Source organism: Psittacula echo (assembly GCF_963264785.1).
Source record: "Psittacula echo genome assembly, chromosome: 5".
Classification (NCBI taxonomy): Eukaryota; Metazoa; Chordata; class Aves; order Psittaciformes; family Psittacidae; genus Psittacula; species Psittacula echo.
The window spans coordinates 70,473,606-70,544,672 of record NC_137739.1 but is presented as its reverse complement, the minus strand read 5'-3'; the positions used below and the strand labels follow the sequence as shown (position 1 = coordinate 70,544,672).

General features: G+C 43.5%; 2 protein-coding genes across 6 annotated transcripts; both read left to right on the top strand.

Annotated features, from left to right (window-relative positions):
- Positions 1-12,116: 12,116 nt before the first annotated feature.
- Positions 12,117-57,884, top strand: MTHFD1 (methylenetetrahydrofolate dehydrogenase, cyclohydrolase and formyltetrahydrofolate synthetase 1). 5 transcript variants are annotated; one of them, XM_080619759.1, is made up of 28 exons: positions 12,117-12,491; positions 18,896-18,980; positions 21,285-21,344; positions 22,053-22,106; positions 22,494-22,630; positions 22,762-22,862; positions 23,860-23,996; positions 25,400-25,511; positions 31,967-32,094; positions 32,967-33,064; positions 34,057-34,230; positions 34,739-34,875; positions 35,142-35,188; positions 37,257-37,364; positions 37,466-37,540; positions 39,261-39,363; positions 40,541-40,617; positions 41,529-41,669; positions 44,511-44,579; positions 44,909-45,020; positions 45,172-45,311; positions 45,737-45,778; positions 46,767-46,867; positions 48,789-48,966; positions 50,103-50,210; positions 51,458-51,610; positions 56,707-56,815; positions 56,991-57,884. In XM_080619759.1, exons 1-27 carry the CDS (start codon positions 12,322-12,324, stop codon positions 56,794-56,796), a joined length of 2,937 nt encoding a protein of 978 aa, XP_080475885.1. In that variant the 5' UTR covers positions 12,117-12,321; the 3' UTR covers positions 56,797-56,815; positions 56,991-57,884. The 5 variants fall into 5 exon arrangements, with proteins under 5 accessions (XP_080475885.1, XP_080475884.1, XP_080475886.1 ...); XM_080619758.1 differs by having other exon boundaries at positions 56,707-57,884; XM_080619760.1 differs by lacking the exon at positions 50,103-50,210 and having other exon boundaries at positions 56,707-57,884.
- Positions 57,885-63,634: 5,750 nt separating this feature from the next.
- On the top strand, positions 63,635-65,032 carry AKAP5 (A-kinase anchoring protein 5; the record flags this gene model as incomplete). Its single annotated transcript, XM_080619603.1, has 1 exon — positions 63,635-65,032. The coding sequence occupies one exon, from the start codon at positions 63,635-63,637 to the stop codon at positions 65,030-65,032; it is 1,398 nt and encodes a 465-aa protein (XP_080475729.1).
- Positions 65,033-71,067: the final 6,035 nt, after the last annotated feature.

Genomic DNA, 71,067 nt, shown 5'->3' with positions numbered 1-71,067 from the left:
ATCAGAAATGGTGATACCCTCACACTGAGCAGCATCTACCTAAACAACCTGGATAGTCAGAGGAGAGAAGATTGGCTAACTGGGGTACCATAATGCAGAAGATAATATAAAAGATGACAGAAATTGTGTGAGTTTGCAGCCAAACTTCAAACTGGGCTGTTCATCAGATTTGAACAGAAAATGCAGCCAGCACAAGAAAAGTTTATTTCTTTTTCCTCCAGCTTGAGCCAGTGTATCATGCAAATGTATAGCAAGTGAGTGACCAACAAATGATCTGTCTACCAAGGGGTAAACCATTTAATATCTTTCTCAGACAAACTTCTCCACATGCTGGAGGAAGGTTGCAACTAAAAGAAACTGCTTTCTGTAAAAGAATTACGTGCTCCTCTTTCAAAAAGTATGAGAGTTTGTTTCTCATGAATTGTGCTGTTCAGGTTAAAAGCAAATGGGAAGTTAAGCAAGTTATCATTTTGGTGTTACTGCAGAAACAATTCCTGCTGCAGCCAGGGAAAGCCTGAAATGCAGGTTGCAGTACTTTAAAAACCCTTGTTATGCCGCGAAAAAAATCCAAATGAGCCACGATTAATAATCAGAGTTTTCATTATCATTACTAGAACTAAACAGAAACCCCAACCAATGACTTTTTAACCTACTTCACCATGTCTCTGAAGAATCTATAATCCATGATAAGTGTGTTTATTTTACTGATCTCAGTATGCAGGCAGTATGTTTTCACCTGCAGGGCTGACTACTCACTCCACACTGTAAGGGTGGCTGTTGTACAGTGAATGCAGGACCCTGTCCCCATGGCTTCCTCGAAGGAAGGGGAGGCTGCTGTCAGTGCCCTGAGCCTTAACTCCCTGACCAGATCCACCAGGCACTTCAGTCCCTGCCCAAGCTATATTACATGCGAATCTGTCTCCAGTCCAGTCTCTGGTCCTGCCCCCTGAATCAGCCTCAGAGCTGCTCGTAGATGGACGGACCCCGTGCATACACATTGTAGCTTGTCTCCAGCCTATCTTTGTCCCTGTCTCCTGGATGGATTATGGATCATGCAGGAGCCATGTCTATGGCCCTGTCTCCATTTGCTCCTGACTTCCTGTTTGGACTCTGAATCTGGCTCACTGGTTGTCTGGTCTGGGACTGTTGATGTTGTTACCATCACCCAGCTCTGCCCATGTTCAGACAGGATATGTCCATCCATCAGTGAGGGCACTTCCCAGGCTGGGGCCACCCTCAGGTTCTGGCTCTCCTTCCTGGAGAAACCAGCCCTTACTGCTCCCTGACAATTATTTTGCAACCCAAAAAAAGTTTAAGCTGGTCTTAACCTTCCTTCTGCCTTTACCCTGCCCATGAAAACAGAAAAGACTGAATAAAATTACAGCATTTTGTTTCCTTTGTTAATAATAATGGCAGCAAGACATATGAGATCATCCTACAACAGAGAATCTTACCTTCAGATAAAGTATGTACTCTGCCCTGCAGACCAGGCACAAACCAAGGGGTCACAAGGACTGAACTAATTCATAACCAGTAAGAACTGTTGCTGAAACCTAAAAGATCAGAAAGACATAAAGAAAGCGTTTGTCATCAGTCAGATGAACAGAAGCTTGGCCATGGGCATGTGTAATTATTTGACTACTTGTATGAGGTTTAGCTGCCTGCATAAAAAGAGATCTTTTTTAACAAAATAAATACATTTAGCTTTTGAAAAATAAAGGCATAAGGCCAGCCTAATGGTACAAGCAGCTTTACACCACCTCTTCCTGTTCTATGTTCATAAAAGTATGGCCTATTTCTCTTCTCTGTTACAAGATCTCCCCTTAGTGTCAAATGTATGAATAACAGCTTTAGCTGCACAATTTATCTATGGCCTATGTTGGGTCCAGTCTTCCAGATTCTGGCTTGTAAATAGCCATATGGTCACTAAACTCAGTGTATGGTGGACCGTATTTGGAGTGAAAATGCAGTATTCAGATGGAAATGCGTATAATCTATTTCAGTTTTACAACTGCAGGAGGAGTTCTGAGGAGAAAGCCAAAGGCAGGTCACTTAGCAAGAAAAACAAATCACTTTGCTGTCTGTTCTCAGTCTACTGATCTCACACAAGGCAGTGGGAAACTGCTTTGTCTTTCAATATTTTCGATTCTACCAGATTCATTCCAGCGACGGTTTTGGTACTAAGACAAATGGCAGAATACATAGTTAGATCCACAAAGTTCTTGTTCAAGTTACTGAAAACTGTAAACATTCATAAAATAAGCTTCAGTGGTGGGTCTGTGCTTAATTCATAGGCTGTTGAATTAGGGGATCATGAATCAGGGGAGCATGTACTTCACTGGGAACATTGCCACTGTCTGAATAGGTTCAGCATGTACTGCAGCTACTGTTTGTTACAAGAGGCTGGGAGAAAAGGTTCAGTTTGTATCTATCACTCCCTCAGAACTAGAAGAGACAGCACTGCTTTTTACCAGGACTGTCCAGGATTACTCATATATGGCTGTTGGGGTTCTGTGACAAAGCACTGAGAAAGTGAGGTTGTGACATTCAGTACATGCAGCTTAAAATGTCCCTTCTGTTCTGTGCAAATTTCCATTTTCTGCTCACCTCCACCATTCCCAGATGTAGAATCTGCCATACCTCGTGCAGAATCAGGGCCATATTGAATATGAAAGACTAAAGCTGCATCTGAAGTGACTGCTTCTGGCTGGAGCGGCAAGCCTATGGACACAGCTGACAATCCATCCAACCTAGACCTCACAGAGTAATATTAAAGAAATTCTTAGTGCAATTTGTATTTCTACAGCACTGAGAAAAGAACTGACTTCTACTCTTGGTTGTGTCAGGAGCATTTACTTCAGACTGCTGCTATAGACAAAATGTTTCTAACTACTTAGAATCACAGAATCATAGAATGGTTAGAGCTGGAAGGGACCTTAAAGATTATCTAGTTCCAAGCCCCTGCCATGGGCAGGGACACCTTTCATTAGACCAGGTTGTTCCAAGCCCCATCCAACCTGGTCTTGAACACTGCCAGGCACGGGGCAGGCACAGCTTCCTGGGGCAATCTGTGCCAGTGCCCTGCCACGCTCATAGTAGAATGGTTAGAGCTGGAGCTGGAAGGGACCTTAAAGATCATCTACTTCCAAGTCCCTGCCATGGGTAGGGACCCCTTTCATTAGACCAGGTTGCTCCAAGCCCCATCCAACCTGGTCTTGAACACTGCCAGGCATGGGGCAGGCACAGCTTCTTGGGGCAATCTGTGCCAGTGCCCCACCACCCTCATAGTAAAGAATTTCTTCCTAATGTCTAATCTAAATCTACTCTCTTTCAGTTTAAAAGCATTCCCCCTTGTTCTATCACTACCTGCCCTTGTAAAAACTCCCCTCTCGTACTGAAGAAATGTTGACTAATTCTTTTTAAGAGCTAATTAACAGCAAGAACAGAAATCTTGTGTGTATCCAAAACACCTTGTAAAAGTTACAAAAATTGTTAGCAACTTGCCTTGCTCTAATTCTTTATTTGCCTTGGCTGGCTGCTACTGTCACTGTTTGTTTGCTGTTTTGCCACATTGTCAGGCACCTACATTGTGACGTTTGTATCATGGTACCACAGGTATTGCATCACCTATGATAACAGAAATCACTGACATAGTCATAACAAATATCAAGATTACCACTAACTTCCATGGCTAGGATTTCACATAGCATGTACCACTGCAACACCACAGCAGGAACAGCCTGACACCAGGACCCCATATGAGGTGCCATAGCACCCAGGCAACCCAAAACAAACGAGGGATATTTTAGCCTGTTATCTTGGGCAGACCCAGTTCCAATACTGCAATATGGATTGCAGTATGGATTGTAACTATTTGTTTGCTTCTTAACCCTGCCATAAAAAGGGTATTTGAGATCTACTAATTCTGGGGCATGGGACATAATTTTGTGACTTCAGCAATGTAATGAGTAGTGTTTTACACCTGCATCTTCAGGAAAATCCCTCTTCCTCCAAACAGAAATGTCAGCTTTCACGGGGCACTTTCTGATTTAAAAGTAATCAGGCTGGGTTGATTTTAGCCTCTTTCCTTCCTGATAGCAACCTTGCTGTAACAAAGCCCACAAAAGAAAACAAAAGAATGATCTAGACTTCTTAAAATACAGTGCTGAAAAAGAAGTTTTACAAGAAGCAACTGATAGAAAGTTCTGTTGTCCTTTTCACATACTAATAAACTTCTCATTCATCTCTGTAAGGCTGACTTAGGCTTTTCTCTGATAAGGACCTGTAACCTTCAGGTGCCTTTTTACCTTGATGACATCCAGGGCATTAAGTATTTAAGAATTTGAGATGATTGCCTGTGGCTGAAAAAGCACAGAAGTTACTCTCTGGTAAGACAAAGCTCTTGGTTTATAAAACAACTTATGAGTTCTTCACCAGTCCAGGCAAGTATTCAAGTAATCCCAAGATGAAAAGCTTTCTAGGAATATTGTCCTGTGGTGGAATTGCCAACTATTCTGGTTTGGCTCACTGCTTCCTAAATATAAGGTGGGCCTCAGGAGGAACATGTGTAAGTATTAAAGATGGACAGAGCACAGCATAAGGAAGTGGTTCAATGAGGCAACAGCTGAGACAAGGGTGAAAAAGCATCAATAATAAGGGAGATATGAGGGCAGCTGAACACTGGAACAGGTTGCCCAGGGAGGTTATGGACTGTGCATCGTTGGAGATCAAAACTCAACTGGACCCGGTCCTGGGCAAACAGATCTAGCTGACCCTGCTTCAGCAGAGCAGTTTGACCATATGTTTTCAAGAGGTCCTTTCCAGCCTCCACTACTGACACAACAGCAGAGAACAACTGGGCCCAGAAGCACAGGCTAAGAAGGCGGCATTAGCAAAGCCTGCTAGAATAAGGTCAGGAATAGCTGTTACAAAGAGATTATGGCAGAAATGTCTCAGATGTTCTCAGTATATGCTTCTGGGAATAGACTGCTTCTGAAGGGACCACCAATGCAGTTAAATTCCTAATGTGCAACAACCAACTCTGAATAAGAAGTGCTAAGAGCTCCAGACTTCACCCTGTCTTCCCTAGAAAGCATCAGGGAGGCAAGGACACTTGAACTGTGCCCACATCTTCTAATTCCTTCACACATGAAGGCACTCCCCTTCACACTTTACCAATTGCACAGCTATAGGAAGCACAGTAGAAACAGAATACTGGTTCATGTTAATATGTTTGCCCTTCCACCCTGGAGTATTCTGACTGATTAATGAAGGGGCATGCAGTAGGTAGCTGGGAGATCTGTTGCCATGAAAACCTTGAAAGTACTCCGGCTAACAACACTTTGAACACCTTAAATTTTGGATTAAAGAAAGCCAATGCCAAAGTTGGCAGTTATTACAGCAAACTGTCCTCACATCTGCCCTTCCTCACATTAACCCAGAGTACACGCAGTAATGAGTCAACAGAAGAGCATGTACTCTTCATTAGTGTCACCTTTTGCAAGAACTAGCATAATGCAACCCAAAAGCTGAGGAAAACTACCTTTCTTCCACTTGGTTCCACTTTAAAGTGTCCCTGCAGAAGGTGCTTTCTCTAATGTCTTACACCTTGTTTGAATTCTTTTCTTTCTTCTCCTGTCACAACTTCCTTCGCTCCAGAGATGCAACAAAGCTTGGACATCAAAAGTGGACAATTGTTTGCAGTCTTTTGTTCTTCCAATCTGAAAATTACTACAAAGAATTTTTAAATGTATTTGTTCTGCCAGTTTTTCACAATTAACTGGAGCTCAGGATGTGAAGGGCTGAAATAAGCTACACAGAGTGCAAGCAATTAACCACATTGGATAGGAAGGAGGGGTCCACATCCTAATGCCTTGAACCCATGCATCTAACACTGGCTCTGCCTGTTGGGAACACTGATCCATGAGGATGTCAGCAGTTAGATTGGATACATTTATTTGACTGCATCCCATTGCACAAACATAGAAACTTGGTATATCTTTGCAGGAAATCTTGCTGCCATGAGTACAGTGACAGTCACAAGGTACCTTTTCTTTGACTGAGTGTGCCACGTTTGCAGTGATTAGCACAAGAGACCATGAGCTGGGATGTTTGGTACAGACCTGCATACTGCTGTTGACTCATTTCAAGTAAGTTGGCCCGATCAGTTTTAAGCCCAAATTCATCTTGCAGTCAAGCTGCCTGGTTATGAGTTCAAGCCCAGAAGCACATGTTTATGTCATGGTGAGATCTGGGACACTTAGAAGGAACACCTGAACTTGTCCAGATGCTCAGCACAGGCTCTGCCACATCTATCCCGCAGTGCTGTTTGGCAGGACACCAGAGCCCAACCGACTCATCCATTCCCTACTATCTCCTCCCACGGCCTTGAACGGATGTCATATGGGTAATGGCAAGCAAATTTGCCAGGCTCCTTCACAGAAGTCCTCTTTCTAACATGATATATATCTTCTGAACCTAAGCCTGCATCATCTGTAAGAAGGGTCCTGGCAGGAAACAGCCAGGACAAAAGCCAGGCTCCATATCCCAATTGCTTTTCCTGTTCACTGAGCATTGCTGGGGCAACTGAAAACTGTAAATGACAGAGACTAAAGGGAAGTGTGAGTGTATATTTGTGTTTGTATACAATTTTAGGTAATAACATGAATGTTCTTCTCCTTGTAACTATCTCAATTAAATAAGATACAATGAATATTACATTAAGAGCTACCAGCATCAGTTATTACATCTACATCCCTCTGAGAGGCTGCTGCTCCTGAAAGCCACATGGGCTGCCTGTAGCACAAAACCTCTGTTATCCTGTAACCAGTAAAATGATAGAAAGCAATAGGGGTGGGAATAAAAAACTGTCCATAAAGAGGAAAAATTATTTGTCCTATTCAGCAGATCCTTTCACAAAGTTCCAGGAATGCTACCTGAATCCTCAAAGGAAAAGGGAAGGAAGAATCAGGCCCCAAACGTGTGCCTGTAGCAGCAGCTGAGGCCATGCTTCTTATCTTGTCCTTTACTGACATCTCACCACATATGTTCACAGGATCAATGTCTAAACTAGTGTCAATGTTATACTGCATGAAAGGCCTTAGGGCCAAATCTGCTCTGTCTTGTTCATTTGTTGCTACAATATCTTCTTTGCTGTATAACCAGTACAGGGACTGTCTCCTTCAGAATCAGCGTGCCAGTCCTATGTTGCTATGGTGGGCACAAGAAACACCCGAAACACCAATAACATGACAGCTTGGCACAGCTCCTTTTGAAGGATTATTCATTTTCTTCTCCAGGCTTCTAGACCATAAAAAGGAATCACAGGCCAAGCAGATTACCCTCTACCAAGCTCACCATATTCCTGTTCCACACCAAGCCTACAGGCTCTGAATCTTCCCGTGGCCTGGCCAAGTGTCCATCACTGTTTCTTCCCTAGGCACAGTTTCTAAGCACAGGCTTATCACAGTTTGCTCTGCAAAGCACTGGGGCTCCAGAGCAAAACTACCCCATGTGCAAGCTCAGCAACTTCACCAAGGTACACAAACTAAAGGTTTTCAAAATGCTTAGCTTCAAAACAAAGGCTGGAGGGGACCAAAAGGGCCTTTACTGTGCTTTTTACCAGCTACAGTTGACACACACCATAGGACAAAACATTACACTGCTCTCCTGGATTATTTGAACCTCTTGTGGACAGCAGCAAAGGACAGACCATTTCATGGCACAGACTTTCTCATCAGATCTCAAGCTGATTTATGAATTGGAAAGCTCAGGGAGAGCTCACAGTAGTAGACATGTCCTGCTGTTCTTTTGAGAAATCCTTCCAGAGATGTGCGGACAGTAGAGCTCTGCAGACTTCCAAGGTTAATTTACTGCTTTTCTTCTCTGATGCAGCTGAGCATACAGGAACAGACACAATCCACAGCCTCAGGACAAACATTAGCAATGTGTCTCTGAATCTGGTGCCTCCACCAGGCTCTGCCTCATTTATAAATGGAGCAGTTCTTGTTTTAAATACCAAACAAATCACTCAGCTATTACGCAAAAGGAAAGGTCAGAAATGTACTTGCTCCAACTAGAAGCTGACAAACTTTTGGGATACAAAGGTTTGTAATATAAGGCATATATGCTAGGAAATACATGCACATCTATATAGGCACACGTACACTCACTTCAGCCCTTTAGAGGCCTGCTTGCCACATGTGGGACACAGCTTTACCTCTCTCTCAGAAAAACCTGTGATCAAAATACCTTGCTTTCCAGAAAATCAGTTCATTGTAGTTAAAACTGCTCTTGGAAGTGATTTGATTAATCTGTCTGCCTTTACCTTGCAGTGGATGAGGAACAATTCAGTCCTTGTTCCCTTAGTTCAAGCAATAGACCAGAAACCCTGAGGAGAAGGCCAGTAGAGCAAATACCATCTTAACCCAGGTCAGCTACTTTTTCAGTGACTGTCCAACAACTGCCTGCATCACAACTTGTTATTTCCCTGAAATATCAAAAATAAATGGGGCACATGAGGCAGCTAAACAGACTATTACACTGAGGAAACATGTTATCATGGAATAAATGTTATCTCATGCTATCTACTATTACATTAATACAGCTTAGCTATAACGGCTATTTCAAAGCATGATCTGATCAAAGGGCAAATTGATCAATAGTATGTATTTAAATATGTCACTGTTACCCTCTTATAAAGTTGTGTTCTCCATCATGGTAGTTAGGGTACATTCTAGAGTAATATCATTCATTTAACCAATCCTGCTTTGTTCAGTGGGGCATCTCTAAGAAGGAAAGGCTGCCTTTAAGCATCTGAAGAATCAAAGCCTAATACTGTTCTTCTGGTGTGCTCCTGCAAACAAGCTTTCTCAAAATCTCTTTTCTAACCAAGGTTGATAGAGCTAATTGAATTTTTCCAATCCTCCTCCTTTACTAGAGACAATGTCCTATCCTAGATGTCCAACTTAATGGACAAAGCAAAACCTAATGTTCTTCCTTAGTCTGATGATTCACAGTTAGTTTCTCTAACAAATCACAGCTTTCTGGGACCCTGTGCCAGCAGCAGCACAGCTGTTAGCTCATCAGTAACACTGAAAGTCTTTCTGGCATGAATTTTGCAGCCTTCATGGCTTTTTTAAAGATCAGCCTCCATGACTTTTGACTTGTTGGGTAAGAGGGGGTGGATGCGAAGGTAAACAATCAGACTGTGGGAGTTGTCAAATCAGACCCAGAGATGTCTGTCAGGGAGGTGAGTGAGCAGAACAACAGAGTTGCTCTGGGGCAACACACAGAGGTCTCTTACCCTGAGGCTTCAGCCTATCCTGAAGTAACTAGTTTTATCCTTCTTCATCCTAACAGCCATTAGAAAATAAGTCTGCTTTGGTACAAAACAGAAGATGCTCAGAGTTGCCTGTTCTTATAATGGTATTAGCTTTTTTTTTTTTTTCATCCTTTTGCATTTATATGGTCAGAAGAATTGCACTGAAAACATAAAACATTGACCGTTGCTGTCAACTTTGTAAATATTTTCACCATGTTTGTCTCCTTTGCCACTGTTTCTCCGAGTTTTCCTATATGTCAATAGTAGCTTTAACTTTTTTACTGCATTTTGGAGCTGATTGGTTCTGGTATGATCAGAAAGGTCTGTTCAGCCATTTCTCATCACATAATCCCGTTTTTGAACCTTTCCTATACCATTTCCAGTATTTTGACCTCAGGATTACAATTAGGAATAAATGTTAAAAAACATGTTCTTACATAAAGGTGTGACACACACAACTTCTGAGTAACAGTATCAGCTTTAGTACTTGACTGCCACATGAGACAAGCCAGAAATACAAAAGAATGTCCTGCTATGATACAAGGACATTAGCTAGTCTGATTTTCCAGGATAAGCACTTAAAATTCCTGAGTCTGTTCCTTCCAAAAAAAAGGAGAATCTAGCTCAAAAATAGTGAAGTAATAGAAGTTGTTCGAAATTATTTTTAGTTCCTTTCCTATTTTTCAGACTCAACAGATTCAGGTTTTTAGACTACAATAAATTCAGGTAATTTCCAAAGTTTTATCTGTCATCATGAGACTATTTTTTGGGAGCTGAGGCATTTAAAAAAAAAAAAAAAAAAAAAAAGCAGTAAATAAGATTAATGCTCACACACATGCAAATGATGCAAGTTAGCAACTCTGGGCAGGAATCCACAGCTCCTGCAAATAAGGTCATCTGAATATTTTAAATAAGGTAGCTTTTTCTTTTTTTACATTTTTACATTACCATCCTGAGTGTCAAATCTTCTTTTTGTTTTGTGAGCTTATCCTGTCCTTAACTGAAGGAGTCCATCTCTTGCATTTTTCAAAAAACACTGAGTCCCACCCCAAGACTTTGTTCATGCCTCAGATAAAGCCAACAGAAGAAACAAATAAGGCACAGAATTTTAAGCAGCCTACAAAAATCCCTTCTCTTAGTTAATTGTGTAATCTCAGTCTTGCTTGTACAATACTGCAAGCGCCTGTTGGGCATTCCAGGAAATACAGGGAATACATAATGAAAAAAGAGAAAATGGAGTTCTTTCTAGCTTTTCCTATTTAGCATATAAAAGCCCTAAAATACAGCCGTTTGACTTTTCCAAGTCACTTCTAAAGAGAAATTTCTGACCTTTAATCCTACAATTACAACATATTGTTAATTTAAGATAGTTTAACCACTCAAGGTAAAAATCTCTCCCCTAAATAGAAAAGCAAGCAGAAAAAGGAGAAAATATGTCACTTGCTAGGCTATGAAAGGAAACACAAAGAAGAAAAGCCTTATCCTCAGAGAAGTTTTGAACCATATATGGCTTATATTCCCCTCCCAGAATACCAGAGAAGCAACGGTAAAGCTTCTGAAACAGAAGGGCTCGTATATTTCTGTGCTCATGGTTTTGTGCCCTAGGTGGAAACTGCAAAGCTTGCTCTTCTCAAAATCTGATGGTTCCCCAAATCCCTTTGTGAACCAACTACATTAGGGAATAGCCGGACTGAATGCTTTCTCAGCAAACTCTTTGAAACAGACATGTTATTTTTCCAAATCTATGCATTCTACGTAAAGCAAAAATCTATGTGAAAGCATTTCACACAGGCCTTTTATGTCTCAGACTCTGAGCAGGAACACTACTGTTTTAGCATCCAGCTCCTATTCCTCATAGCTTGTTAATCCGCAGTGAGGTTTTCCCATTTCTTTCATGTGACAGTTGTGGCTACAGTATGAGTATTGCTTTACTGCAGGCACAGAAATACACTACTGCTCCCCAACAGCCACCTAATGCTGTGGGGCCCACCCCATCATCGATCCTAATTTGTCAGTTCCCTGTCCCTGCCCTTTTTATCACTGTTTTTGTGTCATGGTCCTGTTCACTAACCGTATGCTAGATATTAGCAGAGAACATCTATGAGTTCCTTAACTTCTCTGGGCCATGGCGTTATCTTGCCTGAGCAAGCCTGCCTCAGTGGCATTTAACTGCTTTTCCCATTTCCGACTCTGGCTATTTGCCACGTGTGAGAAAACCACTGAAAGCTGACTCTCAGCAAGGTCCTAAAATGTCTGTCCTGGCCTGCAGCGCAATGGCAAGCCTTGGTTGTATAAGTAACAGCACACATAGACAAATGCACTGACCTGACAGGAAGCTACACCTTCGCCAGTCCTAACAGGATTATTCACATCAAGCACACTCCACGGGATTACTCACATCAAGTACAGCCCTTGGAAGCAACTGCTAGGAACCTGTTTCCCACTTGCGATAATTTCTATAAACAGGCCACAAACCCACCCCTCCTCTTCATCACCCTCTTTCTACACTAGCTAGCGTTTTGGTGACTTTATATTGACCAAATAAACAACTCGTAGCATAACTTCTCAAGAGTACCACGGTGCAGCCCCAAGACATGAAACACAAGAGATAATTCTTATACAGATCTGCGATTTTTTCACGTACAGACAGAAACCCACCGCGCAGAGCCAACATAGGAGACCACCGCCCCCAGCCCCGGAAGCATCGTTCGCCCTCCACTCCCAGCGCCAGCAGCCAGCTCCGCCGCCTAGGCCGGTCTCGACAGAGCAGGGCGGAACGCCAGAAAAGCCGGGGCCGGCGCCTCTGAGACGCTTTGGCGGCCATTTCACCACTCCGCTCTACGCCCCCTCTCCCCATCAACGGCCGGACGCTGGCCTCCTCACAGTAGCGGAACGGGCACGAGCAAACACATGACACTATCTCCCATAACTTAGGAGCCCATGATCGCCCCTGGGCGTCCCTCCCCTCCTTCCGCCGGGGCGGGGGCGGCGCTTGCGCGATGGGGCCGGTGGCTGCAGAAAGCGTGGGGGCGCGTGTGGCGCGGAGCAGGTCAGCCGTGGGGGGCAGTGCATCTCGCAGGCGCTCAGAGAGTTCCGTCGTACTCGGTCGCTGTTTCCCCGCCCTTGCTATGGCCCCCGCCGAGGTCCTCAGCGGCAAGATAGTCTCCGCGTACGTACCCTCAGGGGCCCGCCCGTCCTTCCCGCCAAGAGCCCGGCACTGCGTGGGGCCGGGACTTCTTTGGGTGGGGAGACCCTGTGGGGAGCTGAGGGGATTTTTACCCCTTGGGGTGGCTGAGATCGAGAAGGAGCCTGGCGTGGCTGTCGGGGCGGGGGGGCAGCAGTGGAATGGGCCTGGGGTGGCCTTTGCTTTGGCTCTGCTAGGGTGAAGGAGGTTTAACGATACCCTAAAGTTTTTTCACTATCTTGCAGTCAAAGCTCACTTTTTGTGGCTTTTTTGTGGAAATCGTGGGAGTTACTAAATAAAGGTAGCACTGAAGACCAGAAGAACGTAAAGTGTTGTCTGTACACACGCACCCCCACACGCACCCCCCCACACACCCCCAATCGAGAAGGCCAGGGGTGCTTGGTTCTCGGTGGCAGTGTGCAGCACCACCCCTGCAGTGTGGGTCAGAGTCTCTGCACAGTGAGGTGTGAGGGTGCTAGCTGACCTGCAATCTTTACGGATTCATGCTAGGATGGTTTACAATCGGGAGCTGGGAGCATTTGCTTTAAGTATGGTCTCTGCGTTCATACGGTGCAGGCATTGGTCACTCCTTTTTATGGCAAAATACTTTAATGCATGTACTGGATAACGTGAAGGTGAATGTCCACTTGTGTCCTGCTAAAGCTATTTGGAAGATTTGGCAGATCCTAAAGGAAAAGGGTTGTTTTTTTTTTGTGCTGTTCAGCTTTTAGTTAGCTGGCAAGCCCTGAGTATAGGTGAGCCTATGTTGTGCCTTTCCGTTTGCTTTTCCTGCTGTTACTACACATGCACATCTGGTAAGAAAGCTAAATCCATTTCCCTAACCCTAGCAAAGTAGTGTTTAGAGAAGTATTACCCTTTGCTAAACTGTTTGCCAAACCTTGTTTGCACTGTTATGTTCTGTGCAAACAAGGTTTGGTTAGGTAGGTTTGTTGGGTATCCCTTCTCTATAACTAGGGAATTTGGACAGAAAGGGTAAAGTTGAAATGGTCTAAAGAAATCTAGAAAAAGTGGTTAGACCTCATCTTAAGTATGGATGTGTACAACAATCTACATCTGAGTGACAATGGAGCAGTTCTGAAAAGTAGGCCTAATGTGTCTTGAATCTGAATATCCATGATGAAAGGGTGCTTGTGTATTTTTTTAACCCGGTGATTTTTGGGCTGGTTCCACTTGGGTATTGCAGTTCTGGGCTTTGTGCTTCATCTGATGCTTTTGGCAGTCTTTTTCCTACCGGAGTACTTGAATGAGGCATGAGGAAATGTGCTATCCACCCTGCAGATACCTGACAGTTTCTCCAGGCCCTCTAGAGAAATGCTGGTCCAGAGAATTCTCATTGTGAGTTCACCTCCTGGCCAAGAGTCTGCAGCAGCAGAAGCAGCAATAGGAATGTGCTTTTTTTCCCTAGGAAATTTCAGCTGAATTGCCTGTTGTAGAAAGGGGAGATGTTTCTGACTACATCAACTGCAAAATCTTTTCAGTGACTGTCTTGTAGGGGGTGGGCTTTGTTACTTTATCCTTTAGTCCAGAAAAGTGTTTGTACGTCAGTCAAATATTAACAAATAAGGTGAATTGATGAAGTAGTGTTACAACTATGTAAATCTGGGTTTCTCTGTGTGTTAAATCAAAACTCGTAAGTATTGTGAACTTTATTCTCCTGCCTCCAAGCATCCCTTCCCCAAAAAAAGATGAAAAAATACTCTAATTCAGAGTCATATCAGTTATTTAAGCAAAAATCAGGTAGATAGTGGCAGTCGTATTTTTGTGAAACATGTAAAGAGAATAAATACTTTGAGAGAGAGAGCTTCCTTGCCCCTATAAGGAAAAATTGATATAATGCTAGTTCATACCTAGTAAGTCTTGGAAGGCTAGAAAGGGTACGAAGAAAAATAGATGTTTTCAGTGGCTTTGAATATTACCTGAAGATAATAAGTGTGGTTATGTCATGTATGGGAAGGAGAACATACAGGGCAGCAGGCATTGTGTGGTGTTTAAGTTAATGCTTCTCTTGCTCAGGCAGCTTCTTTCAAGTAGAAGCAAACTCTTGTACCTGGACAAGTCTGCGTAATGTTGGAATGAAATGTTTGAGCTGACTAATTACGTCAGAGTGGCTTTCCTCTACTTCTGTGAGTGGCTGTTCAGTAATTCATCCTTAGATTTTGCTGCAAATTAAATTTGCCTTATCGCAAATGAGTTGCAAAAGGTGAGGTATTGCACAACAGAACAGTGAACAAATTGCTAGTAAGATGAACTGAAACAGTGTTTTAAGTATGGAGCAGATGGAGGGCTGGAGAGAAGCAAAATAGAGTATTCTCAACCTTTTATTTTATTGCTAGTATTCTCTTGAAGTAAAAATACTGTCTTCGAAATGCATACTCAAAGCAAAATATCATAGTGGTTCCTCTTTACAGCTTATGTGCACAGCAGTAAGGAGTGTATTCAGTCATTATCATCTTAAGTAGCCCAGGTTTGGAAACCCCTGGCTTGGCCCGAATTGTTTGATGGCACCAGGAATGTATGAACATTCCTGGAGTGGATGAGCAGCTGATGCATTGTGATGGCAGGGAAAACTTAACATCCCTCTCAGCCTCTAGGCATGGGCCAGGTAGTGCTTTGAGTTTAAAGTACTGGATATAGCGATGATCAGGCTCAGCTTATAACTGGAGGTAACTGCAGTAAAGACAACTGTTAAGCTTTTTCAGGCTGGGCCTCAAAAGTTTTTCGGAGTTCCTATTGAAACGGCAGCTAATTCTAGCCTGAACTAAAAAAATATCCTCATCTGTGAGGTCTGTTTGCCACGTCATACGCAGAATGTTTCAGGCATGCACTGAAGCATACCACACATGGATGTGTTAAGTTAAAGAGGACTGTGTGGTCCAGTACTGCTTGTTGTAGAAAGTGACAGAAACAGCCTGGTGTCATCTTCAGTATGGCTATGTGTGTGCTCAACACCCGAGCCATTGCATATATGCAATCCCATAGGTGTGGTGGCAGGCACTGACATGGGAGCTATGCTTCTGTCTCCTTTTACAGCAGAGCTGGAGGAGTATAGTTTGTCCTTTGTTGTTCTGGAAAATTCAGGTAATGAATTTAAATTCAGCCCACTGTTGAAGTCTAGAGAAAGGCTAACAGGTTCTTTACTCTTTGGAGCTGGCTTTTGCACTGTATGCTTAGAGTCTTGTGCTGTCCTTAACCTCGGTGGACCCTGGACCCTTGTTTGCACTGTGAGTTTGTGGAAGGGCACATGGGTCTTAGCGTCAGAGGGCTTTTGGAGAAACAGCCACATGCAATTGCGAATTTGTGTCTGAAGACTTAAAAATGTTTTCATACAGCTAGTGAAAAGATGTTTATTTAACAATATGAACTTCTATCTTCGTGAAGACCTGAAGTCTACAATAGAATTTTGCAAACTGTATCACTAAATAGCTGCTGGCTTTCAAAGATTATTTTGTAATGTATTTGTAAGTCTGCAGACTTAAAATGGGATTTATTTTTCCCTTAATTTTCCCTCAAACCTTTGCACCTGTGGCTTTTGTGGTAACTAAAGAGCAGTGATACTTAACACTAGGTGGCTGTCTAACAAGTGATTTCTTGATTTAAAGCTCCTAAAGCAAATCAGCACGGCTGTGTGTATGTTAAGTTTCTTGAAGTGAACGAAGGTACTTTTCTGTAGCTGAAAGAGAACTAGTGTCTAATTACAGAAAGTGAGAGCAGTATAATATGTGAATAGTCATGGCTGCTGGGGGTAAAATCATGCCACTGCCCTGCTTCGCAGAGGGAAACTACACCCTTGGGTGAGCTTGTTTCTCCTCCACTGAGAAGGCTGGATTGAAAGTAAAACCCAGACCTGAGACCCTTTCCAGTTGCCTGTCTTGTATCATAATTTATGATGCAGTAGAGCTCTCATATGTTTTGTGTTTGTTTGCATTTCTTTTTGCTTGTAGGCAAGAAATCAGTGATGTGCTTTCCTTACTGGAACACCAGAGACTGTTGTCAGAAATAGCTCCTTCAAAGAGCTGGCCCACAGCACACACTCACAGGACAGGCTTCTGATGCTCCTTGAGATCGTTGCGTTGCTGTTACGTGCTGCTTGTGAGCTCAGGCCCTGTTGTGTCTGCAGCTGTAGATTGGTGCCTTCCCTGGGGCCTTACAGCAGGAATGTAAGGAGAGGCAGTTGATTTTGCTACCCAGCAGATGAATTTTTGTCACTTAAGCATGAAGAATTGCTAGAACAGGGCTTGCTGTGACATTGTTTCCTGAACTCATCAGCCAGTTGTAGTGTCAGGTCTTTTACAGAGGTGATAGCTAAAGGAAGCCTAGAAACTACTATTTCTTAAACAAGGTTGAAAACAAGCTTTTTTACTGAAGCTTGTTAAGAGACTTTGTACAGCTTGGCTAGACACAAACACCTAAAAATACTTTGAACCTTCTCCTCAGGTACAGTGGAGCTCTGACCATGTGATTTGGGATGCAGCTGGAGAGATGCATGATTTGGGATGTAGCAGGAGGCTGTGCTTCCCCCTGAGGCAGAATGTAGAACAGCCTTAGGGCTGCTTCTAGCTGGGCCAGCTGCAACTGTCCCTTGGGATCAGTGCTGCTGGGTTGCAGCAGAGCTGTATGCTGCTTGCATTTCCCTTCTTGCCTCTTGCATTTGTGATTTGGAGCTCATAGTTGAAGGGTAGACTTGACTTCACTGGCTATCTGTCATCTTGGAATTTTCCTATATAGCAGGAATTGCAGCCTTCCAGCTGGCATCAGCTACTTACTCTGTCCCTGTACCCTTGCTCTTTGCATTTTTAATGAACTGGCACCAGCAGCACCTCCTCCAGTCTGGGGAGACCTTGTGATACTGATCTGAGGGTAGGCGAACACAGGAAAACTATCTGTGTTTGAACCCATAGGGTGTTTGAAGCAAGGTGGATTTGTTAAGTGTGATGGTAGTGCCTTCTCATCTCTGAGAATAGTGAGTGGGACATGGGCTGGAGATCACATGGAGAAGGACGGGCCTGTCAAGCCTCTAGTGGTGTCCTGTGAGGTTTGCGTATGTTTCTTTTGCTTCTAAGTATCTCCTACGTTTGTAGTGAAGTGCCACCGCCTCCTTCCAGCTCTGTGAGCGCATGAGATGGGCACAATTGATCAGTTCTGTCTGAATCCTGACTGCCTCTAATGAGTAGACAGAGCAATGGTGCTGGGCTGCACATGGGCTTTTGGCAGAATTTCAGATTTGAAAAACCACAACAGCCTGGCACCAGGGCCTCTTTCCTACCACCTTCCCAGGTGAAGGATCATGCAAGTGGCCCAGAGAAATTGAAGTGCAAGGCCAGGGAGGGTGGTGACAGTGGCTTTTGAGCTGTCTGTGGCTAATATATTGGTGATGGATACTTGCCATCTCTAAAACATTACATAGTGAACTGATGTGAGTTGGCATCTGAGCCAGATTAACTCATCAGTGCATCCTCTCATGCTTCCCTTTAAAATTGTGTTTTAATAATTGTACCTTTAAACTTCTTTTTCCTGAAGACGTGATCTGAGCTGTGTACCAGGGTTTAGCTAATTTTCCTCACAGCTTCACCTCTGTCCAGCTCCCATTTTCTTTCTTGCTCCCATGGAAAAACCTTGGTCTTGTTTGGAAGCCCTTGGGCTGGGGGCATTTTCTCACATGCATGTTGGCAAGCTCAGAAGCAGGCTGGAGGCAGGAAGGTGGGTGTAGGGCTGCAGCCTATTCAGCCTGGTTAGGCCAAGCAAGCAGGAAATAGAAACACATAGTACTGACCAACCGAGAGAGGTGTATTTGCAGGTACCTTCCATTTGTTTAGCTGTTTTACAGTTTTACCACTGTAGATCCATCATGGTTTACCAGGACAGCATGTGTGACATGACTAGCGCTTGTGGAAAACAGGTAGATTTGATATGGCATATGTGGAAAGAGGATGTGCTTTTGAGTAGGGAGTTTGAAATCCCAGGAATTTCCATGTCAAATTTTGGCTGGTTTTTTTGGTTGGTTTTTTTTGGTTTTTTTTTTTTGCCTTGTGTCCAATGAGGTAGAAAAGAGGAGAGTGAAGAAGCACAAAGTAGAATTATTAAAAAAAAAAACCAAACAAAACAACAACAACAAAAAAAAAAACAAAACCAAAAAAACACAACATAAACCCCAGAAGATGTTAAGTAAGTTTGAAACTTCCAAAGTGTTTGAAGAAACTTACAGACATTAACCTTCTTTGGAGGTTGGTGGGACCCAAATACTCGGGCATAAATACATACTTATGAGTCTGCCCATCTGTCATCTTTTCAATTCCTGACATAATCCTGTATGAGAATTCAGCTCCTTGATTAACTTCTGCCTTGTTTGTTTGTTTTTTTCCCTTTTTCAGACAAGTGAGAGAGAGACTAAAGCAGCAAGTTGTTGAGATGAAAGAGAAATTTCCAGGCTTCAGACCAGGACTTGCAATTTTGCAGGTATTGTTTTGTTTAATGACAACTACAGAAAATCTGCGTTGTAATGGTAAGTGCACAGCTGATGAGCTTCATCAAAGTTGCTTTGCACTGGTAACATTTAAAAGGAACAGAAGAGCGGAGTTCCCCTGAGGGATAGTAACACAATTCTGAGATGCCTTTTCCCCAGGTACTGGGGCCTGGAAACATTTTAGGGGATTTTTGCTGTTTTTTCTTTATTAAATCAGACCCTTGCAGTTCTGTTTGAGCATGTGTGTTTGTGGAATGGTGAAAGTAGGCTTCTTGCCTGTTAAGAAGAAGCAGTGCTTGTAGACTCTATTCCAAGTCTTTGCATTTCTGTGAGCCATGAAGTCTGTCAGCTTTCAGAAACGTGTTTGTACCAGAAATCTCTGAAATGTGTTTATTACAGGATTCAATATGCTGATAAATCAGAACATGGAGAGACAAGGGAGTGGGGGGAACCAACCAAAACCACCTTTGGCCAAGAAGGCTTTGAGTGTGGGGGATGGAGCAAAATCCCATTTCTGAATTTGATGTCCATCAGAAGTGTAAGTGCTAGAGTACACAGAGAAACACTTGCGGAGAAAAAAGGCACTTGTCAGTACAAGGATTGGGCCCGTATTTGGCAGAATTAAGGTGATTTGTTTGTGTTTTGTCCTTGTAGGTATAAAAATTGGAAATTCTTTATGCTTAGCTCAGGTGGTGATTAGCAGTAGGAAGTGTCATGTAAAAGGAAAGAACTGTGGCCACAGAGCATTGATGGATTGTAAGTGGCTGCTTAGAGAAGTGTCTTCTGTCCTTATTTAGTATTGTAGGCTCCTGAAGAGCTCTTGGTGCCTGTCTCTGGATTCTGGTGCAAAGACCACTATAGTACACAAAGACTGTGCTCCTCTTCAGTGCCATGAACAAACTTGTCTGTGGTTTGGGGTTTTTCTGCTTTTCTTTTACATTAGTTTTAAGAAGATCATCTCTGCAGAAAACTTGTCTTCAGATGTTTGGAAAAAAGGAGGAAAGTCTTTTAAAATTTAGTAAGGGATGCTTTGATGGAAGTTGCTGAACTGATGACCTTGTGAATTGTCTTAAAAAAATAGCGGTCTTATGATGTTGGATTTTTTTTCTTGGTTGGCCTGTGTTCTCTTCAGTCTTGGGTTGTCTCAGAGTCCTTTACAACCTCTTTCCTTTTTGGCTCTCTGACACTTTTGTAAGCTACCGGTCTGTGCTTGGCATTCATCTCCTAATAAAGATACTCTCAGCTGTCTATTTTTCAGTTGTTAGGATAATTAGCTGTTTCTGGTATGTAGTACCTCGCACAATACATGCTCTTTTCTTGAGAAGTATCTGGTGTCCTCTGAGCTCAAAGAATTTTTTTGTCCATAGTCAGGAATGTCCTCTTTCACACAATATATATGGTCTGTTCACTGACATCTCCTGATGCCTGCACTCTTCCTTCTTTTCTGCCCTTTCTGAGGCATACCTTTTCCTAAACCTAACAGACTTTAAAGGGGAGATAGCCCCTTTGTCTAACCCTAGGGAAGAAGAACCAGTGTATGCTGAGTGATCAGGTAATGCAGTCACCCCTGTAGTTTGTAATCTGTGTGAGAACCAAGGATAGTCCCCAAGTATCAGGGAATGGGGTTTCAAGAGTTTGCTTACCAGCTTTTTCTTTATTTGCCTCTCATTTTCATATGGTTATAAGGAATATTACTTTAACAAAATGTACTGAATGATGCAAGCAGTCTTCTGAAATGCAGCTGTACTGTAAGCACCCAGTACTGTCAAAAACTACAGGCATTTGTTCCACTTGCTGCTTTCTCTTTGTGCATTGCTTTGTTCTAGTTTTGGTGTTTTTTGTTTGGCAGCAAAATTCTCAAGGTTTGAAACAGTAGTGGAAGAAATCACTCCATAAAGGCACATGTATGTGCATAAAATAAAGTTCCCTGGATATCAGAGAGGCCCAACTTTTCTGAAAGCCTTAATCCCGTAATTGAATGTTATCAGCACCTGCTGATCATGTTAATTAGCTAGAGATTTAACTTTCTCAGATGAGATGGCAGGTAGTATTTTCTGCTTTGGAGAGCACTGTGTTCATAAGGTTTTTCAACAGGAGAAAATGGTGTTTCTGGAGGAAATCAGAACTCTTTCCTGTTAGCTCTGGATGCTTAAAGCCTCTGCCAGTGTGTTTTACAGTTACTCAAGAATACCTCTGCATTCTTGGTGTAGCTCAAAGGAAGCTACGGGTTAAGCCCATCTCAGCCTGCACCTGGGTCTCTGTTCTGCAATGTGACTCAACTGTCTTTTCATCCTTAGGTTGGAAATCGGGATGATTCAAACCTTTACATTAATATGAAGCTGAAGGCTGCTGCCGAGGTAATGCCCAACCTCTTAATATTTCTTTTTACCTTCCCACAGTAGGTCAAATCTCAATATGAAAACACAGATGCAAATCAAATAGTTTTGTCTAAGCTTTGCCTGTGTTGGAGAAACTAGCGTTGGCCTGAATTCTTTGTTGTAAGGAAGTAGTATAGGTGTGTAACCTGACGTAGCAAAGTGGGGTATTCCAGTAACAACAGTGAGGGCTAGTGCCAGTTCTTGTGTGATCACATCCTAGATTACATGTATCTGAAGTGCTGATGCTCTGTCTTTCCTGACCTGTCACCATGTGCTTATATTTCCTGAATGTCTTGTAACTGCAGTTGCCTTGCATTTGTCACCAAGTGGTATATTACATGCTGTAGCAGGGCTGGGAATGTAGATGAGTCCCTGTTTCCCTATGTGATATCTAGCATCTTCTTTGCTGGCATTTCAAGGCAGTATGCTGTCAAGCTAAGATTATGTTCATGTCAAAAGGTGAATAGAACAGTTGAAGCATGGACCAATCTATGTAGGCAAAACACTAATCTTTCTTCTTTCATTGATGGTATTTCCAAATAATAGGACTGTAGCCACAGGAACAGGAGATAGACCTAGGAAATGTGATAGAATGTAGCTGTGACTGGGCTGGACTGGGAGAATAGCCAGATCAATCCCTGATATCAATTCAGAAATCATATAATTTGTTGGTATTCTCATTTGCAGATTGGGATCAGTGCCAATCACATAAAACTGCCAAACACAGCAACAGAAGCTGATGTAAGTAGTTATAGCCAGTAATGAAAAAATACATAACATTGGTGTTGAGCTCAACAGGTGAACTTATATTTGTCCTTTCATTTTATATAAAAAAGAGACTACTTGGCTGTAGATATTAACTAATAAAAAAAAGAACTGCAACCTGCTGAAGTTTTTGATGTGGGTTTTTTTATTATTATTTTTAGTTTTAAAATTAAAACACTACAACATAAAATTTAGACTTTAACAGGTATTTTTCTAAAAGTAAAAGTGAGTCATTATATTTTTGGGTGGAAAAACTAAACATCTTGTGTGTATCTTTTAATCCAGATAGGATTATGTTTTTTTTTCTTTACATCAGTCTTACTTCAGTTTATCGGCCATTACATTTTTGGTCTTTACTTGTAGGTCCTCAAGTGCATTGCCTCTTTGAATGGAGACCCTGCTGTTCATGGCTTTATAGTGCAGCTGCCACTTGACTCTGATAAACCCATCAATACAGAAAAAATAACCAATGCTGTTGCACCTGAGAAGGATGTAGATGGGTAAACTGACTTCACCCCTGGAGAGCATGAAAGCCACTCCAAAAAGAAAACCTTTTATTTTTTTTTTTTTCCTTCAAACAGTGATAATGAGGCTGGGAATCTTATTTGGCCTTTATTCTTTCAAAATGCAGCTTAAGTAGCATCAATGCTGGGAAACTCTCTAGAGGGGACCTTGGAGACTGCTTTATTCCCTGTACGCCAAAAGGATGCATGGAACTTATCAGACAGACAGGTAAGGAGGTTTCAATCCATTATTCATGAGTGCAGTAGTCTTCAATAAGAGAATAAATTATGCACATGGCAAGGCTGTGCTTCACATCAAAACTTTTGTTGAGATGCCACATTTCATCTCTGCCTTTTCAGATAGTAAAAGAACTGGTTTTAAAATGGTCCTTCCTTCCTCCCTCCCAACTCCAATTCCCTGTCACACACAACCAAAAAGAAAAATAGATCCTTGTCCTGGGTTCAGCTGTAACAGTTATTTTTCTCTTTCCTAGTAGCTGGTGCAGTGCTGTGTTTTTGGATTTAGTCTGAGAACAGCACGCCATTGTTTTAGTTGTTGCTAAGTAATGCTTACCCTGATCAAGGACTTTTCAGTCACATGCTCTGCCAGTGAGGAGGGGCACAAGAAGCTGGGAGGAAGCAGAGACAGGACACCTGACCTAAACTAGCTAAAGGGGTATTCCATACCCCAGCAGGTCATGCTCAGTATAAACTGGGGGGGGGGAGTCACCCGAAAGGCCCAGATTGCTGCTCGGGTTGGGCTGGCTATCAGTCAGCAGGTGGTGAGCAATTGCATTGTGCATCGCTTGTGTTTATTGGTTTTGGGGTTTTTTTTTCTTTTTTTTTTTCTTTTGTTTCCCTTTTTAGTTTTATACTCTCTCCCTGTGTTATTTCCCTTATCATTATTCTTATTAGCAGTAGTAGCAGTAGTTTTGTATTATACCTTCAGTTATTGGACTGCTCTTATCTCAGCCCATGGGATTTATATTCTTGCAGTTTTCCTCCCCATCCCTCTGGGAACTGATGGGGGGGGTGGTGTGGTGCGGGAGGGAAGAAGGGAGGGCATGAGTGAGTGGCTGCATGGTTCTGAATTACTGGCTGGGGCTTAAACCGCAACTATCCTGAAGTACCAGGGCCAGACTTAAACTGACCTAAAGACTCCAGAGCTGTTTGGGTTAGTTTGTACTAGGATGCACAATGACCTATTTTTACTTTCTGTGGTGCAGGCATCCAGGTTGCAGGGAAAAGGGCTGTAGTGGTTGGTCGCAGTAAGATTGTTGGTGCTCCCATGCATGATCTGCTGCTTTGGAATCATGCAACTGTAACCACTTGCCATTCAAAGACCTCAACACTGGCGGAGGAGGTAAGGACAGACTGGATGCATGACTCTGTTAAGTTACCTGCTGCAAGTCAGTGCTGTCTGCACATCGCTGCTTGGTGTATTGCTACAGAGTCATTTGATCTGGCTTGTCTTTCATCTGAATCAGTTTGCCAGTTCTGTTCGTTGCATGGCTATGTGAATACTTACACTAGAATAGGATCTTGGTTATTTTTGGCCCTTAATTAGAGGGTCTTAATTATAACAGTAAAATTCTTATTTTTATTTTCTTTGGGCAAGTGCTGAGAATTTAATCATCCCTTCCTCTATGTAGTGGCCTGCAAGACAACATGTTTGGTTTTGTTTTTTTGGGGGTGGTTTTCTTCCCAGAAAGCCCAGGTATTCTTTTGCTCTAATGGCTGGAAAATGCTTTCTCCAGGTTTGGGTTTTTTTTCCAATCTGTTTTGTATGACTGTGAGTTGGTACCATTTTCCTCTCTAGCAGTGAGAATGACAGAAATAGTGTGTTGCTGTGCTGCCACCTACTTGGATTTCATAGAGCAATCAACACTGCCAGGCTCTGTAGGCAAGTATTAAAGCTGAAAAGGGGGTAGGTGTATTTGAATATAACTCACAAAGATCAGAAATACTGCAGTGCTTCATGCCACTAAGCTGCTGTTCAATAAGACTGTCATTAGGTTGATTAACAATTGAAGTGCTAATTCTTAATGAAATCTTAAAAATAATTTACCTACCTTGAAGATAAAAAGAGAAACTTCCAAGGGATATCAGCTTTCTAAGCAAACATGAATGAAGCAGTGCAAGAACTGGCAACGAGCTTTAATCAGTGTCTTCAGCACCAGCTTTGTGACCAGATCTGTCAAATTCACTGAGTACTGTCTGATCAAATATTAGTGCTGAATTACAGTCGGCTTTCCTTGGAGTTCTATGTTACGCAATCCTGGACGTAAAAATCCCAAGACAGCGCTGCCACAAGTGAAGTGACGCTTAGAGTTCACTTCAGGGTGAACGTGCAGGGATTGTTCTTGGCTGCTGACTGAGGAGTGCTGGTTATATTTCTAGCATTGAAAAGAGCAACTGAATATGCAGGATATTTGAAGGGAGGAAGATAAGAATATGGAGAAGGCTTTAATTTTATCTAAAAGTAGTCTGTATGATCCACTTAGGAATCATGGAGGAGTTCAAAGGAGGTTGTGAAGCGTTGACTAGCAGTAGCTCAGGGTAGGGGTGTGAAAATAGGCCATAATTTCTGATCACAGGAGTTTGTCTGTGCCAAGGAACTGCTAGCTACCTTTAACTGCTGACAATGCCCTTTCATCTCTCCAACAGTGATGGGTGAGCACTGCAATTGAAGCTGCTGAAGCAGCTCTGTATTTTTCCACTGTCAGTGTGATACAGAGTTGTTTGCCTTTTTTTTTTTTAATATAGATTGGTAAAGCTGACATCCTGGTGGTTGCAGCTGGTAAAGCTGAAATGGTGAAAGGTGAATGGATCAAACCTGGTGCGATCGTAATAGACTGTGGAATTAACCATGTGCCGGGTGCGTGGGTAATGTATAAAGAGTGGGAATGTGTTTATTTGTATATAAATTCAGTTGCTAAGTAAGTACATGGATACTGTTTCCTTGGTGTTTCTAGTCGATAGGACTTCTTTCTCTTTTAAGTCTGTCTTAGGTAATGATGGCAACCCCTGAAGAAGCTAGCATTGAAAAAGGTTGGTCTGAAGTACTGTCCTAAAGCAGATCAGTGACAGTTTTATTTCTGCCTTCCATGATGCTGATGATTAGTGGCGGAAAGAGGAGGCCTAGGAAATACTGCAAAAGAATATCCATGTAATTTGCCCCAGCTACATAGTGAAGTCTTGCTGCTTTTGTCACTTGTGAGCGCACAGCTTTGCTGTCATTGCTTTGCAGTTAGATCTTATAAGCTGTTCTGTTTGAAATACATAAATGGCAAGCAAGTAGCTGTGGATTTGTTGAGTCACAACATTAACTTTTTAGGCTTGAATGGCTGTTGTCTTGAAACAAAGCAGCTTCTGCAAGAGTATTTGGTGACAGTGGCTCTGGCACAGAACAGAGTGCTTTAACATAATGGATTTTAGGGTAGAGTTTCACTTAGCTACTCCTTCCTTGTAAAGAAGGAACAGGCAGTCTGGCAATTTCTGTTTTCATCTCATTTTAAATCCAAATTACAGATATTGAATGATATGGAAAATTAGTCACCATCCAACTATCTCTGTACTACACCCACATAGCTTTTAGAAGGTAGTTTTCATAATTAATCAGTCATTTTGTTGCCATTATTTAATGGAATATAAAGAAATTCTGTTCAGAAGTCTTGTTCCTCAAAGATGACATTGAGTTGCATTTAAAAACATTAATCCTGTCTAATTAAAATCATCTGCTGCTGCTGTTTGTTGTTTGATGTATTTGTACCCAAACTTAGGCAATTTGCCAAAACCCATAGGGTCATTGCTTATTTGCATGAAACAGAATGGCTTGGAGTCTCCCCCATTAACATGTTGCAAATAAAACTACCGTTGTGTTTGACATATGGTATGACCTTTTTTCAGGCTTGATGTGAACCGCATCTCTGAGGACACACCCCTTATTCTTGCAATTAGTGTGCCTTGGGCAGTGCACTGAGTTCTGAGCCTAGTCAATGTTGCATGGCAATATGCTTAATGGCATTGTGAGACTTGGTAGTCAGGTACTTGATAGAGTACCATGGAAATTGTGAGGTTTCAAAGTGATGGATGCCATGGGCTTCTTTTTCTGCGGTTTTCTGAAGCTGCTGAGTTTTCCTGCTGCTTTCTTGCCTTCTGATAGGTTGTGGAAAAGTTTTTGAATTAATCTTTTGGGAAATTGGTGCCAGAATTGTGGGAATTGTAATGCTACAGAAAAAACAGTAGCTAGCTTGCCAGCTTTTCCAGCTACATCTCCGTACAGATAGAATATTGCTGCTATCTGTGATAGTGCTTTGAATGGAGTGAGGGGAGAAATAACACATTTCCAATACATCTTACATTGGCTGTAAGTGCCCCCAGATAGGTGTCTCCTAGGTGTAGTGGCTGTAAGTGCCCCCAGCTAGGTGTCTTCTAAGTGTAGATGAGAGTTACAGCTGAAGGACATGGCAATCTCTGAATATACCTGTACTTTGCAACTTAGGGTGCCCTCTCAGGCAAATGTCAATATGATTTGACATACCAGGACATTGACTTCATGCAGGCTTCCCAAGTTGGAGTTAAAAAAAGTCATAGCCACATAATGCCATGCAAATGCAGCTGTTGTGTATTTGAATGGAGGGTGATGTGTATGCTCCCAAGGCTGCCAGTTTGGAGGCTAGAGTAGGTAGTTTAAGCACATCTGGTTTTGTGTTCGTGTATTACAGCTGAACGGAATTTCTTCCAGGTCTCCAGCTAGAGGGAGAGGAAGGAGGATCTTCTGAAACCTCTGTTAGAGCAAACAAGTGTGTCTTATTCCCTTTCCAGGCTGGATTGTCTTTCTCTCTCACTGCTGTAGTGAGAGAGCTAGTCCGACAAAAATTTGAATGCCTTATTCCAGGACTGTGGAAATTGCTCTGCTACAGGAAGGGGGAGCAGTGCAGGTAGAGGATATTCCCAGAGATGGCATAGTCTCTGGAGTGTCCCTCTCCTGAGTCCTGATGGAGGAAGCAACCCAGTTCAGAGTCTTCCTCTGTTGTGGGATTTTGTAGCCCCAGCCAACAAGAAATCTTGAACAGTGGATATAAGAGCAGCAAAGGATGTTCAGCCTCTGTGTAGTTTGGTGCTATGCTCTTTAAACACCAAAAAAGCTAGAAAGATATAGAAAGCTTTGACTTGATGTTTTGTTTATATCTTCATGTACTGGGAATCAAGGTGGCATCATAGACCTGTAAGATCAGATTGTGTTGGATCTCTCATGAAACACCTTTCCCAGTGCCATACAGAAAATAAACAGACTGGAAGCAGATGGTTTAATGTTTTATAGATAAGGGTCATGTATGATCTTGTGTGTTTGCAGTCATATATCTGTCAAAAAATTGTTAAAATTGTATGTACATTGGCAAAAGTTTGCTTGAAAGTCATGTGAATATTCCCAGCCCTTATCTGATGAAAGTAGGGCTCTGAATTAGCTCCAGTCCAAAAGCTGCACTCAGGCTGTCTGTCATGCAGCTGTCTCTGAGAGTAGATGGAGATCATCATACCTCTTCATTCCATGTATGTAGGTATGCCTTTCACTCCTTTGATGTCCTCAGGTGCTCTCTCATGTGTTCCAGTTGGCTACAAAACCTATGAGACTAAGGACAACACAGGCACTGGGAATGGTTATAGTGTCACGGATGCTGTCTGTAACTGGTTTTGGTTTGTTTTGTTGGTTTCTTTTTAGGAATGGGATGATGAATACTGAGAAGGTAAAATTATGGGGAGAGGCAGAAAGTGTTGTATGTGAGCTTTCCTTCAAAAGAATAATATTTTAAGGCTAATTGAATGTTAAGTTGTTAAGAAGTTAAGTTAATCCTAAATTGTGCTCAGCAGCGCTTGGTGTGAGGAGCAGATGCAGAGGCAGGCACTGGGGGTCTGTTTAGCTTGTGGTCACCACTGTGACTGTGTAACGGATTAGGCTATTTGTGTTTGGTGTGCCTACTTGTTTTCGTCATTTTCAGGCCTAGAGTCTTCCTGGCCAGGGTGACAGGTAAGCCTGCTTGGTGTCCTTGGAAGAAACTATGATTATGTTATTTGCCTTTTGCAACCTGAATTAAACTGGTCTCTGAGCTAGAAGGGCCAGATTGGTCTGCAGTTCAGGCAACAAAACTGATAGTGGCTGTAGAAACACTGTTGAACAACTGTGATGTTGTTCAGGCTTTGAACTTCAGGGAGAAGAGCTGTTGCTTAAAACACAAACACAACAAAATCATCCAAACAGCTAATTGTCAGTAACAGTGCAGCTAAAAATCAGAGTTGGCAGGAGCTGCTTTTGTTCCCTCTTTTTGGTTTTAACATAATCAGCTGTTTAGGAGTTTGGTTTCTCTTCTACTCCTCCCCCTCGCCAAATGTATGTTAAAGTTATTGACTGTGTTCTGTTCAAACATACGCTTATTGTATGCAATATATTTCAATGTTAACAACATTAAAATCTGTCTTCAGATTTTTCACACTGCTTAGAAGTTCCCTAGAGTCCTTATATCTGAACTGAGGATCTACCATTCCAGGAGAGACTTAAATTTTCTCTTTTTTGTATGCTGTGTCTATAACCAGTGAGTTCTTCAGATGGTTGTGCTAGTTTACTAAAGCATTTTGTCTTTTTCTGTCTTTATGGGTGAGCTTGAAGGTCACCACTGTGAAAAAAATGCTGTATCTGCTTCTGAATTGTCAGGCCATGTCAGAATCAGAATTACCAGGTTGGAAGGGACCTTCAAGATCATCGAGTCCAACCCATGCCCTACACCTCGACTAAACCATGTCACCAAGTGCCACATCCAATCTCTTTTTAAACACATCCAGGGATGGTGACTCCACCACCACCCTGGGCAGACCGTTCCAATATTTTATTATTCTTTCTGTGAAAAATTTCTTCCTAATATCCAACCTGTACCTTCCTTGGTGCAGTTTGAGACTGTGTCCTCTCGTTCTGTCAGTTGCTGCCTGGTGAAAGAGACCAACCCCCACCTGTCTACAACCTCCTTTCAGGAAGTTGTAGAGAGTGATAAGGTCACCTCTGAGTCTCCTTTTCTCCAGGCTAAACAACTCCAACTCTCTCAATCGCTCCTCGTAGGGCTTGTGGTCCAAGCCCCTCACCAGCCTTGTTGCCCTCCTTTGGATGCGCTCAATCATTTCCACGTCCTTCTTAAACTGAGGAGCCCAGAACTGGACCCAGTACTCAAGGTGCGGCCTCACCAGTGCTGAGTACAGGGGAAGAATAACCTCCCTGTTTCTGCTGGCCACACCATTCCTAACGCAGGCTAGGATGCCATTGGCCTTCTTGGCCACCAGGGCACACTGCCGGCTCATATTCAGCTGGCCATCCACCAATACCCCCAGATCCCTTTCTACCTGGACACTATCCAGCCACACTGTCCCCAACTTGTAACATCGCAAAGGGTTTTTATGGCCAAAATGTAGGACTCGGCACTTAGACATACTAAATTTCATCTTATTGGATTCTGCCCATCTATCCAACCTATCCAGGTCTCTCTGCAGAGCCCTCCTTCCTTCCAAAAGATCGACACAAGCTTCCAGCTTAGTGTCATCTGCAAACTTACTGATTGAAAGACTCAATACCCTCATCCATGTCATCAGTAAAAATATTGAACAACACCGGTCCCAGCACAGACCCCTGAGGGACACCACTGGTGACTGGTTGCCAGCTGGATGCAACACCGTTCACCATCACCCTCTGGGCCCGGCCATCCAGCCAGTTACTGACCCAGCAAAGAGTGCTCCTGTCCAAGCCGTGAGCTGCTGGCTTTTCCAGGAGTATGTTATGGGGGACAGTATCAAAAGCCTTGCTGAAATCCAAATAGACAACATCCACAGCCCTTCCCACATCCACCAGGCAGGTCACCTGATCATAAAAAGAAATCAGGTTGGTCAAGCATGACCTGCCCTTCATAAACCCATGCTGGCTGAGTCTAATACCCTGGCCATTTCTTAAGTGCTGCTTAATAGCACTCAGTATGAACTTTTCCATTAACTTTCCGGGCACTGAGGTCAGACTAACTGGCCTGTAATTACCGTGATCCTCCCTCCTACCCTTTTTATAGATGGGCGTCACATTGGCCAGCTTCCAATCATCTGGAACCTCGCCAGTGAGCCATGACTGTTGGTAAATGATGGAGAGTGGCTTTGCAAGCTCATCCCATCTCCCTCATCACCCTGGGATGGATCCCATCTGGTCCCATTGATTTGTAAATGTTCAGGTGCCTCAACAATTCTCTAACTTCCTCTTCTTGAATAACAAGAGGACCGTGTAGTGCAGCAGGATGTAGCTTTTCTTTCTTTTCTTTTTTCCCCCAGAGAAAAAGGAGATTATTCTACTGATGCTATCTTAAGCCACCTATGAGGTTTGTTTTGACAATACTCTGATCTCTGTGAACTGCAGTATTTACCAGTCCATCATTAGAATGGCAATTGAGAAGCTTAGCACTTCCTGTCTTCAGTTTCTGTAAGGCAGATGATTTTATTCAGTAGTAGGGCCTAGGTGTCCTCCAAAATTGAGCAGAGCAAATGTAAACCTGGATTTTTGGAACAAGTTGGCCATGTTTCTTCTCTCACTTCGTCTAGACCATTGGTTTGTATCTCCTTCAAACTGGAAGCTGTACTAATCCTTCACAACAGTATAGCAGGAGCTGTGAAGGGATGGTTCAGGTGACATCTCTATTGTATGTCCTGTTTGTGTTTTATTATTGCACAGATGTAAAACTTGATCTGTGCTTTCTGCCCCTGCATTTGTTTTGGAGTCATATTCGGACTGCTCCATGAGCTATATGCCACTGAGAAAATAATTGCATCCTCAAGGAAAGAGAAGTCTGTCTGGCTGAGGATAAATGGTGCTTAATGGGAAGATACTTCTTCCCGTTCTTCACTGTGAGGGTGATGAGACATTGGAACACATTGCTTAGAGAAACTGTGGCTGCCCCATCCCTGGCAGTGTTCAAGGCCAGGTTAGACAGGGCTCTGAGCAACCTGGTTTAGTGGAAGGTGTCTCTGCCCATGGCAGGGTGATTGGAACAAGATGATCTTTAAGGTCCCTTCCAACCCAAACCATTCTATGGTTCTATGATACGTTACATGAGCTGTTGACACTCTCTTAGTGAAGTATGATGTAACAGTTTAATGTTTTGATGTTTTAACTTTTTATCTTTCTTTGCATCTTTCTGGGTACTCACCTTGTGTTTTGTTTACTCCAGTAGAGGAAAATACTTCGGCTTCAGTCAGCACTGGCTTCCCTTTTGTTTTGATGAAATGTGATGTAGAACTTTTTCCTTAAATCCCCAGACAGCACAAAGGCCAGTGGAAAAAGAGTTGTAGGAGATGTGGCATACGGCACAGCAAAGGAGAAAGCTTCCTACATCACACCAGTTCCTGGTGGCGTTGGGCCTATGACTGTGGCCATGTTGATGCAGGTATGTGGTCATGTCCTCCATGTTTACTTTTAGAGTATGTTGCCACCAGCATGCTACCAAGGCAACTGGTGCTTCCTTCTTGCTCTTACAGAGGTCTAGTTAGGCTTTCCAACTTCTAGTCCAAACACTTTTGATTCAGTTAACTGAGGAAGAAGATGGACCTTAGGGAAATGTTAGGACACAGGTTTTTCGGTTGGTTGTGGGGTTTGTTTTTTGGTTTGGGATGGTTTTTTTTAGGGGGGAGGGGGTGTGGTTTAGGTTTTGTGCCTTTTTTTTTTTTTGGGGGGGTGGGGTGGGGGTTTGTGGTTTGGGTTTTTTTGGTTGGTTGGTTTGGTTTTGCTTTTTGACAGAGAAGTGGATTGGGGTTTTTTCAAGCCTGGTCTCAAAACAGCGAGAAACAGGGTTTTCTTACAATGCTCTGGCTGTAATTCCAAAACTCTCTGTACGTATGTTGGATAAAAAGGAGAGTAACAGTATAAACCAGCTCCCTGTTTCCCACTTTGCTTGAGAAACCCTGCTGTCACAGAACACTCCAGAAAAATCAATCACACTGGAATATGGATCAGTAGATGGATAGATGTGAGGGGTTTTGTTTTGGATTTTTTGGGGTTTGGTGGGGTTTGTTGTTGTTGTTGTTTTGTTGGGCTTTTTTTTTCTTTTTTCTTTTTTCTTTTTTTTTTTTTTTTTTTTTTTTAAAGAAAGCTATGAGCAGAATCTCATTTTGGATTATTAGCAAATGCTTTAATCAAAGCACTTTGTTAATCCCAAACTGAGACATGGAGCGGGGGGGAAGGGAACCTTTCTGAGTCTCATTGTTAACTAGCATGGTTCAAAGAGTTGATTGCTATAATGCCCTCTGATGCTTATTTTAGAGCACAGTAGAGAGTGCACAGCGTTTTCTGGAGAAGTTCCAACCTGGAAAATGGAACATCCAATATAACCAGCTGACCCTAAGGATGCCAGTTCCAAGGTAATGCTTTCAAATGAACCCACTGGCAATATTAATGCAGGATAGTATTCACTTCTGTTCCCAAGCTTTGTGTAATATGGGCCATACATACATGTAGACTGTAGCTGGCATTGAAGTTTGGAGAGAAATAGAGAGGAAAACTGTGAGGCCTTCCTAAGGGAGCAGAGCTAGCTTGCAGTGGTGCTGTGACGTATGTTGACTTATGGAGCCTACAGGGATGCTGGAGAGAGACTCTTCGCTAAGGACTGTAGTGATAGGACAAGGGGTAACGGGTTCAAACTTAAACAGGGGAAGTTTAGATTTGCTATAAGGAAGAAATTCTTTACTGTTAGGGTGGTCAGGCACTGGAGTGGGTTGCCCAGGAAGTTGTGAGTGCTCCATCCCTGACGGTGTTCAAGGCCAGGTTGGACAGAACCTTGGGTGGCATGGTTTAGTGGGAGGTGTCGTCCCCCCCATGGCAGGGGGGTTGGAACTAGATGATCTTAAGGTCCTTTCCAACCCTAATTATTCTATGGTTCTATGAAGTGTAGGCTTGGGTCATCCTGATAATACTAAGCCATAAACATGGACTTCCACAGACTTTTTAAATCAGCTAGATAGTTTCTGATTCAGCAGACAGTGAGACACAAAGATTTTGGAAAATTTTCATTCTTACAAGGCAAATACCTAGCTTCTGGAAGTAGCAGTTGTTGGTGTCAAGTCCCCAAAGATCAGTTGAAATATACAAATACCATAAGGGAGCATAACATACTGCCTACAAAAAAGGTATTCTTGGTGGGGGGATGATTGAGAGATAGCTTTGTTGTTTACTTTGGTATTTTGTTTTTTGTCTATTCTGATGTAGCAAGTATCAGTGGGATTGTTTCATTTAACTAGGAAGGGTTAAAGCTTCCCTTTTAAAATGCAGATGAGGTGTTTGTACTTTATGCTGTCCAGAAGCAGGGAATTTGTGAGAAGTCTTTGACTTACAGATTTACCTTTCTTTCTTTAAGTGATATTGAAATATCGCAGTCTTGCATACCCAAGCCCATTGACCAGGTTGCAAGAGAAGTTGGCCTGCTCCCTGATGAGGTGGAATTGTATGGCCAAACTAAAGCCAAGGTTCATCTGTCAGCTCTGAAACGGTTGAAGAACCAGCCAGATGGCAAATACATTGTTGTTACTGGGTAGGTATTTCTTTAACTGAGATATTACTTACATGATGTCAAGGTGAAAAGAAATTTTATTAGCATGGCATGTTGTTCTGTTACTGTCTGTTGGTAAGGTGACTCTATGGGGTGCTCTGTGTTTTAGGAAAACAAACTGTGAAAATCTAGATTTATCTCTTGTGCAAATCATGGGAATGTAGTTTAACATTTCTCCTGGAGATGAATAGTTTTGGTATGCATGTCAGGGTTACAAAGGGCAGACTGGATTGTATTCAGAGTTGTCCTAGTCTACTAACCTGCCTTCAGAGGTAACTAGCAAATGGTTTCAAAGGAAGGTCTTCAGCAGTTATATGATAATTTGCCTATCTCATTCCAAGTTCAAATTGGTAAAGATTAGCTCAAGTCTTAGCCAACCCAGAATGTGAATTGGCATTAACCACAGTTACTGGGTGACTGTTTTAGCCCTGTACGTGTTTTGAGTCTCGCCCACCACGAGCGTTGTGTCTGTTCTGGTTTTTCACTGCAGGATAACTCCTACTCCCCTGGGAGAGGGCAAAAGCACCACCACTGTTGGTCTTGTTCAAGCCTTAGGAGCACACCTTCACCAGAATGTCTTTGCTTGTGTTCGTCAGCCTTCTCAGGGACCAACCTTTGGTATAAAAGGTATCAACTCTTCTGTTGCTTGCAGTTCAACTAAAAGGGGGAAGATGGAATTCAGAGATTTCATTCTGCTGCATAATTCCCAGTTACAATTGCATTTCCTTTTAAGAAAATAAAACCTTCAGTGTTGTCTTCAAGTTCTATGCTGGGATATAAACTAAGCTGCTCAACAGTAGCTGCCTTCTTAAAGTCATTAAGCAAACACATGTAACACCACTCTGGGCTAGAGAGACCTTTATTTGTGTAATTTGACTATTGTCTCTCTCTAGGTGGAGCTGCAGGTGGTGGCTATTGTCAAGTTATCCCCATGGAAGAGGTAATTCTTTATACAAAGTCTTATTGCACATATAGCTTACGGACCTTGAAGAGATACTGCTGTTGGATAACTTGCAGAATCTTTGTTGTTTGTGGCCCAGTGTAGCACTCTGAAGAATGCTTTATTTCAGCAGTTTTATGTTTGGTTTTCTCTTAAATGTCTTTGGCTGTTTCAGAAGGGTGCTTGCATGTTCAGGGAACTTCACAGAACTAAGAATTCTCAGTTCTCTGTTCCCTCCCCTTCTCTGCCTTGAATTGCTGTATACCCTTGAGAAAAGCACATCCTGTGCCTCTTTCCCAGCACTGAAATGAAGGTGATAATGATGTAATACATTTTGGAAGCATATTAAGTAGTTCTGTCAGTAGCAGTGGTCACTGACTCTTTCTGTGAGCTATTTGGGTGTACTGCTGGTTTAGATTGCTAACATGAAATGGAAAAAGGGAAGTTGGGAATCAGTAATGCCAAGACCTCAACCTGTGGGGAACTGGCACTGCAGAATATTTCTGATGTGGCTTGGCAGCAAGTAAAATCCTGTGTCTGGGGGCAGGGATTTGAAAGGCACGTGTAGCACGTGCTCTCATGCTTCTCTCAATTCTCAAAGTAATTGCCTGTAGAATTCTACCTTTGTCTTGTTCGCTATAGATTGACACAGGGCAATTTTAGGAAGAAAAGCAGAAATGATCAAAAGGGCTGTTTGTTCCAATTGCTGCAGCAAGTCCGTAAAAGATAAATGTTAAGGAGGCAGAATATTGATTTAGTCAGGTGCCAAAAACATGTGTGAAAGATAGATGTGACAGGAAAAATAATCTCCTCCTCTTTGGGAGTGTTAATAAGATGAGTCAAAATACTTCACTGTGTGCAGCAGTGGGAAACAGCTTCACTCTTGGAATGAAACTGGCTGAAAGGACTTTAAGTATGACCCATGTGGTATAAATACACAGTTTTGTGGGGGTGTTTTAATTGAGGCATGTCTCGTAAAATTAAAGTATCTGGAGTCACTAGTTACGCTAATGACCTTGATCCATCACTGGGTATTTCTGCATGCAGCTTTCATCCTAGGAAAATGGTAGCAAGTGAAACACTTTTGAGGTCATACTGCAGAACCAAGGTAGTAGTAATTGCTTCTTGTTGCATGTATATAGAATGAGACAACAATCAGTGTTTACTAATGAGGATTTTTAATTACTGTGTGTGACTAGTTACATTCTGCTTTTAGCTATCTAGTTTTTAAGATCACAGTAGCAATCCTGCCATAAAATGCTATTGTATGGTCTTTTGTTGTATCACCTTTTCTGATGTTCCTGTTTCATCTTCTTCCTTTGCTGCTCAGCTACAGAGTATTGTTTTAACCACACCTTTTACTCCCCTGCCATAATGCAAGTTTGTCATAGAAGCTATATATCCCAAGCTTTTTGTCATCATAGCTACAGTGCAGCTAGATAACTCATGCTGGCAAACCCACTCAAACTATCTTTTGATGAGATAGAACCAGGAAAAGTATTAGCAGTGTCACCGTGTAGTATGTGGTCTACAAGTTCTGCCTATGATACCGTGTGTTTGAGTGGTTAGCTTATGCAGAGCTCTGTGCAGCCACAGCTCTATTGCTAGCACTACACAAGGTTGCTAGTTTCAATTTAGCTCAGATATCTTTGTGGGAGCAGCAGCAGCTTCAGTTAATGTATGTGTGAAACCTGTTTGTGCAAAAAAAGAGTGGGTCAGAAGGAAGGTGAAGGAAGAGCAATGCAGACATGCCATACCATGGTCTTCTCAGGTGTCAAGGAGCCTGTGAGATCTATTCTCGTGGAAAACAAACAAACAAACCTCAAACCTTTTTATTTGGAAGCTTTGGTCTGGAAGTTTGTAAATGACATAAATGTGGGGGAGGAATTTTCTGTTTTAGAGGAATTCTTTCCTCTCTTCCATATACTGCACTGAGCAATCTCTCCCCCTCCATCCTCACCCACTTTAACATTGCTGTTAATACTTCTCTTTCCATCTGTCTATGGTGAACTGAAATAAATGAGAATTGCAGCAGGATGAGGTAACTGATATGTTTTATCTCCTCTAGTTTAACCTTCACCTCACTGGTGACATCCATGCTATCACTGCAGCCAACAACCTGGTTGCTGCTGCTATTGATGCACGTATATTCCATGAGCTCACTCAGACTGACCAGGTACGATCTTTACTTAGGAGGCATTTGAGCCCAGCCCACTTTGGCCAAGATATTTTGGCTGTACTGGTGTTGCTAATTAACTGTCTGTTTCATTATGTAAGGCTCTCTACAACCGTTTGGTGCCTTCTGACAATGGTGTTAGGAAGTTCTCAGACATTCAGATCCGAAGACTACAGGTAATTTCACCAGTTTCACATTGGTTTGTACTTCTGTTCCTTTTACTTATCCCTTATGTAGGCAGAACTAGGTTACAGAAGCCCTTGTGTTGTCCTCTATATCATTCTGCTGGCATTTTGTTTTTTACATAAAGTGTGCAGAAGTGTAATAGCCCTTTCTACAGCACAGAAAACTGAAATGCAGCCCAAAGGGGAAGAATCATTAATGTAACTCTATCATATGCTGATGAGTAACACAGTGGGAAGAGGCAAAGGGATTAGTGCCCTTTATTAATGGTGCCTGTTTAGTGTCCTTAATGCAGTTAAAGACCAAGCTAGAGCTGAATAGTTCCCATGTGACAGCTATATAGATAATGCAGCACAAAAAAAACGTAGTTTATAAAATTCAGCAAAAGGAGAGTAGAGAGAATTTTTTTGTCTTACCCAGACTGAGAAAATGGGAAAGGGCAATGTAGGTGACACGCATTTTTTCCCATTCATCCTATTCCCAAAAAAAAGAATTCCCAGTTAGATGAGTGACCCCGAGCAGACCACAGCTCCTCTGATCCCCAGAAATGAATGTGAACTAGCATGTGTCCCTGACTTCCACAAAAAATGAAGATTAACAGAGCGATAGCTTTGCTGTGGGCTTGGACTTTCTGGCTAGGAGGACAGACTGGAGCCTGCTCAGGTCATTAAAAGTACAAATCTGTTTGTACAGTATTCAGGCTGGTTCAGTTGTCCATGTGGAAGTCAGGAGCAATAGTCAGACTATTTAGGAAGCTGAAACTGATTTATTAATTGGCTATAATGTCTTCTGTGTTAGAGAATGTGTGGCTTGCTTCTACTGCTGAGCAGAGAAGCTGTGTCATGTTGCTTGGTGTTCCTGACGGACTGCTGAGGGAATTCTAACCTAACCATTCTTATGGTTATTAAATGTTGAGGTGTGAATGGAATGCCAATACTCCAGAAGGATTATGTTTATCTTTTTTCGGAGGGGGGGAGGGGGTGTTTGGTTGGTTTCATTTTGGTTTTTTCCCAAAATGATGATCTTGACGAAGAGAACAGACTTTCTTCTTCCCTGCTGTTCTTCAGAAAAATGCATATTAGCTGTCTGGTTAATTAAAAAAGCTTGTTCATAAATCAACTCAACATTCTCCTTATTCCTAAGTTTGTGCTTGTATCAGACTTCCTGAGATAATTCTTCTTTCAATTAAGCAACTTGGCAAACTGCCCATCCTTTCAATATGTTCAAGATCAGCTTTCTGGGATGCTGACAGCCTTGTGACTGAATTGTTTAATTCCTCCTTTGTGCTGCTTAACCAGAATGCTGAAAGCAGTGTCTTAAAATATGTATGGCTGTGTGCAGTGACCCTAGGCAAACTAATGAGAAATGGATGTAAGCATGTGAGACTAATGATTAGAACAAGGCATGTAAGCACTGCAGAGTTCTCTTTCTGTAGATGCTTTGCACAAAGCTTGGCAACAACCTGTCCTAATGAACTCTATTGTCTGCCTTGCCCTTTACTAGCTGGCCAGCAGCAACTGCTGCTTCCAGGTACACACGAATGGATCATCTTACCTTGTTGTGGAGTCTAGGAGAAGGGCACCAAAAAGGCAGCTCCTCCTTATATCTGAATATGCAGATGCTGCTGCTGAAGGCTCACTGCTCTAGTGAAAAGTTAATTTCTGTGAATCTTTTTGTTATACCCTTTCTTTTATTTGTCCTTTCCTCCCATAGAAATTGGGCATTAATAAAACTGATCCTATGGCTTTGACAAAGGAAGAAGTCAACTTATTTGTGAGATTGGACATTGACCCAGGCACCATAACATGGCAAAGAGGTACAAGAGCCATTAAATGAAAGAATTATCAAGAAACAAAATGTGTGTCAGAAAGAGGTTTGCAAATGCAGCCAGAACTGTGTTTCCTGGAAAAATGGGAAAGAGGGCAGGGCTGGCCTCTCTTTTTGAGTGTTCGGTGGGATAGATGCCTGCATCTGGATCCCATTTCTAAAGGGTCTGATACACAGACTTTGAATCCACTCTGAACTGACAAAGATTAAGCCTTCACAAATTGTGCGAGTTTGTGTTCCTGGATGTGTCAGTCACTGGGAGAGCTGAGTTTGGCAACTGTAGCCAACAGCCTTTTAACCTGAATTGAGAAAGCTCTGAGAGCAAGGAGAGGGTTCTGCTTTGGGATTAAACTCAGTTTAATCTGCCCACTTGCTCTTTTGGGGACTGACAGCAAATAAAGGCCAGAGTTTTAAAAGGTTTTTAAAGATACTTGAAGGTAAGATCAATCTCTGATCTGGCAGATTAAGTATTTCATTAGCAAAAGAAATTTCAAATACAGAAATTTCTTTCTGATTTAGACCCCCAGAGTATAGCTTTTCCTTCTTCTTATTAAAATAGTGTGAAATGTATTCTCCAGAATTTGCTTCATAACTCATGGTGGGGCTGAAGTATTCTGCCTCATGGGAAATATTTTATAAAGTACCTAAAATTTTTCAAGTAAATAGTAAGAAACAGCAAATTTAAACCAGTGTTTGGTGGTTTGTGTTTCCAAGGTAATTTGAGTTAATGGGTCTGTGTGAAACTATTCTTACTAAATGGTAGTATCTGGCCATTTTATCACTTAATTTATAAAACTATAATTTTGTTTCTTTTTGTCTGTAATAATTTCCTGTTTTCAAATTGTCTAATGATGGTGAAAATGCAATTGGAGTAATACTAGCAGCTGTGCTTTTCAGAAAGACTGGACTTGTCAGTGTTCGCAGAAGGACATAGATTCCCTCTGGATGTGGTGCAGGGTCTGTGTGTGACTTTGGGTATCATAACTTTGCAGTTTAGTCTAGGGGAAGGATCAGCTTGAGTAGCATTTGTCATTTTGTAGGAGAGAATGGTATGTTAAACTGCTGTCCTTCCTTCATAAGTGATCCAGCTGAGTGTTTGTCATGGGGCGTAAATGTAACATGCCTTGCAATGTGACTTCTCATTTTTCTCTCTGCATTCCTCACAGTACTGGATACAAATGACAGATTCCTTAGGAAAATCACTATTGGACAGTCTCTAACAGAGAAAGGCTTCTCACGAACGGTAATTATTCCCTCTTGTTGAATGTTTTAAAAAACACTTCGAAAAACATGGTCCTAAAGCAAGTTTCTGTAACTCCAGATATTTCCATCTTTGACCAACATCTTGTTGAAGGAAAGAATGTCCCTTCAACCAAGCATTTAAATTTACTACCAGTGCAGTATTTGGTTTTATTGTTAGTTCTCTCCTTCCCTGATCTCTCCTGAATGTTGGTTTCCCAAACTGGGATGACTGGCATAGTAAGTGGTACACTGGTGTATTCCTTAAAGATGATGCTTGGCAATGGCTAATATGCACCATTGCAGATGCTTTGGGTGGGATGTATCTGGCCAAAACTAACTACAGTATCTGAGCTAGCTGTGTGGATTCATTATATAATCAATAGAGGAAAACAGGCAATTTGGGCTGTGACTCCTCTCATCCCTTAAGTAACTGTCAAATTAATTGTGCTCAGAAAAGCATCCTTCTATTGACTTGAAATGTCCCTTGGGTGTTAGCTTTGATGGCAGTGTCTGTGTTAGATGTCAGATGAATTCTACCCTTTGTTTCCTATAGAATCTTTTTTTTTTTGTCACGTATTGTACTGTTTAGTGATAGTCAGATGAGTTAGTACAGTCTTCAAAAATATAATTTGTTAGTGTTAAGCATTCTTACATGAATCACTAATGTATGCGGCAGGAGAGAGTCATGTAATAGCAATGGAATAAATAGTTTTTACTTAATTTTGCAGGAAAAAAATTCAGTTTGCATGTCCAAATTAAATGAAGTGTGTTCTGAGAGTAATGTAGCTTTATTTTTACAATTTTTTTTTTTTTGTTGTGGTGGTGATTGGCCTTGTTTTAAGAATTTAATGGAGGTAAAGGCTGCTGCTAGAGAATCTTGATGAGTTCATGTTCTTTACTGTTCTCTTGCAGGCTCAGTTTGATATCACAGTGAGCAGCGAAATCATGGCAGTTCTAGCGCTCTCTGATGGGTTGGACGATATGAAAAAGCGACTGGGCAGAATGGTAGTGGCTTCCAACAAGAAAGGAGAACCAGTTACAACAGATGACCTTGTAAGAGAGTCATTCAGCTTTTAAATGCTTTTTCCTTTTACCTCTGAAAGTCCTTGGGTTGAAAAGCATAGACGGTTCAGTACAGAAAAGACCTTAGTATATAGAAGGTCAAAGATGAAGTCTTAGCCCCTGGAGTTAATGAAGGTTTTCTTACTTAATTGTGGCTAGCACCTTATCTGGAGAGGTGTGTGTGTGTGTGTGTGTGTGTGTGTGTGTGTGCATGTGACCTGGCAGGTCCTGTGTGATGTGCTGTGTGTCAAGTTGAAGTTAGCCCCATAGAAATTAATGGGGCAATACATGGTGTCTCCTAGATAGAAAGCATATTTATGAATCAGAAGAATTCAAAATGCATCCTGCTGGCCATCCTGTTTCTCAGGCTCCCTGGAGTAAGGAAAACATTGTGCAGGAACAAAGCCTCATGCAAATTTTATTACAGATTATGAAATATCTCTTTCTGGGAGGCTGTGAATGCTATAAAAGCTAAACCCTTTGCGGAAAGTGCAAGGTCTCCATATGGCAACCTTTGATGAGGGACACAAATCTTTTATTTCCACTGTATGAAATGCTAAATGTAGTAGCACAGGTGATGTCTATTGCCAGTATGTAAAGCAGACTTAAGCAGCAGTTGCAGCTGCCCATGCAAGACACTAGTACAGTTCTTGGCATGTTTGTGGAATATGTCAATAAGCACTCTCACAGATGGTGCTTCATCATGGTTTCAGTGGAATAGCCTGTGCCCCAGACACTTCTAATAAATGTTTTGAAGATGGCAACCCTATTTGGAGAATGGAAAGCAAACCAAGCCCTGTAGGTTGAACTATGCCCTGCTAATTGGCTTAAAAACAGAACAAGCTCAGCGCTGTTGCAGTAGACAACAGATACAGATATTGGTAGTCAACAGAGATAGATTGGTGCTTACTGCTTCCTGTGTAGCAGATACTTCACAGCCTCCTGTGCAAAAAGTAAGAGTCTTACAGATTTGTATGTTATGGTGTTAATGAGGTTTGTTTTGCGTTTTCTGAATTAACATTTCCAGTGAGATAAAAGAATCCACAGGGTGCATAGCCTGATCAGTGTTTCCAGCAGGGTGTGATGCAGCAGTAAGGCCTGTCCAGCTCTTGCTATCTTGCTGTGGGGTTTTTGTTTTCTTGTGTGTTTGGGGTTGGTTGTTTTGTTTTACTTCCTCCCAGGATAAGCCTAAGAAACAGTATATTAGCAATGTGGCCTGACTCTAGCCTTGCAGGAAAAAGGCTAGGCTGGGAACCATTCGTCTGTAAATGTCTTTATGTGAGGCATTTGTTGGGAATGAGAGAGGGCATGTGCCTAAGTTCTGTAGCCAGCTTTGATATTTTAATTCCTGCAGCTAGCATGCTGCCAGTTTATCCTTAATTACCAGAGTTAAACCCTGTTCTAGAAAACAGGAGTCTCTCCTGCTGCCCATCTGCAGTGGAGGCAGGTGGTGCTTGGGTAGCGAGTTGCTCTGAGTTTTAAGTAGAGACCAAGTGACAGAAGACTAATCTCAAGACTTTTTTTTTTTTCTACTTAAAAAAAAAAATAATCTAATTGTTTTGTCCATTGCAACTGCAGAATGGAGGATGGTGTCAGACCTGTTCAGCAGGTTCTCTTGAATGTTACATGTTTGCAATGAAGCAGCCATAAGTTTGCATCATTAGGACTGCATCATTATGTACTCCTCTTGCAGGCAGAAATGTGGTGACTGCAGACCATGCTGGCATAATAAGATGTCTGGGTCCCTCTGCTGTGATATAACCAATGTTAGGAGTGTGCTACCAGGAAGCGCACTAGGAAGAAAGGTGGAATTGAAAACTGACTGCAGGTTTTTGGATGGGATGTATTGAAGTGCTGCTGAGTGACACAGGCCTGAAATGTCGCCATGGAAATCTTGCTCTGTAGTTTTCATTATTCTGGAGATGACTGAAGTTTAAGCTTATCCATTAAAAGTTAAATAATCTTTCCTGTGGCAAGATTGAAACTAATGAAACAAAGCAGCGAATGTCATATAATGAGTGCTGCAATCCCATTGAAATTAAAAGGGAAGTAAATGGTTCAAGGTTTTCATAACTGCTGTGAACATTTGTTTCTGTACCCCTGATAGCAATTCTAGTTACTTTTACAAGTGTGCTGGGTAGCAGCCAGATTGGTTCCCACTGGACTGTGTCACGCACAAGGATGACCAAACCCTCATTTTCTCTTCGGAAGGCAAATGTGGATGAATTCACAAGCTTTCACTTAGCAGGAGACAGAATTGCAGCAGGGTATGTTGCTGCACCTCAGAGGAAACATGGGCTCCAGTGTTTGCCTTTCGTGATGTCAGCCTGGTCTTTCTCATAAGCACAGAGGTTCGCTTTAAAAGTTATTTCTGCACAGGAGACTTGGGCGGGATGTAGCCGCTTTTTGCAACATTTCAAGACCAATATGTACAGCCTAGTTGCTGATATGAAGAAGGAAAAAAGTCCAAGACCAGTCTACCTGCAAAACCTAACAACATTGCTTTGTACTACTGAATGGGCTACCATAAACATGCATACCTAAGGGTTACTCTCTCATGGCTACTGTTTACTAACCTTGCTATAGGAAGTAATGGCCAAGCAAGGTCACAACAGAGAGGCTGCCCTGAACAGGAATCATTGATCCTCTTACAAGAATGTAAAGGTTGTCATTCTGCCTTGTCCTGACTAGAGTTAATTTCATCTAGAGCAGCTGCTGGTTCTGGTCCTGAAAGCTCAGCAGGAAAAAAGCTGAGCCTTGACATTGCATAGGAGCTGTCTTGGTACTGATCACCTGTTTTTGTTTTTGTTTTTGTTTTTCCCCCCTCCTTAGGGAGTGACTGGTGCTCTGGCTGTCTTGATGAAAGACGCTGTTAAACCAAACCTCATGCAGACACTAGAGGTGAGCAAAGATGATTTGCTGGACATGAATTCTTGGAGCCAAGAAGCAGCTGATTTAGTTCATTCATCACAGTCACAGAGTTTCTGGGACTTAGCTATCCTTTTCCTAAGAGGATTAATATCTCCACTTGCACAGATTATTATAATCCTGTTTGCCCTGCAGTCCTTATTACTGATAATAAATGTTTTATCAGAAGGCTTTAAGATGTGTCTTCTAAAAGTGTTTTTCTTTACCTTCAGATACTACGTACTTAGTTCCTGAAATGCTGCTGATCTGCTGAATTGTAGCCTCTGATTTTCTCTTTCTCTCCCACACACCCCCTTTTCTAGGGAACACCAGTATTTGTTCATGCTGGACCTTTTGCCAATATTGCACATGGGAATTCTTCAGTGTTGGCAGACAAAATAGCACTGAAGCTTGTGGGTAAAGATGGTTTTGTTGGTAAGTGTACAGGGTGTGGTTTTTTTGTTTGTTTTGAAGAGAGGGATATGTCTTTTTTTTATCATGATGGGTTTTCTTCTTGGAAGAAACTTTTGACAGATATAATCAGAGCATGATTTCTCTCACAGGCTTCTTTTCATTCCTACTCTAGTTACAGAAGCGGGATTTGGTGCAGACATAGGCATGGAGAAATTCTTTAATATTAAGTGCCGCTATTCTGGTCTCCGGCCTCATGTGGTGGTGTTGGTTGCAACTGTCCGAGCTCTCAAAATGCATGGAGGGGGCCCTACAGTAAGTACTAGACAAGGTTTTCTTTAGGCCTGAGGGGCTGTTACTGTTGTTCTGATCCAGTCACTTAAAGACTGGTATGGTTTAATCTGCTTGTAATTGTCTTGAGATTGGCAGTTGTAAAAGGAATCTGTGTCCCTGTTGCTAGTAAGCTGTTTCGTTGTAGTATGTTACAGGCACCTACCTGCTTGTTTCATTATTCTAGTGGGGTGCTTGTATGTTGGGGTGCTTGTGATATTACCCCAGTCAGTCTTAAGCTGTGAGTGCATCTTGCAGTCTTTCATTCTTCTTTTTGTTTTTTCAGTATTTTTTCTTATGAAAGGAATCAGCCTGGAGTAGAATGTTGTATTTTGATGCAGTTTAATAAGAATCAAGGATGAATTGCTGTTATGGATAAAAATATTACAGATTTCCATCTTTTTTTCCAGGTCACTGCTGGGGTACCTTTACCAAAGGAGTACATGGAAGAGGTAACCTTCTTTAGCTGTTGTGACAGTTGACCATCTAACTGCGGTCATGCAACAGTGTTGTCATGCAGTGCACGCCTGGATAGCTAGTGTGTCACTTTTTAGCTGCCAGGGAAGTGCTTCCTCATATGAGCTGTAATGTTCTTCTTTTTTCAATAATGTTACTTTGGCTCTGCTCTTTCAAGCATTTCTTGTACTTGACCTAGCCTTTTCGTTTCTCCTGAGCTCATGCAATTGTCTCTGCACTCAATTTTTCATAGTAATATCTACTCTGTGTCCCCTGACCCTCTCAGTATGGAGTAATCGCTTGGCTGAACTACTGTCTCTGAAAATATTCAGAGTGCCTTTCTAATTACTCTCTTAGCAGTACCAGAGAGAAAAGTGAGTTAAGGTCTAGGCTTCTATCCCTGTTCTTTGAGTGGTTGTGTAAATTTGGATAACTGGTCTGGCTCTCTTTGCATAGCTGTAGCTTTTTCACTTATGGAGCTTTTGTATGGATTATTTGTTACATAAGAAGGGAAGAAATGTCTGCATTTCCATGAGTAGTCACTGATGCTGCAAAATGTAAATATGTGTAAGCCAAAAGCTGTTGCCACAGACTTCACACAAGTGTCATGAAATTCACTGCTAATGATATTTAATACATAAAGAGGAATGTGTCAAAGAGGAGAACAAGGCTTTACGGTAGGGAGTTAATGAACACGGGTATTAACTTACTAAGAATAACAAAAAAATGATAAAAAAGGATTTCTCTTACCTTGGCTTGGCAGCATGAAACCACTGATCATTAGAAGTAGTCATTTCTTTTCCTGTCTTCCATCCAAGAGCATGCGATGGTCTGGACAGTTCAGAAAGGCCAGTCCCCAGTGGTGCTTTGTAGTGTCATTCCCATTTTGACATTTTTATCATTAGCTGTGGACATAGTGGATTTGAAGTAAAAGTTTCATTGCCCCTGATGAAACATGCTTTTTGCTTGCTTTCTTCTCTACAGAATCTTCAACTGTTGGCAAAAGGGTGTAGTAACCTAAACAAGCAAATCCAAAATGCACGGGTGTTTGGTGTGCCAGTAGTAGTGGCTGTCAATGCTTTCAAGTAAGTGAGCTGATATATGGAAGCGGTGGTGTAAAATTTTGGCATTTTATCTGCTATATTTAGCAATCTCTTGTTTTCAGTACTTTTCATGTATTGTTTGCAGAATCATAGAATCAGGTTGGAAAGGACCTCAAGATCATCTAGTTCCAACCCCCCCTGCCATGGGCAGGGACACTAAACCATGCCACCCAAGGCCTCATCCATCCTGGCCTTGAACGCCGCCAGGGATGGAGCATTCACAACCTCCCTGGGCGACCCATTCCAGTGCCTCACTACCCTAACAGTAAAGAATTTCTTCCTTATATCCAATCTAAACATTGTTGGAAAATGCTGAATAAATAGGGGAGCTCTGCTCAGCCGTTTCAAATGCATCCCTTAGTTAAAATTAGCGTAGGATTTTATGGCTAGTATCTGCTACTACTTACGCCCCAACTGGCCATATTACTGTGTACAAAAGGTGCCTGTGACGATGTGGAATCTAAGCTCGTAATAGATGGTGAGGTGCTGTCAACCATGCTGTGTTCGGTGGTCTGCTGTATAGAATAATTATGCCCTGCTAAGCAGCATTTTTGGCTCTGCACATTCTGCTGTGCAGGAAATAGAATCTGCGTGTGGTCTTTTCATGCAGGTAGAAGGGCTTTTAACTGGTATTTTAAAGCTGATGCCAGTTGAATCAGAGTAGCCAGCTAAGGATTCTTCACCTGAAGGAAGGAAGTGTGTATTGAAGAAATTAGGGGCCTTACCTTGTTGTGCGCACATGATATGGCACACCTTCACACAGAATCATAGAATAGTTAGGGTTGGAAAGAACCTCAAGATCATCTAGTTCCAACTCCACTGCCATGGGCAGGGACACCCCACACTAAACCATGCCACCCAAGGCCTCATCCATCCTGGCCTTGAACACTGCCAGAGATGGGAGCATTCACAGCTTCCCTGGGCAACCCATTAAAGTGCCTCACCGCCCTAACAGTAAAGAACTTCGTCCCTATATCCAATCTAAACTTCCCCTGTTTAAGTTTTAATCCGTTACCCCTTGTCTTATCACTACAGTCCCTAATGAATAGTCAGTCTCCAGCATCCCCATAGCCCCCCTTTGGATACTGGAAGGCTGCTATGAGGTCTCCATGCAGCCTTCTCTTCTTCAGGCTGAACAACCCCAACTTTCTCAGCCTGTCTTCATACGGGAGGTGCTCCAGTCCCCTGATCATCCTCATGGCCCTCCTCTGGACTTGTTCCAACAGTTCCATGTCCTTTTTATGTTGAGGACACCAGAACTGCACACAATACTCCAAGTGAGGTCTCACAGGAGCAGAGTAGAGGGGCAGGATCACCTCCTTTGACCTCCTGGTCACGCTCTTTTTGATGCAGCCCAGGATGCAGTTGGCTTTCTGGGCTGCAAGCACACACTGCTGGCTCATATTCATTTTCTCATCGATCAACACCCCCAAGTCCTTCTCTGCAGGGCTGCTCTGAATCTCTTCTTTGCCCAACCCATAGCTGTGCCTGGGATTGCTCCGACCCAGGTGTAGGACCTTGCACTTGGCATGGTTAAACTTCATAAGGTTGGCATCTCTAAATCAGCAATACTAATGCCTTCCTGAGTTCACTCGTGAAAACAGAAGTCACATTACTGATACAGGACAGAAATGCAGAAAGTCTGGAACGCTTCTCTGTCAGGAGTCACGGGTTTCTGGCATGTGTTTCCAGGGTTCTATTACTGTCAGTTACTCTGTGATGTAGTTGTCTTCACCAAGGTGAAGGCTGTGGTGGATAGTCCTTCAGCAACTTCCCAATGGCTGGATGGTGCGATTTCTTTGGACAGTTTTTGGGTCCTGTCAAGAGTGAAAATGGTTAGATTGAACAGTTAACTTACTGTGTGTGCATTCTGATACAAGTGTGCAAGCATTTCTCCTTACAGAACAGATACAAAGGCTGAAATGGCCCTTGTAGTGCAACAGGCAAAGGAAGCAGGAGCGTTTGATGCTGTGGTGTGCACTCATTGGGCAGAGGGGGGTAAAGGAGCAGTTGCACTGGCACAAGCTGTTCAGAGAGCATCGCAGACACCCAGCAACTTCAGGTTCCTCTATGATGTGAAGGTATGAACTGGCAATATTACAGAGGTACTTTGTTTATAAGGTGGTTTCACTAGCTTAAGTTGCTAAAGACTGTCTGAAAGGCTGCTCTGAGAAACAGAAGAAATTTGGTTTTAGAACATTTATTCCACTAATCTCAAAGACCTAGTTATTCAGTTCATGTTGTTTTGACTACTCAATGAAATATTGTTTACTTTTGACACTGAAAGATGCTGCTGTCATTCTGCTGGAGATGACAAACAGGTTTCTACTGTGGCAGCTATGTTTCAGGGTAAGGAGAAGTTTAGTTCTTGAACCTGAGATGTGCATTCCTATCAGAGCATGGACTGGAGCAAGCCTGACCAAACCTGCTACCTTACTGCAGAGCATCTAGGTGTGCTTGTTGCTGAGGATAGAAATCTATATGCCAGCCCATGGAACAGAATTTTTCCAGTTTTAACTTTTTTTTCCTTTCTCTGCAAGTAAGGCTTACAGAGTCACACTACAGGTCAAGGTGGAAGAGTGTGTGGGGGTGGGTTTTTTAATGAATTTGTTTATTAAGATATTAAGCAAATGTGACAGTTGATGTGGAGGTAATGAAGTCACTGTTAGTTCCTAGGTTATAGCCTGAATTCTTGAATAGCAAGCACCTATTCAAGAACCTAATGAGGTATATACAGCTATGTCATTATATATATTTTAGCTTCTCAACAGATACTTTCAATTTTTCTTCTTTAGCCTGTTTTATTCATGTTTTTATTTAACCATTGACATGTATTCCTTCAAATTATTTTCATCTGCTTTTTGGCTTAGACTTGGGAGAAAATAAAGATGCCTCTTTTGTGGTGGCAGTAGGTAACACATAAGCACAGCACATAAGAGATACTGTTGTGTATCTTTTTTTTTTTTTTTTTCTGACTGTAATAAACTAGTTTTGCCCTCTTACCAAGAGAAATGAGTGCAACAACATAAATTAAGTGTCTTTTGAAAACCCTCAAATTGTATGGCTTTGGTCTACAGCAAATAGAAGAGCTATTCCCATCTGCAGATGAGCATTGCAGAATAATATGGAGCTGCTGTGATGTTATAGATCTTTGTAGTTTGGCCCCACTAACTTGTCTGTCTCTTTTCTTCTTGTTTTTTTTTTTTTTTGCCCCTAGCTCCCTGTTATAGATAAGATCAGGATTATTGCACAGCAGATCTATGGGGCAAGGGACATTGAGCTACTTCCAGAAGCTCAGGAGAAGGTTGCCTTGTACACTAAGCAAGTGAGTTTTCCACATCACATGGTATCAGTGGTGCTTTTCATTTAAAATGCTCATATTGAACAGTGATGTTCAAACTGTGTGTGAAGGAAATTGTCGCTCAAATAATCTCTTTGCCTGGGATTCACTATATGCTGCCATGGCAGAGGAGGATGAGGAGGTGGTATGTGAAGGAAGAAACTGGCCCTGGCTTCTAGTGGAGAAGACAAAACTCATCTGGCCCAGTAGCACATCTGTGATAGTGTGTGGGGAGAGGAGGGCAGAAAGATTCAGTGATCTTTCTCTACTGTACTCTCCTCTACTTCAGCAGTTTGGGAATTGGGGAATTGCAAGTAGTTACACTGATGCTAAATAGTCCCTGGTGTTGGCTTTATTTTTTTTTTTTCCCCTCTTTTTCTGCTGAATTGTCTAATCAATTTCTAAACCCATGTGGATTTTTGGTAGTCACAATTTTATTGGGGAAAACATTCCAGAGGTAATACAGTACTATTTGTGGAAAAAAGTCTACTTTTATAAGTCTTGAACCTGGCAGCTAGTTGTTGAATTCAGTGCTTTTTTGGTTGTTATGTAGCTTTTACTCCTCTCTACCATGACATTCTTGTGAATTCATCTGCTTCTTCATTAATGAAGGTCTATAAAAGGGCTTTGAAAAGAAGAGCAATGTGAGAACTAGCCATTCTTTGCTTGCAGTGTACTTAAATAATTTTGCTTTTGCAGTTTGTTTACTACTGGCATACATGGTTTTTCTCTTTTGTGTTTCTTGTGTATCCCTTTAAAAGTCTGTCAAAATACCATAGGCCTGTAATTCCCATTTTCTCATAAACTTCAATTATATTGGTCAAACATTTCTAATTAACTGACTTCATCTGAACACAATCTTTAGTTCCAAGTTATTTAAATATAAGATTTTGGGAGGAGAGTAAGTAAGTTGGCTATCAAAGTTGTATATCTAACGCTTCCATACCAGAAGTTTTTTTGCTTAGTTGGATGTGCAGGGAGGCATGGTGATTCTTTCTTTAATACTTAGTGGAGGGCAGGGAGAGAGTTTGGAGGAGCAAAAATGGGGATGCAGAATGGTCAATGGATCTGACAGGCTGCAGATGAAGTAGCTGGTGGGGAGTAAAATGTGCTGGTAAAATGTTGGATGACTGCAGAGAATGGCAGAATAGAACAATTACATTTGTGTACAAGAACACTTACCAGGTTTTCACTTGTTTCTCTCCACTCTTTCTTTTCATTGCCTTTCCTAGGGATTTGGAAACCTGCCAATCTGCATGGCTAAAACTCACTTATCATTGTCTCATGACCCTGAACAAAAAGGGGCACCTACAGGTTTTATTCTGCCAATCCGAGACATTCGGGCCAGTGTTGGTGCTGGGTTCCTGTATCCACTCGTAGGAACGGTATGTGATTGCATGAAGCCCTCAATTGTGGGGTGAGGAAAAAACTTCATGTGCATTCCAATAAGCAGCTACTTTTAAGTATCTTAGATTAGGAGAATCCTTGTCAGTTGCAATTGGTGTTTCAACAGTCCAGTATATTGGATACCCTGAACAGGTTTTTTCAGGGGAAGAGGGAAGCTAAAATAGACTGTCTGACTATCTGAATACTTAGCAAGCCCCCAGAATACTCCTTGGGTCCCATATCTCTGTCTTTCTGGATTTTAAGGAAGGGATGAGCTCTGTAGCTAATGAAATCTGGGAACTACGTTCTGGTAGAGGGGATGGGAGAAATCCTTGGCCCAGCTACTTGCTGTTGTGACCTTGCATTCCTGAGGAAAGCACTTTGCAGTATTGCAGGTGAAGTCTGTGTACACTTGCAGATCAGGGTAGAACAGGACAACAACTCCAAAGCTTACAAAGCAAACAACTTCTGACGTGACACCTCCAAAGTGGAGCTGACCCGTACCATTAATCATTTTTCAGTCTCCCCTCCCATTTGGTTCTCATGGTTTTGCCAACCATCTGTTTGCTGTTCAGCCTGCATCAGTTCCAGCAATTGATTTCACTGTGCCCTTGAGATTTTCGTTTCTGTTCTTTGATGTGATTGGCACAATGTCAGCTGAGAGTAGCCACAATGGAATCAGCTTTGATATTAATTGACACAGCTTTGATATTAATTGACTAGCAGAAAGAGAAGCTACCTGCAGAATGAACTAACATTTAGATTTGCATCTAAAGAAGGAATTTTAGGATGAAAGGATCCACTGGAAATCTTACCTGGGGAATCTGGGAAAATGTTAAGTGTTGTTTGATTATTTTAGGGGAGAGAGCAGTTGGAGCAAGCAGCTTTGTCTTTTCCTTATTTTGGGGCCTCAACCTTTTTCTGGAGTCTTCATGGCAGCATGTTTGTTTTGATAAGTTTTCGAAAGCATTAAGGGTGCATGGCTCTGATTATGGAATTTGCTGATTTCAGAGTTGGATCCCTTTTTCATTCAAATGCTAGAGCCAAATATTGGATATCTTTTTATTTTAATTCTAAAAAAAATAATAGAATAAGAGCTAGGTAAGGGTTTCCAGATTATCCAACATGGGTAAAATAACCACATCCTGATTAAACTTTGGCTTATCTGTCTTTTTAAAGAGTAATGTGTGTTTTGGGATAAAATGGAAGAGCGTGCTTGTTATTAATGGCTTTTTTTTTTTTTTTTTTTGCAAGCCAAGATTAAATCCAAATAATGATTTATTATTTTTTTTAATCAGCACTGGAGAAAGGAAGGGTGCACAGCATTAATGAGCTGCACAAGAGTAAGACATTTTCCAACATTAGAACTAACACTTTAGTTTCTGATGTCTTCAGTTTTTATGGCGTTGGACTCTCCTTTCTGCTCCCTTCCTAGGTTCCTAATGTTTTCTTGCACATGTAGGAAATCGTGGTTTTAATTCTGCCAGAATTAATGGTGAGTCTTCCAGTTAGGGACACAAAGATAACTTTTCTGTGATGTTTGTAAAGTCAGGGAAGGGATTTCCTTTTGAGAAAAAATTCAGGGCATTTTGAATCAGACCACTATTTTAAACCCATTCAGCAGGAGGTGTTTTAGCCTCAGAATAAATTTCTGGCAGCACCCACTGAACTCTGAGCTGAAAATGCAGCAAATGTGTAGCTCAGTGCAGAAGCTTTTATGAGGAATTTGAGGCTAAATTAATCACTGGTGCATGCATATTCTTGTTATCTGAAGATAATCACAAAGGTATATCACATTTATTTTTTTCTCTCAGCTGCTGAGTTTTGGGTTTTTCCCGTTCTGGCTCAAAGATGAAGCTGTTGTAGTTTAATGAAATACTTTGAGGTTTAAAAGGAAATGTAATTTAAAATATTATCTAGTTTTAAAGTGAAAGTGAAATGAATCATTTGACTCAAAGAGTTTGGCTTTCTTTTCTGATGCTGCTGATGAATTGAAAGCAAATTATTTATTCAGCTTTGATTTTTTTAGTTTCTAAATGGCTTTTTTGGGGGAGTTTCATGAGTGCAATAAATAATAGGTGCTTAGCTGGCATTGGGTTTATTTGAATTCTTGCAAGGGGATTGATTATATCCACATGGTCTAATTTTTTCAGGTAAGTAAATAGTGTGAATTGCGCTGTGTTCTTTTACAGCACATGGGGTATTGAAAGGGAGGAGAATAATGGAGGAAAAGTTCATTTCTTCAGCTTTGAAAATAACTGAGTGGATTAAGCATTGTAGGCACTTGTACAGAAAATTAGTAGCTTGGATGGAAATTATCCCGTACTACATAAGAATTCAGGGTTTAAGCAGACTGCTTTTAAGTAGCAGGGTAGCTACTATGGCTGCCCTATGGATAGGAAAGGAAAGGAGGAAAATTGACTATTCCTTTCAGAATAGCCAGTGCAAGAAAGAGTAAAGTCAGGCCCAACTTCAGCAATTAGGCAACTCATTCTCTGTTGAATGTCACTGTCTCAGCTCTTGCTGTGGCCCTCTGAATCTGTAAGTGGAGATCTGCAAAGCTCTGGTTCTTCAGTGTTAGGTAAATAAATTGTCAGTTTCTTGCTCTGCATCACCAGAGACCAATGGTGACTATGGTGAGAACAGGAAAACCTCTCCAGGCACTTTAAATCCCTTAATATCTTGGTTCTTGAGAGCAAAATATTCCTACAACTAAACACAAATACAAGGAATGGGAGTCTTTTCTGTAGCTCCCCTATTCTCTATCAGAGAAAGCAGCAGCTCTGTCAAAAAGCTAATGCAGTCCTAGAATTCATTACAAAGAGTGGTCTTGAAGTGATTTTTGCCTCTGCATAAACCATGCAAGACCTGCAATGGTATAGTCCATGTGGGACTGATGTTAGCACTTGTAAATGGCTTAGGAAAATGGATAGAATCATAGACTAGTTAGGGTTGGAAAGTACCTCAAGACCATCCAGTTCCACCCCCCCTGCCATGGGCAGGGACACCCCACACTAAACCATGCCACCCAAGGCCTCATCCAACCTGGCCTTGAACAACGCCAGGGATGCAGCATTCACAACCTCCCTGGGCAACCCATTAAAGTGCCTCACCACCCTAACAGTAAAGAATTTCTTCCTTATATCCAATCTAAACTTCCCCTGTTTAAGTTTGAACCCGTTACCCCTTGTCCTGTCACTACAGTCCCTGATAGATAGTCCATCTCCAGCATCCTTGTAGGCCCCCTTCAGATACTGGAAGGCTGCTATGAGGTCTCCATGCAGCCTTCTCTTCTCCAGGCTGAACAACCCCAACTTTCTCAGCCTGTCTTCATACGGGAGGTGCTCCAGTCCCCTGATCATCCTCATGGCCCTCCTCTGGACTTGTTCCAACAGTTCCATGTCCTTTTTATGTTGAGGACACCAGAACTGCACACAATACTCCAAGTGAGGTCTCACGAGAGCAGAGTAGAGGGGCAGGATCACCTCCTTTGACCTCCTGGTCACGCTCCTTTTGATGCAGCCCAGGATGCAGTTGGCTTTCTGGGCTGCGAGCGCACACTGAAGCCGGCTCATGTTCATTTTCTCATCGAGCAACACCCCCAAGTCCTTCTCTGCAGGGCTGCTCTGAATCTCTTCTCTGCCCAACCTGTAGCTGTGCCTGGGATTGCTCCATCCCAGGTGTAGGACCTTGCACTTGGCATGGTTAAACTTCATCAGGTTGGCATCAGCCCACCTCACAAGCGTGTCGAGGTCCCTCTGGATGGCATCCCTTCCCTCCAGCGTATCAACCGAACCACACAGCTTGGTGTCATCGGCAAACTTGCTGAGGGTGCACTCAATCCCACTGTCCATGTCACCGACAAAGATGTTGAACAAGACCGGTCCCAACACCAATCCCTGAGGGACACCACTTGTTACCGATCTCCAGCCAGACATCAAGCCATTGACCACAACTCTTTGTGGTGGGATGGGACTCCAAAAGCTCACCTAATGGTCTTGAGTACTACAGAAAATGCTTAAGCAATACAGCTGTGCCTCCTTGCTGCTTAGATTATTATCAAAGGAAGATCGGGAGGTAATCTGATAAGTGTGCAAAATACTTGCTCAGAGAGAAAACACCAGGTTGGCAAAAAGATCTTTAGAGATAGGCATAACAATACTGATAGTGAAACTGAGAATGCAGATAGAAAATGGGACCTTGGGTTTTTCATGAAAGCAGCTAATGACCACTAACACAAACTACCAAGCAAGGTCACAAATTGCCCACCTTCATAGAGCATCCATGTTTAGCCTACATGTGCTGCTGGACTAAATGCTGAGTTAGAGAAGAGGAAATCCTGTCAGCTGCATTAGTAAATCAGGCCAAGTGTAGTCCCTGCTGGTTTTGCATCCTGTGGCTTTGAAACTGGGTACTTGGTAATGTGACAACTGGAGGGGACTGGCCTGAGGCAGGTGTAGTGCTGGCAGCTGTTTTGCTAGCTTCAGTTCTGCCACTGCACAGCTCTTCTGACTCGAATGCCTCAGAAATGTTCCAGTCAGAACTGACTTTTCTGTCTCTGTTTAAGCTTTATCCCAGTTAAAAAAGAAAACCACAAACTATTTAAACTCTCTTTACAATAACAATTATTCCTATTTATTTAGTTATTTAACACTTCTAGTTCTAGACCCTTAAAGAATTGTAATCAGCTGAGACTTTACAGTCAGCAAAATTGTATTAAAATACGTATCCTCATTTTAATAACCAGGAAACTGCCACAGGTAATTATTGGCTCGCCACAGCAGTCCATGGATGTTCCTCTAACAGTTAACTGGTCAGCTAGATGTCTTAAGTGCTTTGCCAAATCTTGGGATTGGTCACTGGCACTGGCAGAAGCCAAACTAAACCTCATCATAAAAATCCAAACCTCCAGATCTGTGTACTGAGCCAGAAGTTCCTGACTCTCACAGTATGCTTCAAAATGGTACGACCATCATCCAACTAGCTGTATATGTGCAAGGAGTCTTTAGTATTATTAGTATTAGTATTATTTAGTATATTCTTCTGCATGAAACTATGCTGCTTCCATTTTAACATTTTATCTTTTGTTGTACAGATGAGCACTATGCCTGGACTTCCTACAAGACCCTGTTTCTATGATATAGACTTAGACCCAGTGTCAGGAGCAGTAAATGGGCTCTTTTGAAAGGAATTATTAACTGAAGGTAGGTGCCTTCTTGAAGGTTTTCAATATTTGGGCTTTATTTCTCATCTTGAGATAATGGAGTTAAGCAGATCTCATATTATGCCATATGTTTCCAAATGACATTTGATTATAATTCAGCCTGAAAGTTGCCTGCAGTACTATATAACAGTAATTAAATCTATCTTTCTTTCCAGCTCCCAGAAGAACACCTGATGAGTCATGTAAACGGAACTATGCCCTGATCTTTTTTTTTTTTTTTTTTAAGTCAAAACAAGATATTACTGAGCGTACAGTGCAAGAAGTGACTGGAAGGAGGAGTGCTAAAGCATCAACCACTTACTTTTAATCTATAATAGTTTTTATACTTCTGTGTTCCAAGCTAGTTAACACTGAGCATATAAAGCATACTTCCTCTACAAACCTGCTTCCTAATTATAGGTGAAGCAGAATACAGAAGCTTAGCTTTAGTGACCTCTGATTCAAGTACCTGATTTTAATAATTAAAAATCCTAAAGTTGGAGCTGTTTGGAACAGTCTTGGGTCTTAATTGTCTCAGCCATAGGGGTTTTGTAGCATATGCTGTCTATCTTTGAAAGTCTTGTACACTGCATATTCCTATTTGCCATACTAAATTCTGTATTCTGCTTCTCCATTGTGGGAGAAACTGCTGCACTATGAAACTGCACCAGTGTCCTTTAAAAGAGGGAGCAAGGAGGAATCTCCTTTCCTTCTTGCCTCTCTCCAGAAGTGTTCACCCTGGCTTCTGCTCTGAATTATTCCTGCAGACCACCTGAGCCACATCAAATTTCCCTTTTAGAAAGCCCAGCTGTGACTACCGTATTCTACTGTGAAGGAAATCAAACCTCTGGATGTCAGATCAGTTGGGACTGGATCTCTGGCCCATAACTGTGGCTTCTACCACATGCATCTTTTAAACCATTTTATACTCAACAATCAATACAGTTACACTGTTGATGTGCCTTGTTTTCTGAGCTACCTGTTTGGTGAAGAGAGACAACATGAGTAGTGACCAAGTATCTTGTTTTGTCAACAGGCCAAGAATCATTCTGTAACATAAAAATACAATTGCTGCCAATTTTTTAACTAATACAAATAAACTGGTAAATACTTTAAGTGCTTTTGGGGCGTTAACATATTATGCACCAAGATTACTGAAGTGGAACTTACTTCTGTGATCAACTGTACACAGCAGCAATCCCTGTATTGACAAGTAAGAGTGATCATTGCAGCAATAAGTTGCCTGCAATGCACCACTGTGTATGTGCATTTAATCCTGTTTCCTAGATGATGTGTGTCATCTATAGGAAATAAACTACTTGAATTACTCGGAATTTGAGATACTTGCAGTTGACGGCAAAAAGTCTGAAGTAAGACTTGCAAGGCCTATCTGTTTACATCAGAACTGAATCTAAAAATATGGTGATTTTGGTGAAAACTGGAATAATCAGGGTATAGGTGTGCACCAGTGTAAGGGCACATCCGTAGTAGACAGATACTGTGTGTATATATATATGTAGAGAAAGAGCTATACCTCTAGAGTTATTCAGGAGGGGAGGATTATTGTCTAAAAATTACCTGATTATCACAGAAGCAGACAGAACAGCTTGAATTGTCATAAGACCATTTGAGATGCATTCATGGCCTCCTAAAATTTCCTCTTTTATGGTATTCAGTTGAGGCTTTATTGGCAGCCAGCGTTGCCAGAGGGCACACAGGCCACTTGACGGGGTCAGAAGTTGCTGCTGCAGCCTCTGTGCCTGGCTCAAAGTACCTCAGCCAAGCCTTCCCCTGAAGCAGGTTGCCAGAGCTGCTGCCAAGTCCACTGTCAGCTCCTGCATTTAATCTTCCCAGCTACACTGCTTTCCTGCAAGTGCTCTGTGTTCCACCTTCATTTTATGCTTATGAAAGATGGGATAAGTGCAAATTTATGCTAAGATTAGCCTCCTTTTAGTTTAGCATGAGCTCATAGACATGTGCTTGAGAGAGATGGTTCAAGAGGTTGCTAGTCCAGCTCCTGCAGGGCGGCAGAACAGTGGCTCAGGCATGCAACTGCTGAAGGCCTTCCTGTGCATGGCAGAACTGGTGACAGCAAAGCAGAGGGGCAAAGAAATACCCCAAGCATCCCTGACAGTTAGTGAGGGAATGCTATGCTAACCCTCACTTTGAATGTGTTGAAATGTGAGCTCTCCAGTGTCCTGGGTTGGGGCAACCCCCAGTATCAACACAGGCTGGGGGATGAAGGGATTTAGAGTACCCCAAAGGGACTCACAGGGGTACTGGTGGATGAAGGGTTGGATGTGAGCTGGCAGTGTGTACCTGCAGCTCAGAAGGACAAATGTATCTTGGGTTGTGTCAAAGGAAGTGTGACCAGCAGGTCAAGGGCGGTGATTCTGCCTCTCTGCTCTGGTGAGACCCCATCTGGAGTACTACATTCAGCTTTGGAGTCCTCTGTACAGGAAAGACGTGGACCTGTTGGAGAGGGTTCAGAGGAGGGCCACAATAATGATCAGAGGGCTGGATCACTTCTATGAGGAAAAGCTGAGAGAGCTGGAGTTATTCAACCTGGAGAAGACTGGGAAGACCTTATTGCAGCCTTTCAGTACTTAAAAGGGAGTTGTAAGAAAGATGGGGAGAGACTTGTTAGCAGGGCCTGTTGTGATAGGATGAGGGGTGATGGTTTTAAACTAATAGAGGGGAGATTCAGGCTGGATGGGAGGAAAACATTTTTTACAGTGAGGGTGATGAAACACCCAGGTTGCCCAGAGGGGTGGTGGATGCACCATCCCTGGAGACATTCAAGGCGAGGCTGGATGTAGTTCTGAGCAATATGATCTCCTTAAAGATGTCCGTGCTCATTAGAGGGGTTGAAATAGATGACCTTTGAAGCTCCCTTCCAACACAAACTGTTCTGTGATGATACTATGGGTCTTGCAGGACTGACTCATAAATAGGTTGGGTTTTCTTAAGTCTCTCCTTTGCAACTAAGTACACCAGCTAGTGTTTGCCCTATTAAGTAAGACACAAAGGACACTTAATTTCTGCTAACTAAATATTGGAAGATTGTATTCTCTTCCTGTTGCCTAGAGAAAAATCTAATTATGTACGAGTTTGTTCTCTGTGGGCTATTTGTGGGCCCAGAGCCCTTAGCTGGTGTTACAGCCATCCGTTTCCCCAGCTGTGCTATAATAAGAGTCCTGCATCATGTCATGTAAGAAATAATGCAGGGGTTTGATGTTGGTTTGGTTTATTTTTCTTTGCTGACAATAGGTACAAAAGCAATAGGAGCGAGTGTTGCTTGGCTGGCTTGCTGCATGTTACCAGCGTGGGCCCAGAAAGAAAAGACAGCCTACAGCTGGGCCAGGACCTTTCAAGTTTACTTATCTTCTGACCAGATCCTCTACTTGCCCCAGACCCTGTTATTTATTTGCCTTCCACCACAGCCTTTGGTGGTACCATCTTCCCCCAGAGGCGCAGGAATAACTGAATTCCATGCCATATTTCTACATGGGATTGATGAGAACCTGCCTCCATCACACCAGCGCACACATGAGCCATCCTCATGCCAGCCATCCTTGTGATACTGTTTCCCTTCCTCCTGCCACTGGCTGCATCGAAGGAACATCTCCTTGAGGTGCCTCACTTATCTTTAATGCAGAAGTAAGGCGTAACTAGAACTCGCCACCCACCCCGGGGGGAGAAGCTGTTTCCAAATGAAGATTATTATCCTGAGTGAAGGCAAGCAAACACATCTCATAGGGGAGCTTTTAAAAAGGCAATTCCTTGTCACTTGGTTCATGTTTCTGCCCTGCTGGCTGACATTCCAGCCCAATGAGCCTGTTCTATGCATTTTTCCCATGCAGAAGCCAAGGAGGTGGGAGGCCATGTGTGTTTTTCTAAGGCTGGCCTTCACGGGAAGCCACTTGCAGGTTCAAAGTGTGCTGCTGCGCCTGGGTTCTTATGTTCAAGCATGCTGTGAAGTAGTCCTCAAAACCTTTGTGGGCGTCAGTCAGCTCCCTGCGGAGATGAATGGGGATGTTCAGGCATCTCCAACTATAGCTTCATGTTCATCAGCTGCACTTGGTAGTCCTTTTTCGCGAGGCCTTCCCATCAATTGTGTAACAGCTGGGGATGCGATTTTTTAAAGTTAGAAGAGGCTCATGAAAGAGGCACTTTCTCTGGGATTTGGGGCGAGGGGTTAGTTTAAACCCAAGAACTGGCTGCCCTTATCAACACCTCTGAAGGCCTTGCTCCTGCAGCAACCCGAATTGTGTGTGCTTACAGCTGCAAATGTTTCAAGTGGGAAAAAATAAGGCAGCTGCCAAGAGCAAGACCCTCTTCCTTCCCAAACTGCCAAGTAAATGCTGGATCCACAATGCCAGCGGTCCGTTCCACTGGGGTGCACATCTTCCAGTGCCTTTTGCTGCCATTGGGATCCAAATTGAAAATCCCAACTCAATCCCCTGGAAAACCTTTGCCTCGAGTGCATTTTGCGGTTAGCGTCCGCTGCTGCCGTGCACAACCTGGAAGGGGAAGGGTTACTCTGCAAGAGAGAGGGATCCTGCCCCGCAGGGAGGGATGCCGAAAGCAAGGGATGCTGCCTTGCAAATTGGGATGATGCTGCCCTACGAGCAAGGGGAGACGCTGCCTTGCAAAGAGGGATGCTGCCCCGGGAGAAGAACGGGTGACAACCCGCGGGAGAGAGGGGTGCTGGCGTGCAAACGGGGAGAGACCCAGTCCTGCCCTCGGCGGGACGGTGCCCTCTCACAGGGGAGGGCAGTCGCGGACCCCTCCCCAGCGCCGCGCTCTCCGCTCGCTGCGGTTGGGTGCCGGCAGGGCCGCCGCGGGGCCGGGGGCGGGCCGCGGGCTGGCGGCGGGGGGCGGGGGGCTGCCGGCAGCGCCCTCCCCGCCGGCCCGGGGGGCGCGGCTGCGGCGCAGGCGGTGGCAGCGCAGCCGTGCGGAGCGGTGCGGAGCTGTGCGCGCTGGGCCGCAGGTGAGTGCGCGGGGGGCGCGGGGCGGGCGGCGTGGGGGGGCCCCTGGGCGGCCGCGGTGCTGCCTGCGCTGCACCCACATCCCCGCAGACGGGGTCGGCTTTGGGGGATGCCCCTCGCCTTGGCGGGGAGAGGTCTCAGGGAGCAGCGGCGGTGCCGGGCGGCTGCTGCTCCTGCGAGCGACCCAGAACTTCCCGGGCTGCGGGTGCGCGGTCGGGCCGGACCGGGCTCGGGGCTGCGGGCTCCGCTCGGGGCAGCGGGAGCTGCGGGCTGCTCGCTCACACACGCGGCTCTGCCGCTCCTGTTCCTTTAAAAATTAACATTCATTTTTATTTCATTTATTTTTTAAAGCCCCATTTCTGCCCCGCGGGGAGCGCGCCCCGGCTAAGCCCCCGTTCAATCACCTTACTATTGAGAACAGTGCAAAACGCTGTGTAAGATTTGCCCTGAGTCTCCGAGCCGGTCTCGGAGAAGTTGGTCTGTTCACAGTAACGTGTTTTTTCGTCTTTTTATCCAAAACTGTTCTGATGGTGTTCTGAGGCAGCGATTATTCCTTCTTTTTCTTTTTCTGAAGGGTGACATACATCTTACAGTATCATGTATCTGATGAACACATGCGGTGTTAATTGAGGTTGCCATGGAAGGCATGCACATAGTATAAATAAGCTCCCTTCTTGCCATGTGATTTCGCTTTTGTATTCCATAAGCCTCCTTTTTGTATTCTGTGTTTTTGCATATTGTCATATGGTGCATTAAAGATAAAAATATCTGCTGTCTCAGGGTGTAATTTCCCTAGCTGGAACTAAGAGTGCATATGGAGCAGTGGGGAAAAGATTCAGCTAACCGTAGGAGAAGAAAATATATGCATGTGCATGTGTAATATGGATTTGCTGTAATATGGGCAGTTAAAAAAAGTAAGTTCCCTTTTACCACACAAAATAGCAAAACAGTATTTTCAGTGGTGGAACGTCACTGGGTTGACATCTTCGTGCCTTATTTTGCCTCTGGATATTGATGCTAATTAGTGGGAAAAACTGCTATGGGGCATCCCAAGGCAGAACTGCTTTTCCAGCCAGTCCTGGTCTGCCTCCCAGATTGAAATATTAAAAAACAAACCCCAAACCAAATAACACTTTGAAATACTTTTCTAATTAAAAAAATAATTGCTCTTCGGGTCTTACCATTTCTTTGTTGTGTTACAGATAAAAGATGGAGGCATTGGCCACGCTTCGCAGCAAACCTAACGTAACCTGCGAGGGGAACTGAAGCAGAAAGCAAAGCTAGACAAAGCAGCATCTGACTTGTCACTGGGGGGCAGAAAACAGCCACTGCCGGCCTCTGGTTTTACTGGTGCTCCAGTCCAGCTCCCTGGGCAACCTGGAACTGCAGACAGAGCTCAGAAAATGCAAGTTCTTTCCAGGTCCATGGGGTGAATAAAAATTGTTAACCTTTTGCTTGATTGTTATCCTTTGGGGGAAAAAAGTAATGTCAGACTGGCAATTAAATGGTCATGCTGCTAGACCCAGAGCAACTGGAAGTGGATTGTTCCCGAGGTGAGAGTGACTCTGGCCATCAAAGACAAGGAGAAGCTTATTCAACTTCACATCTATGTGGAATTCCTTGGAGAGATGATAAAGGAAGTCATAAGACAAAGAGAGAGTTGTAAAGCTCCCTTTACATGTATGTGATAGCTTCAGCAGAACTTCTCTTCACTGCCACATCCACTTATTAAAAAACAACTAACATTATTTTGAAAACAACTTGAGGAAAAATGTGCCTTGAGCATCTCTGCAGTTCCTGTGTCTGATGTGTTAACCAACGAAGTGAATATGGTGAAGGCAGCTATGGAAATTCAAATGGAGAACCCAAGAGAGGCAGAGACTCACAGTGCTGGGGCGACATGCTCCCCATCGGAGGAACAGGCAGAAAAACCCTCCATGCTCTGTTTTAAGAAGCGAAAGAAGTCCCATAAGAAGGGGCTGACTGTGAGGGATGCATGTGAAGGAGCCTCAGAGGAGAAAAGCCAATGTGTCAGCACTGACCTAGGGGAGGTGAAAGTTTCTAACCAGTCACGATCCTCCAGAGGAGCCTGGACAGCCATCAAAAACCTCGCAAGGCCTCGAAGAAGGCAGAAATCCTCCTCCCGGAAGAAGGTGCCCTCTGATTCCCAAGTGCGGCTGGAGGTGGATGCTGAGGAGGGCTGTGGCCAAGGCATCCCAAAGAAACGTGTTTGCTCTGGGGTGAAGATGCCCTGTGTTCGGTTCTCCAGGGGCAGGAAGAAACCCAGCCCCTCCGAAGCAGTGGAGGAGTCAGAGGGCAGTGTTCAAGCAAACAAAGTGATCGGCATTGTGAATAAAGCTAGTGAAGAGCTGGAGGATGTGTCCCCAGTGGACAAGTCTGAATCCTTAAGCCCGGTCTCTGTGGAGGAGGACCGGGATGTGGCAAAGGAAAGTACCAGCTCTGTTGGTAAGAGTGAGCCCTTGACAGAGCCCACAGCTGATGCAGAGGAACATACAGAGTGCACCATCGAGTCAGAGATAACTGATTCAGAGACAATTACTGAAACATCCCAGGAAAAACTGCAGGAGGAGAGCCCACCCGAAACCACAGTCCCTGTGGAAGGTGGCGAGGTTGCTCCTGAAGTGCCCATTTCCAAGGATCAACCTGACAGCGCCCCAGAAACCACTGAGCTGCAGGAAATCCCTAGTATCTGTGAAGAGCTGCCTGAAGGGAATGAATCAGAAAAGAGCATAAATCTTCCTGAGGAATGCAAAGCCGAAGAGACCATAATGGATTTCAGTCAGTCAGCATCTAAAGATGATGCAGTGAGCATGGAGGACAGCTCCAGCCATGAGGTGCCATTAGGAGCAAACATAGGCACCGCTGTTGGCATCCTCATCACTGTCACTGAAGCTGAGGACTCTGACAACACCGACTCTGACCAGGCCTATGAGCCCTCCCCTGTTTTGCACCGAAATAAGCAAAAAGGGAATAAAAAATCAAGCAACAGCTTTGATTCGGGTAAAAAAGAGGGTCCTGAGGTTGGTGGTGATGTCCAAGCAGAGGGGAAAGCTCAAGGCGACCATGAGCACAGAACTGGGGAGCAGTATGAATTGCTCCTCATAGAAACTGCATCTTCCCTTGTGAAGGCGGCCATTCAGTCGTCCATAGAGCAGCTGGTCAACGAAATGGCCCTGGAACAGAATAAACACAACAGTTTTCTGTGATGGCAGTGGTGCCCCCAAAATAAAGGGTACAGGGAGTGATTTAAAGCTCCAGTTGGCATGGGGTGTGTACGGAGAGCTTGAAGGGCTCCTGGGGCCGAGGTGTAGTTAATTCTGCATGCCCGTTCAGTTGTGTGTCTATGTGAAAGGGATCCTGGGACATGGGGCAAACCCTGCTATGTACAGTGTGTTCCCTGGGGCTGGGGCTTCAAACAGGCTATTGACCGCAGCTGTGGAAAAAGGAAGGTATTGCAGTGACTGTATTATCATTTATTGGCATCTTTGTGTCAAGGCCACATTTCTGCCATCATCCATGCCAGGTTTCCCCACTGTTCATGATATAAATCTGTATGTACCATGCATTTAGTGAGAAGTCTCAAGAGGTGACAAGCACCCGACCCACTGCTGGGCTGTATTCAGGGCACGTCAGACATGGCTGGAGGTTTGCTCTGGGGTTCAACAGAGACGAGGGAAAGGGAAATGACTGCAATGTTAACATGAAGACGTCAATGCCAGACAGGCTCAGGCTGGTGTTTAGTATTGCAGACAGGTACTTGCTGCGTACAGATGCCAGAAACCGTGGTCACCCCTCCTGTCATGTTACATGAACCTGGATGGCTGCAGTGAGTGGTGGTTTTCATTCGGCCTCTTCCCCTGTCAAATGCCTGTGCATTTCCACACACGTTAAAGCACAGCATCAGCCGCTTGCCTTGCTGATCCTGGGCTGTGGTGCAAATGCCAAGGAAACGACAGCCGGACAGTTTGCCGAGGGCCATTCTTGCACTATTAAGCTCAATGGGCAAAATTCCCAGTGGCATCAGCAGTGCGGGCTGGGCTGGAGCCTGTCTGCTGCGGGCAGCCCCTCTCCTTCCCTTGCCTTCCTCCATTCCAGTCATGGTGTTGTGGTGAAGCTGTCCTCGGATGTAGCATATTTTTGATATATGGCATGTGATATAAATAGCAGTGAGCTGCATGCGTGTTAGCAGTCAACTATTGCCTCTGTGCTGACATAGTTTGGGGAACTGCTGGCGCTAGAATTGCTTTGATTTGGTCTGAGCACTGCCGGCATCCCTGCGTGCTGGCGGCAGCCTGTCCCGCACTGCTCCAGCCCCCCCTCGCTGCAAAGCCTGCCTGACTTCAGCCAAGCCCTGGCATCCCTTGGGAAATGTGCATTATGCCTGGCTCGCTGCTGCCGGGCTCTGGCTGGCTCCAGCACGCCACGTAGCTTGCACTGAAACATGCAGGGAAATGCTGGAGCAATCTTACCAAAGTCCTCAGGGAAAAAAATCTAGACATGAGGGCCTGGGGACGAGGCTGTAAATGTCTGGACAGACCAACTGCCATCAAAACCCACCAACTGCCCTGTTCCGAGGGGGTTTGCACCAGCATGGTGTGTGTCCACAAGCATCACCTCTAACTACCAGCTCTCCAAGAGAAAGGGGCCTTTTAATAATGTGGAATTGCATCTGCGCAGCTGGGATTTACGTACAGCTGCGGGCAAGCCAGCCTGTTCTTCTGAGAAAATTCTCCTGCGTGTTTCTCAGCTGATACAGAAATAGCAGCCTTGCTTGGCAATTGCTCACTGACCACAGGCAGTGCGCTGAGAATTCCCTTCCCAGCGTAGGATTTGGATTCCTGTTAAAATACAAGGGCTGTAAACTTTCATAGTACCTGGTGCACAACCATGTTTTAAACTTTGATAAAGTATCTCTGTTGTTACAAGAGGACTGTGAGCAGTGAGTGCCACAGCTTGTTTCTGTGCAAGTTAAACTTCAGAAAAAGCAGAGTATGTTAAAAAAAAAGTGTCTTTTTGTGGATTTATTTAATAAGTTACCAGATATCAATAATTCAGTGTGTACAATTGTAATGGCTTTGTACTTCATACTGGTCTTTCCAGGTATTTTGCCATACTTTTGAAAGGGACTTTTTAAGGACTTTCATATGTACCTGCTGCAGTCCCTTGAGAAGAGCCATACTGATGCTGGAGATTGTTATGGGATTATGCTGGGCACCGCAGCAGGCTGGTGCTGAGCAAAGGGCTGCAGCAGCTCTGTGAGGCCCCACTGGTGTTGGCTGTGGAGGAGGATGTCTGAGCTCTGATAAAGAAACACAAAATGACCCCATGGGGCCAGGCTGTCATATTCTGTTGGCCCGATAAGCAGTTTTGGGAGGATTTCATGTATTTCAGTACTGCCTATTGGGCAAAACACATCTTCAAAAGATGAGGAGAATGGCAGAAATGCTGTGGTCCAGCCCAGTCCCTGTGACTGTTTCCCCACATCCAGAGTTGTGTTTGCATCCTTTCTGTAGCTGGTTTTTCCCTCTGTTATAGCTGTACATATAACTGATGATTATTTCATTAAAGTTGACTGTACCTGTTGTTTTCTTGCCTTGTGTTTTGCGTGAGCAGCTATGGAGAGATTTTATACATGAAAGGATAAACTCACAGTGGTGCTTTGTTGTATCCAGCTTTTTCAGGCAGCCATATGGTGAGCAGAGAGAAATCTTAAAGTTGGTAGCAGACCTGAATTTTTTGGAGTCTTGCTCCTCCTGCACTCTTTTCATAAGATTTCCTTTCAGTTCCTGGCCAGTCATTTCCATCAGAGTCCTGGCTGCCCAGGGACTGCTGTAAGGTATTTGTGAAGGATCACAAGTCTTCAGTGGCTAAGAAAAGCCATCCTGCTGCCTGACAGTTTAATTCCCTATCGGGTGCCTCATACTGCCAGAGGAAAATGTTTGAGGCTCTGCAGACTGACCAGGGTCAAACCCCGCTGTGCATGGAGCGGTACAGCTCCTGCTGATGCCGTCTGGGTGGTTTGGTTTCCCCTGTTAGCTGCTGGTCCGTGCGTTCTGCTCTAGGTTGCCATATCCAGGTGCACGGTTTGGTGCTGATATAGTCTGCAGTAGGGCCAGCACCCTCTGGAGGGGCAGCAGCAAGTTCAGTGCTTTGGCACTTCCTGTAAAAGCTCAAATGGGCCCCACACCCTGATGCTGTTTTTGCATAACACCTTTTGTGTAATTTCTCGATGCACTTTATAACAAACAGAAAATATGGGGGGAAAAAAAGTTCTACATTTTAACAGTATTAATACTATTTATTCCTTCAGGTTTACAGAACAAAATATAGACTCGTAACAGCCTCTAATGACTTACTTACGACAACCTACTCCTTCATTATGGATAGAGAGCTGAACATTAATAACACATTCATTCTGTCGGCGAAGGAATGATAAATTTACTATTGCGAAGGAGTACCAGGCCAGGCAACCTGTGAGGACGTGACTGCCTGGTTGTGCCAAAGCATGCAAGGGTGGCCTGCCCTTAGGACCACGTTTCCCACTGATAGCGGAAGTAAACCTTGCTTGCTGATAGCCCATTCAGATTGCTTTGGGCCATCTGGCTTCTTACCCAGGGGTTAGTTACTTGTGGCCCCTCTGAATTAAGGAAGTGGTTGATTTGCAGTGGTATCTTAATGAATTACTTGGCTCTCCTGCTCACCCCACGGGCTGTGCTGTTGCTGCATGTGTCCCAGATGTTTCCAGCACTCTCCTTAGTGGGGACAATTTGGCTCTATATTCGACACGTCCCCTTATCCCTGCTTTGCCGTGTCATTCTGAATATTTTAATTTCCCACATTTTCTTTATATTAGCAGCAAAGAAATGAGTGTTTCATATAACTCATGCCCAGAAAGGCTTCCAGGGGGATAAAAAGCTTTTCTGTTATGTCAGCCCCACAGAAAACAAGCACATCCAATGAAAAGTTCCTTGTGGAAATTGCTGGTAGGCAATGGTGGCACAAATAAATTTTGCCTTTTATTTCCTGCTTGTCCTGGGTTCAGCTGTAACAGTTGTTTTTCTCCTTCTTAGTAGTGTTACAGCTGAACATAGGGCACTGCCCTGGGACACCAAAAGAGCATCAGAAATGCATGAGCTGCTTAGGGCTGGATCTCCAGCTGCTGAAGTTCACTGCAGCTCCATACGCTTGAAAGGACTAAATCTACAGCAGCCAGAAATCTTGTGTTTGAATCTAAGATGCAGCCCCTGCATATATGATGGACGTTTTCATATGTGTCCTTATGTATAGAAATGAAAATCCAGGAGCTGTGTTTTCATTTTTTTTTTTTCACAAATGCATGTAAGAACTCATGAAATACACAGGAATCCTAGTCTGTGCTTAGGATGGATGGACGCCAGACCCTGCACATGGACCCATATGTTGGGGGCAGTGAAGCCCTAATATCACCTGTCTTACATATACAGGTTTTCAACATGAGCAACACAAAGCAATTAAATGCTCCAAGAGAACACATCAATTTAAATAATTTGCTTTAGTATTATTTTACATCTGCAATTAACTTTTTTTAGGAGGCACAACTTTCACATTTCTTCCTTTTGCCGAGAATTGTGAAGAATGCATTTCTGTGCTTAACGGTGGAATTTTTCCAGAGGGGTGAAAGTCCATTTAGGTAGAATGTGGGTTTCAGCTAAAATACCCAAACCCAGCATTTTAAAATAAGCTTTGTTCCATAGAACTATCAAATATGCTGGATACAAAAGTGAGGGAGACATTAGAAAAACACATTTTGCAATTCAGATTGCTAAGATGAAAGTGTCATCTGCAGCTATGACTGGCAGTCACCCCAACAGTCTTTACATTAGACCTAGCAGAGATAATCCTTTCAAACTTCTTTAATCTGGAAGAGGAAACACACACCAATGGCAAGGTGGGTGCCCCAGTGGGGTCCCTTCTGCAGGTACCAGTGGTCTTTTGGGTGGGTGGTGTCTTTCCCAGCCCCAAGTCCCTACTGGTGAACAAATATGTCAAGCATTGCTTTGCTGTGGTCCCAGAGAGCAAATTCTGATCTGGAGAGGGATGTCATCTCTGGGATCTAACTCATCCGTGTCACATTCGCTCTTGCTGTTTGCCATTTTAATGAAGACACGAGGCTGAGGTGCCGATGCGTCAAGGCTCAGTGCCGTGACAGCTCCGTGTGATGTGACTGGTGAGATGGCAGCTGGGTGGGAAGCGCAAGTACTCCGACTCCTACGGTGCTTCTGAGCATCCCCACCGGGGAGGAGGAGCAATACATCCCCAGCTCCTGCCAGCAGCCTCAGCCGCTCGCTCTCTGCCTGCCAAGAGCTCCCCAGACTGCCGCTGCACGAAGGCGTCGGGCGCTGTCGGTGCAGCGCGGGCGGACGCTGCTCGGCGCTTCCTCGCAGCCCAGACAGCCCGCAACCGGATTTGCATTTGCTTGGCTCGCTGCAGCAAGGCAGGGAAGGCCAAAGCGCTGCAAACCTCTCAGCTCAAACCTCCCTCAAGTTCGTAGAGCAGCTGCGAGCCTCCGGGCACGACGCAGCGGGCTGGGGACCGGCTGGCTCGCCAACGCGGGGCCGGCAGGCGTGCGCAACAGGCGCAACAGGAATGCACACCTGCACTCTGCTCGTTAACGCGATGAGTAAGCGGCTCACAACCGCACCGCCAGCACAAACAGAGGCTGGTGGGGGATGCTTGGCCCCTAATGACAGGCTTTGGCGCCTGCTCTGCTGGGTCCGGCGTCGCTGCGGGGTGGCGGAGGCGATCGCTGCCGGAGCTGTCCCTCCGGGATGGCTGCGGGGGACGGGGGTGACGCTGAGCATCAGGCTCCACCCCGGCACGGCAGTGCTTTTGGCCGGAGCTCGGCGGGGCTGCACGCCCGGCACTGGCCCCACAGAGGCCTGGCTCAATGGTTGACACCGCGTTTCTGCCTACTATGGTGTTTCTTCCCCTGCATTACCCCTGTTTTCCCTTCCGTGGTGCTTAGAGCTGGCTTTACATCCTGCAACCAGCGGGTTGCTGGTCCAGTGCCAGGAGGGACAGAGGGCTTTACACAATGTTTTCTTACGCTGTTTGTCTCACGAACAGCAGGGTTAACAGTCTAAGCTTTGCCCAGCTGCTGCTGGAAGCATTTAGCAGCATTGCCCTACACACGCCAGGAGGGTAAAGCCACGCACGGGCTGCAATACTGCCCAGAGTCCTGCAAGGCTTCCCAGAGGAATCT

What these genes read in the sequence shown, in the direction of transcription:
- MTHFD1 (XM_080619759.1), top strand. Translation starts at nt 12,322, where the DNA reads ATGGGGCCGGTGGCTGCAGAAAGCGTGGGGGCGCGTGTGGCGCGGAGC. An exon ending in TGGAATTAACCATGTGCCGG is followed by an intron (nt 25,512 to 31,966) that starts GTGCGTGGGTAA and finishes TTAAATCCCCAG; the next exon opens with ACAGCACAAAGGCCAGTGGA. An exon ending in GTGGCTGTCAATGCTTTCAA is followed by an intron (nt 46,868 to 48,788) that starts GTAAGTGAGCTG and finishes TTCTCCTTACAG; the next exon opens with AACAGATACAAAGGCTGAAA.